Source organism: Ahaetulla prasina, chromosome 4 (assembly GCF_028640845.1).
Source record: "Ahaetulla prasina isolate Xishuangbanna chromosome 4, ASM2864084v1, whole genome shotgun sequence".
In the NCBI taxonomy this organism is placed as follows: domain Eukaryota; kingdom Metazoa; phylum Chordata; class Lepidosauria; order Squamata; family Colubridae; genus Ahaetulla; species Ahaetulla prasina.
Window position 1 is genome coordinate 106,119,176 of NC_080542.1, and position 72,089 is coordinate 106,191,264.

A 72,089-nucleotide genomic window follows, 5' to 3' on the forward strand; every position below is an offset into this window, starting at 1 on the left:
CAATGCTCTCTACATGGGGCTCCCCTTGAAGAGCACCCGGAGGCTCCAGTTAGTCCAGAATGCGGCCGCGCGGGTAATAGAGGGAGCACCGCGCTGCTCCCATATAACACCTATCCTGCGCGGCCTACACTGGCTACTGGTAGTCTTCCGGGTGCAATTCAAGGTTTTGGTTACCATCTTTAAAGTGCTCCATGGCTTAGGACCGGGATACCTTCGAGACCGCATTCTGCCGCCGATTGCCTCCCAACGACCTGTGCGCTCCCACAGAGTGGGCCTCCTCAGGGTGCCGTCGACCAAACAATGTAGGTTGGCGACCCCCAGGGGGAGGGCCTTCTCTGTGGCGGCACCAGCCCTGTGGAATGAGCTTCCTCCGGGATTACGACAACTCCCCGACCTCCGGACCTTCAGACGTGAACTGAAGACTCTATTATTTCAGCGTGCGGGACTAGCCTAAGAACAAAATGTTTTAGTTAATTTTAATGGGGGTTTTATTAGTTTTTACTTTTTTAGTGATCAGGCTATGATAATATTTAGTTTTAACTGGGTTTTAATGTTTATTTATTATATTGTTTTTATATTGTTTTTAATATGCCTGTGAACCGCCCTGAGTCCTACGGGAGATGGTGCGGTATATAAGTTTGATAAATAAATAAATAAATAAATAAGAACTAACAGTTTTAAAAAATAGAAGTCCTTTGAAATAATGTTAAAATAGGGAATCTAGATTATAGTCCTTGCTAAATACTAAAATTCACTGCTTGATGTTGGGCCAAATTTTAACTCCCAACAATCTATTTCACAGAAAAAAATGAAAGGAGATCTTTATGTATACTGTCTTGAGCTTCTACAGAAAACATGATCTGTAAATGCTATATGTAAACAAACAAACAAACAAACAAACAAACAAACAAACAAACAAACAGTACCTTCTCTAAAAACACCATTACATGCTCCAAGGGTATCCCAGACAGTTCTGACAATCTGAGCTCTTCTTTGTAGTTTTCTGTTCCAATGCTATTTGCAGTCTTCATAACCCATACAAGTTTATGTTTTATAATACTTGGTATCTAAATCAGAAAGAGACATACTACTAATAATAATGAAAATAAACCCATGATATATCCCACTGTAGAGCTGTTGTTTTATATTATAGCTCTGGCCAATAACCCGCAACTATTTAGGTTTAACTCTAGAAAGAAAAGGATTCATGCTACATGAGACACTGTAGAATTTTATATTTTCATAGATCGGAGGTGGGAAACTTTTTGTAGACAATGGCTGGTTTATTGCTATATTCATAGTAGGTCCAAATGCTGTAGATCTCGTTCAGTGAAATCAAGGTGTGTAATGAAATGTCTGAATGACCTTGAAGAATGAGGGGAAGAGATGCTACCTAGGAAACAATCAGATAAGAGAGGGAGAACCCATAGTGGCTTAACGGTCAGAGAAAGAAACTTAGGAAAGACCCAGGTACTTTCAGACTTGAAAGACTGATATCAGGCTTCTAGGGTAACCAGATAGGAAACCCAACTAGATGAATTAACTCTACTTTATTATAGAATTAGCAGAATTATTTAACAGAATCTTGGGGGTACAAACTTCCCACCACCACTTTAAACTGCTTGACCCATTAGGACATGCTTTGCTAGGTTTCCTCTAATTGTTAAGCCACTGGAGGCTCCTGCCATTCTTGTCTGTTTCTAGGCAGCATTTCTTTTTCTTGTTCCTAAAGGTCATTCAAACATTTCATTACAAGTGGAATCTTGTGTGGAGGGAGTGGTGGCAGATGCCTTAAACTCCTTTAGCTCTTAAAAAAATCCAAAGATTTTGGCCCCGTACATTTTGGACTTTGGGGGACTGGTGTAGGGCTTACCAAATGGGTACTGTTGGGTACAAGTGCGTACATGGAACTGCACATGCTTGGTCGCCCATCACTTTCACAGCCTGGTTCTTTTTTCTCTCTTTTTTAATATTAAACATAAAAATTCAATGTCTATATGAACAGGGTGTTATCTGAGTACAATTGTTTTTGAGAAATAGTATTAATAATAATAGCAATAATATTCATAACATTAATGATAAACATTAGTAATAACATTAGTGATAATCACATAGTTTCCTTATCCATTTTAATAAATCTTCAATTTAGTTAATTTGTATACTAAATACACTATTTCTGCCATTTATCTAACTCTATAGTATAGCCAAAATTTTTGGCCCACACTATCGTTGTTTCCTTTACTTGTTCTTCTTTCATTTTAATGCTCAATAGGTAGTTATACATTTTTTAAATTAGTTTTTCATCTGCCCCTGTTAATATCTGATCCAGTTCTGTTGATTCTTTATAAAAACCAAGCCGGATTCTAAATGGGCCGCAGCATGGGTTTGGGTATCCTTGCTCTATGCCATACAATATGCCATATATATTATGCACAGAAAGATATGCAGGGCTTATATTTTCTGCTATATCATCTATATATATAAAAAAGGACCTGTGTGTGTGTGTGTGTGTGTGTGTGTATGTGCGCGCACACACACACACACACACACACACACACACACCAGCATAACTCTGGAATGGCGTGTGTGTGTGTGTGCGTGCGTGTGTGTGTGTGCGTGCGCGCGCACACACACACACACACACACACACGGTCCAGCATAACTCTGGAATGGCTTGAGTATATATATGTGTGTGCGGGTGTGTGTGTGCGCGCGTGCGCGCGCGCGCACACACACACACACACACACACACACACACACACACACATGGTCCAGCATAACTCTGGAATGGCTTGAACAATTTCAACCAAACTTGGTACACAGATGACTTGCTCTCTGGAAACAAATACTGTGGGGAGTAAGACACGCCTGGGGGGGCGGGTGTCTGTGTGTCTGTGTGTTCCAGCATAACTCTTGAATGGCTTAGCAATTTCAGTAAAACTTGGTACACAGATAACTTACTCTCTGGAAACAAATACTGTGGGGATAAAACACCTCTGGTGTGTGTTTGGGTGTGTGTGTGGTTGTGGGTGTATCTGTGTGTGTTCCACCATAACTCTGGAACGCCCCTAGCAATTTCAACTAAACTTGCTACACAGATGACTTACTCTCTGGAAAAAATACTGTGTGGGTAACATACCCCTAACACAGACTTGCATTCTCAATCACGATCAATAAGTCACAGGGTGAGTCTACTAAGTACCATGGAGTGGATTTGAGATCACCATGTTTCTCCCACGGATAATTATGTTGCTTGCTCAAGGGTGGGTTCACCACAGAATTTATTTATTCTTGCTCCTGGAGGTGAAACTAAAAATGTTGTTTATAATCAACATTTGTCTTAAATTAATATTATACTTAATTTGAATATTTTATTTTATAATTTGTATACTGTGCTTTCACTTTTAAACCCTGTGAAAAAAATTGCTTTGATTTGGCATTAAAGATATAATTCATTCCTTTTCCCGTCTAATACAAGATTGGGATAAATAAATACCTGGGCAACACCGGGTAACCAGCTAGTGTTTGTGTGTGTGTGTGTGTGCGCGCGTGCGTGTATACATATACATACACGTACACGTACATACACACATACAACTGGATTACTACACCCACAGTTGCTCTGCTTTACCAGGGTTCAGCTGAATTCTATTGACCCCCATCCATATCCTTGCAGCTTCTAGGGACTGTGAAAGGGCAGCCATAGTGTCACTTGGTTCACCAAGGTTGGAGATATAAGCCTAAATGTCATCCACATAAAGATGATACTACATCCCATAGTGTTGGGTGATTTGACCCAGTGGTTTCATGTAAATATTTAAAAAGAACAAAGAGAATACTGAGGCCTGTGGCATCCCACTAGGGAGTGGCCATGCAATACTATGTGACCAGTACAATACTCTGCCATCCAAAAGCCTACCGTGGTCAATGGCCCGTAAAGCTGCCAAGGAGTCATGGAAAGCAAGGGTGAATTCATTATCCCCATCCTGCTTTTGCCAGAGATAATTCCACAAGCATGACCAATGCACTATCTATCCCATAATCAGGCTTGAACCCTGACTAAAAGGGGCCCAAATAATCTATTTCATTCAGGATGCTCTGGAGTTGCAATGCAATCACTTTTTCCACCACCTTCCTTAAAAGGAGAAAGTGAGAAAGTGGATGGAAATTGTCTGTTCAAAGGAAGAGAAAGATTTAATATGCTAGTCATAATCATCAAGGAAAAAAATCAAGGAATTTTAAACTCCAAAGTTGAACTAAACAAGGGTAATTAAAATGGTTGTGGGCAGTGGTGGGATTCAAGTAATTTAACAACAGGTTCTCTGCCCTAATGATTTCTTCCAACAACCAGTTTGCCAAACTGCTCAGACAGTTAACAACCGGTTCTCCCAAAGTGGTGCAAACTGGCTGAATCCTACCACTGGTTGTGGGGTAGCCAGAAATTTTCTTGGCTTTTAACATGACATTTAATCATAACATAAAGAACATCTGGCCATCAACTTTTTGTCTCAATATAACTGCAAAAAGCTAGCAATACCTTCTATCTCTTTGCAGACAAAATGGGATATTTTTCATTTTAATTATTTAAGTAATTTTACTCTGTAAACTAACTAAACCAACTGTGTAATAACTTTCTAATGAACCACAACTTCTAGTAAAAATAATGATTACAGAATATGTGGAAGCGATAGTAGAATAAAACTTTTTCTTTGAATTTTGTACAACTCTGATTTTTTATATAATCAATGTAATTAATGCCATTTCAAACCTAAACAAATTGTTTAAAATCTTGCCCTGAATTATGTGTTAAATTAAAGCCATAGCAAGCAGTCCTACTGAATCTTCCAAAAAATTAGATGTGAACTTGTTGTTTAACTGTGGAAAAATTTGAGAAAGTTGATGGCACTAAAGGCTTGAATGTACTATAATAGGGAAAGTTGGGATTGTTTTACTATCAAGAAATTATAACATTAAAATAATCAAATAAAAATACTTTGATTCATTTGCAGTACAGTTCAAGGGACTGAGGCTAAATACATCAAACAAATAAGAGATAATCTTTTTAGGGGGATCCTCACAAAGAATCTGCTATTTGTTATCTATTGGTACTGTGAAAGAAAGAGTACAAGTGGATAAGTCCACACCAACAGGTCTAGCAATATCCATAGCAGAGATGGGTTTCAGCAGGTTCTGGACAGTTCTGGAGAACTGGTAGCGGAAATTTTGAGTAGTTCGGAGAACCCATAGTAAAAATTCTGACTGGCCCCCATCTAGTCTCTGCCTCCCAAGTCTCAGATGATTGGGAGGAAATGGAGATTTTGCAGTAACCTCCCCTGCCACAAAGCAATGTCACGCCCACCAAGTCACACCCACAGAACAGGTAGTAATTTTTTTTGAAACCCAACACTGATCCATAGTTCCATCAGTGATAGTTGTCTTTCATATGGAGAAGTAATTGCCATTCTAATTGTAGGAAAATTATATTCCATTATTCAGTAGATAGTCCCTGCAAATGGATTTATGCATTTGCTTATTTATTAAGTTCCCCATTCCCTCTGCCTTTTTAAATCCATGTGACTGAATGCCGAAATAGCCCCCAAACAGAACACTACTTTAAGAACAGTAACTATGTACGAAACCATATTCCCTCTTTTTACCTTTGTCTCCATGGTCAATCCTCCGGCCACAGAGAGGTAGAAGGCCAAGAAAGCTGGGCGGTTACTCTCTAAAAACTCCGTCGCGTGCTTTTGGTTCTGTTCTTCTTCCAGAAACTTGCTCCATTTGTCTTCTTTGAGCCTTAACAAATGGGCCAGGCGGAGGCCAACGAACTGTACCCGCTCGTCCTCAGCGAAACTTTTTTCCTGCACTGTCTCGTCTTCCTCGTCCTCCATCGCCACCGCCAATACAATACAATAAAAGCGGGAGAGTCGAGTGAAACTCCTTACAACAAAGCTTATCGCCGGGGCACTCCTGCGTCTCCTATCCTTGGGATCCCTTCCCGACGCTTTGATGGCTTAATGACGCCTTAGTTTTCTCTCCTGTCCTCCGAACTCTGAGCCCGGACACTTCACCTGCCTCTGCTGCGTGCGCCCGCTCACCCCACTCGAGTCTTCTTTCCCTCAAGACCAACCCAGGAGCTTCGTTCAGCTCCCCTCCATTACCGCGACGACAGCAGCGTCCCGTTGCCCTGGGGACCAACTAAGTCACACACAGGCCACCCGCAGTTGCGGCTGAAGGGAAAGAAATCACAGCGTTAGCCAATTAGGGCCACTCTTTTTTGAGGAAGGAAACACCAGCTGTAAAAAAGTCGGGAGGAGGATGCTACTAAGCTTTTAATGGAAAGTGGCGAAATGCACAATGCAGTCCTCCGATGCTAAAATCTAATATTCTTGAATCAATGTGGGGGCGGGGGGGGGGGCGGGCGAGGCGAAGGGGTTCTGCCTCTCACACTCAGAACTAACATATCGCACGCAGCCTCCTGCCAATACTATCTGAACCTTTGAAAGAATGGACATGGAAGTACCATGTTGCTTTAGTTTAGTTTGATTTTGATTCTTATGGTTTTAATATTTTTATTGTATGTGGATGTTGTTTTGGTTGTGAGCTGTTGCTTGGTACAAGATGAGCAGCTACAAAAGTTTGGAAGAAAATGAAAGAGCAACAGAGTTTTATTAGCACATTTTCCTTGTTGAAGAAGTTAATGATGAATGACAATGCATCTTGTTTGCACTCTGAGTTCTTTACTTTCTAAAAATATGAGTACTTTCTAAGACTTGAATTCTGGGGGATGAAGTAGGAAAATTGTCAGTTTCTTGCAAAAAATTGAATCCAGAAGCACACACAGATAACTGATTCAGCTGGATTCATTAACTTCTTTATATACATAATAATACATGAAGATAAATGTACAGCACCAATATAGAAGATTTTTCCAATGTAGCAGTTACAACACAAGATAGGAGAGAACAGTTGGTTTCATTTCAGTAGAGCAGACAACATGCACACACACTGGTTTCAGTTTTGTTTCTTTAGAGACTCAGAAGCTGCAGACTAAGACACGCTCCCAATTGGCTTAGTTGCTATGCCTATTCATTGACTGACCTTGTTACCATGTCTTCCCAGTCATTAATATTTTAATGAAAAAAATTAACCGATAATTTTTTTAAATTGTGAGGTTGTGAAGTCTGGGAGGGAAGGAGAGAACTATCTATTAACTTCTATATGCATCAGGCCTTTGATGCGGTGAATAGGCATGGTCGTGAAAATGAAACAATCTATATTCTGAATCTATATTCAAAAATGAATACAGTAGATTCTACCAAGAATTCCACAAACAGATTGAAGTGGAATTAACAATGTATTTCTCAAGAAAACTGATAGTTTTAAGTCACTTCCATAGATAGAAAATACCATGAAATCTATAGCTGTCCTCAGGTGACCCTATTGCCAGGTGACTTCACACCACCTTGGCAACTCAAGCCAATTTATTATATAAATTAACTGGCTTGGTTTCCCCTTTCCAGGTTATACTGTAAGAGCAGCTACCCAAAACTTCCACCGGAATTACATGGCAGAGCAGCTTCCCATTGACAAGGCGGGTTACCTTATTCTATCTGAGATAGCTCTGTCTTCAGAAAACAAGACAGTTGCCCCTCTTTTCTCTTCTCTGCTCCTCTCCTCTCCACTCCTTCCCTTCCCTCCCCTCCCCTCCCCTGTCTGTTTGGATCTATATCTGGCTTTGTCTGTATGTCTCTTTCTCTGTGTATAAAAAAAATATGTATTATATGTATGTATGTATATATATATATATACAGTATATCATAGAAGTGACTACACTCCCTCACATTTTGTAAATATTTATATCTTTTCATGTGACAACACTGAAAAAATGGCTACAATGTAAAATAGTGAGTATATAGCTTGTATAACAGCGTAAATGCAGTGGTGGGATTCAAGTAATTTAACAACCGGTTCTCTGCCTTAATGATTTCTTCCAAAAACCAGTCCGCCAAACTGCTCAGAAAGTTAACAACTGCTTCTCCTGAAGTGTTGCAAACTGGCTGAATCCCACCATGTAAATGTGCTATCCCCTCAAAATAACGCAACACACAACCATGTCTAAACTGGTGGCAACAAAAGTGAATACGCACACGCGCACGCACATTTTCGGTGAACTGGTAGTGGAATTATTTGAAGCCCACCAATGAGGTATATGTATTGAGGGATTTTGCAACAAAATGCACTATAAAACTGCAGCAAGGAGAGAAATATATTATATTAATATTATATTGTAGAGAGAAACATTTGCAAGTATGGTAATCAAAAAAAGAAAAAACATTTAAGATTAAAAGAAGTAAAAAAAATGCTGAGTGTAATAGATATTTTAAAATCTATCAGTGTAGAAGTGATTGAAAAGAACTGAAAGAAGAGGTCCAACAGTGTAAATGGAATTAAAAACAAAAGCAATATAGATTTGAGATAAAAAAATTGAAGAAATGCTGAAATGTTTTAAAGGTTTATATGAGAATGATAGTGATTTGTTGTATAACATAGTGTTTAAAAATGTGTGAATCCTTTTGATTTTTTAATATTTCTGCATAAATACAGTATGATTTAAAATATGATCCGTTTCCACCTATCTATAGTGGCTCTTCAGTACTCAGTGTGTCAGGGTTCCAAGTAATACCCCAAAGAAAATGCTTGAAGTTCCTCAAAGCTACATTTCATTAGAGATGTCATATTGGCACATCTGGGAAAACCCGAATCTGAAAGTTTCCAGGTTTTCCCTACCCAAAGAAAAGTTCAAGTCCCTACCCAACACCCACAAGTCCATCACATGGCCCAATCAAACATTGTCCCAACTGGAGATGCCTCCCAGTTCTGGTCTTCCAGGTGCAGGGCAAGTTGTCCTTGATTTCTTGAGAAAGGAATGTTATTATGACTATATATCACCCATGCTCCATACCATCTCCCCTCCCAGTTTCCCACAGTAGTAAACGTGGCAGGTCTGAAGGCCTAATACAAAAGATGGCATCCAGGCCTGACACAGTATTAATTGGTTCTACCAGGTACAATGAATACCAAAAATGATGAGTACTAAACAAATTTTTCCCATAAACACAGGTGTCAATCTCGTTAGGTCATGTTGCCATCAGGTGATGTTTTGCAACATTTTTCCCATTCATGGAGCTGGGATCGGTATGGCCTGTGTGCAATGTTTGCGGCCCATGGGCCACCAGGTTGACACCCCTGCAATATGGAATAACATAGTGAATCAGAAAGCAGCCAACACTGAAAAGTGCTAGCTTGTGCATTGAGAATCCACATCAAAATGCATTGAATAGAAAATTATTTGAATTTTAAAGCAATTGAGTACTAAGGTACAGCTGTAATTCTAAAACTAACTCAAATAAAATGATTCAGAAGTTTAATATTTGCTTATTTATTTGTTGAGGAAAGTGACCCAAAGCTATATATTTGTATGTGGCAAAAGTATGTGAACTTTCAATAATTAGTATAAACTACTTGGGCTGCAATAACTGCAACTAAATATTTCTGATAACTCTTGATCATTCCTGCACATCAGCTTAGAGTAATTTTAGACCATTCCTCCTTATAGAAGAGCTTCAACTAAGGATGTTGCTGGACTTCCTCACATGAACTACTCACTTCAGGTCCTTCTACAACATTTCTATAGGATTAAGGATAAAACTTTGATTTTGCCATTCTAAACTTTAATTACATGATAACTGGAACTTTGAGAACCATTTGTAAGTCTTCTTTTTCAGTACCATTGTAACTTCAAATGGTTGCTATACAAATGGTAGTAAATGAGGACTATCTGTAAATGCCAGTATTCAAGAAAAAAATGGTGAAATCATGATGTTATGACAATTCTGAAAAATTTTGAAGCTGGAGTAGAGAGCTTTTCCCTGGTGGAGAAATGCTAAAATACGTATACAGTATGTTTATAATGTGTTTGTGTAACTTAGCTTATTAATGCTAGAGAATGTTGCTATTGTACAGCAATACAAAAAGAATAAAAACTACAGTACAGTTTTGATTTGTTAAATGTGCCTAAGATGGTATTTGGCAGAAGTGTGATTGAGAGAGTGCAAAAGTCGTAATAAGTAAAATGTGGGCCAAGCATCATGGTTTTATTATGGGCAGCAAGTAAGCAAATCCTGTTTTTGTTCTTCAGCAAATCATTGATAAATAAATGAATGTGAGAAAATTTGTTTTATTATTTGTTGATTTAAAGAAAACATGACATAAGCTTGAATTATGAATTACTTTGCACAATCATAGACTTGAAAGTTCCTGATGAATATAGAACGAATCTTACATGGTGGAAATAAAGTACGAGTATGAATAAATGGAATACAGATAGTCCTCGCCTTACAATAGTTCATTTAATGACTAGCGAAGTTACAATGGCACTAAAAAAGTAACTTATGACCATTTTCACACTTATGACCATTGCAGAACCCCGTGGTCAGGTGATCGAAATTCAGACACTTGACAATTACTCATATTTATGATGGTTGCAGTGTTCCGCTGCAGGGAACACCAGGGTGATGTGATCACCTTTTGTGACCTTCTGACAAGCAAAGACGGGGGGGAAGTCAAATTCACTTAACAACCATACTACTAACTTAGCAACTGTAGTGATTCACTTAAATATGGCAAAATGGTTGTAAAATGGGGCAAAAGTCACTTAACTGTCTCACTTAGCAACATAAGGTTTGGGTTCAATTTTAGGCATAAGTGGAGGATTACCTGTATTTAACAAGTGGTTCAAGATTGACCAGGAAGTTAAAAATAAGATGTATGACATCTGCTTCATTGTTTCATATATTTATGGACACATGTATAAAGAATATATGATTATATCAGAATTATGTTGGTTGAAGATATAAATTGTTAAAAGACCTTTTTTTCTATGCCTCAATTCAAACATGACTTTTTATGGGACTGTTAGCTATAATGTGAACCTAAACAAAGACACATTATATATTTGCATAAATAGCTGCACATTCCTCATGTAGTGAACTAATGCAAGTATACATAAATTATGGAATAGAAATAAAAATACATGGAATTTGATTTGATATTTGCTGCAGATGGTGATATTAAAATGTTTAAATGGTGGCAGAAAAGTCATGGCTGGTATATGGTTTAACAATGGCTTATTAGACCATACTTCCATCTACTTTGTTAAATGGAGATTAGAAATAATTACTCAGCAAAATATAAAAATAACACACAGAGGGAACAAGGCACTTCAGTGATTAGGTGGTGAATGAATGTGGCTTGAATATCAAGAGACTAATGAAGTAGCTTGTAGAGAGAATAAGCATCACATTGCAAAACAAATATATAAATATAAATATCTATCTAGACCCGTTCCAGTCCGGTTTTCGGCCTGGGCACAGCACGGAGACAGCTTTGGTCGCGTTGGTTGATGATCTCTGGAGGGCTCGGGACAGGGGTTATTCCTCTGCCCTGGTCCTGTTAGATCTCTCAGCGGCTTTTGATACCATCGACCATGGTATCCTGCTGCGCTGGCTGGGGAGTTTGGAAGTGGGAGGCACCGTTTTTTGGTGGTTCTCCTCCTATCTCTCTGACCGGTCGCAGACGGTGTTGGCAGGGGGCAGAGATCGACTGTGAGGAGCCTCAAGTGTGGGGTGCCACAGGGGTCGATTCTCTCGCCCCTCCTGTTCAACATCTATATGAAGCTGCTGGGTGAGATCATCCGTGGCTTTGGGGTGAGTTATCAACTGTACGCTGATGACACGCAGCTGTACTTTTCCACCCCAGGCCACCCCAACGAAGCTGTCGAAGTGCTGTCCAGGTGTCTGGAAGCTGTACGAGTCTGGATGGAGAAAAACAGGTTCAAGCTCAACCCCTCCAAGACGGAGTGGCTGTGGATGCCGGCATCCCGGTACAGTTAGCTGCAGCCACGGCTGACTATTGGGGGTGAGTCATTAGCCCCAATGGTGAGGGTGCGCAACTTAGGAGTTCTCCTGGATGGGCAGTTGTCTTTTGAAGAACATTTGATGACCGTCTCCAGGAGAGCTTTTTATCAGGTACGCCTGATTCGCCAGTTGTGCCCCTTTCTTGACCGGGATTCCTTATGCACAGTCACTCAAGCTCTTGTTACCTCTTGCCTGGACTACTGCAATGCTCTCTACATGGGGGTCCCCTTGAAGAGCACCCGGAGGCTCCAGTTGGTCCAGAATGCAGCTGCGCGGGTGATAGAGGGAGCTGCTCGTGGCTCCCATATAACACCAATCCTGCGCAAGCTGCACTGGCTGCCTGTGGTCTTCTGGGTGCACTTCAAGGTGTTGGTTACCACCTTTAAAGCGTTCCATGGCTGAGGATCGGGTTACTTACGGGACCGCCTACTGCAACCGTTTGCCTCCCACCGACCTGTGCGCTCTCACAGAGGGACTCCTTAGGGTGCTGTTAGCCAAGCAATGTCGGTTGGCAGCCCCCAGGGGAAGGGCCCTCTCTGTGGGGGCGCCAACCCTATGGAATGAACTTCCCCCTGGACTTCGACAACTTTCTGACCTTTGGACCTTTTGCCACAAGCTGAAGACGTATCTATTTTTCCACGCAGGATTGGCATAGAATTTTTAGATGTTATTATGGGTTTTTAATTTGTAACTGGTTTTTTAGGGTTTTAAATGTATTTTAAATTTGGGCCAAATTTTGAATAAGTTTTTTAATTATTGTTTTATCTGTATTGTGTTTATTGACTGTCGTTTTTATTTGGCTGTTAACCGCCCTGAGTCCTTCGGGAGAAGGGCAGTATACAAATTAAATAATAATAATAATAACAACAACAACAACAACAACAATAATAATTATAATTATAATAAAGGAAGACCAGTGGGTCAAGAGGAAGGGAAGTCTAAAGAAGTGATACTTAAGTGATGCTGACAAGATCCTCAGAGAAGTTGATGGAAATTGAATGTTATATAAAATAAAACAAATAAAATTTTAAAAAAAGGAGAAATTGAAAGAACAAAAAACCATATATGATTCAGTATAGGGACATAAAAGTATGGTTTGTAAATAAGGAAAAAAGAAACAGAATGGTGTTGACATAAACTAGGTTTTAATTATAGTTACATTTCTTTTGCTCTTGCCTTGCATTATTTATTTCTCTCGCTATTTCTTATTCTTTTCCCGAATTTTGTATAACATTTCTTACCATGAAAATAGCTAGCATGATGGGTTATGTATGTAGATTAACTTGAAATATTTGTATATTTCATTGTAGACAATATATATTTTATACATTTTTAGAGCCCTCTACTGATAAGAAATTTCATTCGTTAATGTCAACAGAAAATGTTATTTACCAAACATTCCTTTCTTTTACCCTCTGCTCATTCTTCGTATCTATTCCAAAGACTTAGGAGGAGTCTTAAAATAGATGTGAACATATGCAGTGAGACAGAAATCAAAGTAGGTCCTGTTCCATGAACAAGGGCCCATTCATTTAAGATTGGTTATATTATAATTTTATTCACAACACTTTTTACAAACAACTTTTTCGTGATTGAACCTTTGATTCCAAAAACTGAAAGAGTTGTTTTGAGCAGGATCTAATTTTCCAACTGTTATTAGGAAATATCTGACCGGCACATTCATTACAGTAAATGGATCTAGAAAGCCTTCTCAGCATTTTTCCACTGAATGGATTGTCAGTGACAAATTGTTCATGAAGAAGTCTCAAATACAATCTATATAACATGAAGCAGAAATGGAGCTGTGGTTCAAATAAATTAAAATAATTCATTTTCTTGAATGTTCATTGTATTTGGATTTCATATTTGTGTTTCTATTTTTGTTGTTAGTTTATTGGGCAAACAATGCTGGACAGTTTTAACAATCTATGCTTCCTGAAGGTGCGAGACTATTTTTACAAAGATTATTTCGAAGACACATCATTTTATTAAAAATTGAGAATATCTACAGAAATTCTGAATCATCCAGATCATGGTTTTTCCAAAAGGCAACTGGAATTTCCTGGGTTTGTTTTCCTTTGAAAACATTTCGCTTTTCATCCATGAAGCCTCTTCAGTTCTGACTTGTGAGAAATAGAAAGATTTATATTTATATGCAGTCATCTGGAGATTAGCACTCTGAGGGTTGGTTGTTAGCCAAGAGTGGTTGGGGATTTATCTGTATCCTCAAAATCACTTGAATCAGACTGCAAACAGGTATGGAACTTCCTTGGGACTGTGTTGAAAGGACTGTTATAAACAAGAAATAGGTGGTATCATATCCCTCCCCTTCTATTGAGAAGGCTGTTTAATTTTAACCTAGATGGCCTCTTTGACCTAGGGGTGAAATCCAGCAGGTTCTGACAGGTTCTGGAGAACTAGTAGCAGAAATTTTGAGCAGTTCAGAGAATCGGTAGCGGAAATGTTGAGTAGTTCGGAGAACTGGCAAATACTACTTCTGGCTGGCCCAAGTGGGATGGGGATGGAGATTTTCCAATATCCTTCCCCCAGTAGTGGAGGGAATGGGGATTTTGCAGTATCCTTCCCCTGGAGTGGGGTGGGAATGGAGATTTTGCAGTATCTTTCCCCGGCCACGCCATGTCCACCAAGCCACACCAAGCCACACCCATAGAACCAGTAGTAAAAAAAATTTGATTTCACCACTGCTTTGACCCCTTTCAAACCTGTGGTCCTATCATGAATGTGAACTTTGCTGTCTTATTTATTTATTTATTTATTTATTTATTTATTTATTTAGTCATGGGCCGGTTTAGCTCACGCTGGTAAAGCCTGTTATTAAGAACACAGTAGCCTGCAATTACTGCAGGTTCGAGCCCGGCCCAAGGTTGACTCAGCCTTCCATCCTTTATAAGGTAGGTAAAATGAGGACCCAGATTGTTGGGGGGGCAATAAGTTGACTTTGTAAAAATATACAAATAGAATGAGACTATTGCCTTATACACTGTAAGCCGCCCTGAGTCTTCGGAGAAGGGCGGGGTATAAATGTAAACAAAAAAAAATATACAGTATATATAAGCATAAGCATGAAATAACTATACGATATATAAGCATATATATATAAGCATAAGTATGTAATAACTATATTAATTGGCTATAATGAAAGGAAACAATAGGACAGGAACAGTAAGCATGCTTGTGCTCTTATGCACGCCCCTTGCAGACCTCTTAGGAATGAGGTGAGGTCAATAGTAGACAGTTTTTGGTTGAAGCTTTGGGGATTTTGGGAACAGACCAGAGAGTCAGGTAGTGTATTCCAAGTATTAACAACTCTGTTACTGAAGTCATATTTTCTGCAATCAAGTTTGAAGCAGTTGACATTAAGCTTGAATCTATTGTTTGCTCGTGTATTGTTGCAATTGAAGCTGAAGTAGTCTTTGACAGCGAAGACATTGTAATAGATGATGAGTTAAACTCAGGTCATGTTGAAGGCGGTGTAGTTCTAAATTTTCTAAACCCAGGATTTGAAGTCTGGTGGCATAAGGTATTTTGTTGTATTCAGAGGAATGCAGAACTCTTGTAAAATATTTCTGGACACGTTCAATTGTATTGATGTCAGAAATGTGGTATGGGTTCCAGACAGTCGAGCTGTATTCAATAACTGGTCTAGCAAACGTTTTATATGCTCTAATTAGTAGTGTAGTATTTTTGAAGAAGAAGCTACGCAAGATTAGGTTTCTCCTAAATTGTGTCATGCATTTTTGAAATTGAGAAATTATGTTCTTTGTAATAATGGGCACTTAAAGAGTGTCCATTCAAAGGATATAGAAACCAGGAACTAGGCCTGCAAGAACAAAAGACAAAGCCCATGGGGAGAGAATTGCCTGATACTGCATAGCAGCCCTTTTCAGCACAGGATTACCAATCCTATGAAGGCAGAATATTTTGCTATAGCCTGTCTTGTGTCTGTCACAACAGGTTAAAAACAAAAACAAACAGCAGAAATCCTGCTAAGAAATCCCCAGCCTATGAACTGACAAAATATAGATATCTCTTCCGAGATCTATTGTAGTCTATAGATTGGAGAAACAGATTTGAAGAAAAACAGCTGTCATTATTTGAGAATTCATTGATTTTGTATGCATCTGTAGTTTGAAAGATTCTATGATGGTTTTAATGTATCTGTGGTTTTGACTTTTTTATATTTATGCAAAATGGGAGATGGGCTTTTCTTACATGGAGAAAGTACATTTTCTTAAGATTTCATTATCTGTGATTGGTTGACTAGAATAGAGGGTCAGCTTTCTGTGAATAGACAGCCATCTACATATATTTTCAATCGTATTAGCTGTTGTATTTCAAAATATATTAACAAATTCTATTAAGATACATATACACATGCTAGTTCCTGCAGTTTTCTTGTCAAGATTTCTCAAGTGATTTACAACTGCCTTCTTCAGAGTTGAGAGAAAGTGCCTGGCCAAAGGTCACCCAGTTTCCTTTATGCCTAAAGCAGGACTAAAGCTCATGATCTCTACCCATTTCTAGTCAGGTACCTTAATTACTTGCAGGACACTGAAAACAGCAACAAATTTTCTACTGGTTCTATTCTGCTGCTGTTACTTTATATTTTTCTATTATGTGCATCTAGAAATAAATCTATCATTTTCTGATGACATTGTTTACTGTTTTTAGTGTTTCAGGTAGAATGTATCCTTTTACTTATTTCCATGTTGATGCTTTTTGTTTTATTATATATACTAGTTGACCCCAAAGTTGTGTCAAAATGATGGATTTGGCTTGATGGTAAAATATAAAGATTAAAAATAATATACGTTTTAAAGTAAAATACATGTAAATCCAAAAGAATTTAATAAGTTACTTGCAGTGTTATTGCAGGCAACAACATCTACACAGTTTTAGTTCCAAATCCACAAAAACACACAAAATTCATACAAATCAGCATAGTAAAAATTAATGCTTTAAAGACTTTGCTGGAAGAATTAATTTGTAAATTCTAGAACGGGTTTTTCTTCTATTTTCCTTATTTTCTTACAAAAGATTTACAAATGAAATATTACTACAAAATTTTTATAAGGTTTTTTTTTTTGCAAAACATTTACAATTTGACCATCAACTATTTCTGTTTCAAGATAATTATTTTTTAACACATCAATTTTTGTGGGATGACAATTGTGACATGCATTAACAAAAATCACAAGGCATCAGAAATGGAGACTTAAGTACAAATTTTGTTGCAATAAACAATTATAAAATTGAAAAACAGGATTCAAACATCATGCTTACCTAACAAAAACTTTTTCTAAGTTACGTATTTTATTACTTTTCTCATGAACAATGTAATAATGACATAACACTGATTTGTAATGTAATCAGAAAACACGTATACAACCCTATCCCAATAAAATATAATAAAAGGGAAAAAACTATTCGAACACTGGAATTCTATCATGATAAATACACTTTGCACTTGTAATACAATAAAGCAAAATTTCATAATGGTAGCCAAGGGATGAACAGTGAAATGTCATTAAACAAGCTACTACTGCACATCTGTGCCCTATTACATACAACAGTTATATCCCACCAAGTCAAATAAAGGACACTGAAATTTACGATTCTTCTAAGAGTGAAAAGTGGACTCAGAACGGTATGTAGAACAGACTGTCAAAATGTTTTTAATTCCAGGAGTAATAAGTGCACCTGCTAAGACAAATTTATCTATATTAGATTTTGTGACACCAAACAAATTTTGATATACTTGCCACAGATTACAATAATTTTCATTTCATATTTGCATACTTAACTATGCAAAAAGAATGTTTAACAATTGTGCAGAGTACTCAACCTTTTAGTTTATAAAGTATTTTTAAAATCTATTAACATGATTCTATTAGGAAATGTCTTTTGTTTAACTATTTTTCAGCACTGATTGTAAAGCATAATGTTAAATATTCATTTGATATTGAAATTCATCTACAGCAGAAAATTAGTATTATCTAATTATCTAATATTATCTATATTAAATATATTGTCAATTTGATGTCTTAAAGCCAGATATATCAATTGAGAATATTTTAAATAAGATATACAAAATGATAGAAAAAATCCCAACTAATATTTAAAGTGTGCTAAATCTTTATAAATGGTATAAGAAATTTAAATTTTATAACCACAGAGTAAAATTGTTTATTATATACGTGAGCTCAAAGTATGAAAGACTTCCAGCTTTATATGTGACTACACAGGGCATTCCTAAAGTGTACATAGTACAAACAACTACCAGTAGATCTCTCTTTAAAAACGCATGCAATGTCACAAAACTGGGACTTGTATTTGTTTATAAAAGTTGCTTGTTTGAAGTTTCAAGCATTGAAACTTCACATTGTTAAAGGAAGTTTTAATTGCCTACACTGTATTTTTAAGTTATCCAAATATTTTATTGTAAAAATGTAAAAAGTGTTCTTGAGAAGTTTTCAACAGGATAGATTGCAAACATAATTTTTATGTTGAAATTGTTTAAAAAGTACTTTAAAAGTACTTTTAGCCATATTATTTTTTCTGCATTCAAATTTATAGCAATTGCCACAAACCAGCAAAAGATAAGCAGCACAGGAAAAATTTTCACGACACAATTAAGATAGATAGAGATCCCTGTCCACAAACCAATAAGCTCATCTAGATGCTAAAACAATTGATATATACACAAAATGTGCATTCCTTCCAAAGGAACCAAATTGGAAGAACAGCATTTACTAAAAAGAGCTGGATCTGTAACAATTTTCATTTTGTTTTACTATTTTCAGTGAGCTGTTATTAAAGAAACCCATGTTACAGACACATCACCTTGACACATATTCAGAATATATTTTGTTTCTGAAAAATGAAAGTAATTTTTTTCAGTATTTACTGGTTTGTTCAGTTTCTGTGATATAGGACGGGGAAACGTGTAAAAATTTGCTAGACTCCAAAAAACTGTTGCAAAATACTCTGCATACAAACTGTTATATCAATAGAAGAGAACACATATAACTCGGGGTTGGAACTGTGGAGTCCTTGGTACTCTCTGAGCTTGGTTGTTGGCTTAAGAAGACATTTCGCTACCAGACTAGGTAACATCTTCAGTGCTGGGAGGAAGTGGGTTTTGTAGCAGCTTGTCCTGCTAGCCTGGATGGGGACAACATTTTCTTCTTGGTAGTTCCTTGACTACACTGTTATTTACTGCTTGATTGTCTGGTGTTAATCCCTGCTTTCCTGAGTGTTGATTGCTGGAGAAGATATGTTTTGACTTTTTTGTTTCCTTTTTAACTTTGGCTGTTACAGATCTAAATTGGGAGTACCAACTCAGACAAACAAACTATCAGTATACAAAATGCTAATCAAAGGACTACCAAGGAGAAAACCACAACCCAACCACACTAAGAGGACAAGTTACTGTACATAAACAGAGATCAAAACTACTCCTAACACTGAGCATGTTACTTAGTCTAGTAGCAAATAATTAAGCTCAGAGGGTACCATGATCTATTAAGTGGCACAGGATTTTTTTTTTTCAAAGGAAAGAAAAGGTTGAAACCTTCTTACTTGCTGGACAGAAACTCTTGAGCAAACCAAAATTAGCTCTTTGGATCCCAGCCAATATTTTTCATAAGGAGCAAAGATAACAGATAATTAGAGTTATACTTTTGGTTGCTAATCTTTTTCTTTGGTTAGTTTGGTTAATTCTAAATCATTCAGTACATTTACCCTAATGTTTGCTATTGAAAAAATGTTATAAATGGTGCATAAATGCTACATTCTTATAACATTCTACTTCCCATTATCTCCAAGTGTTGAATAAAATTTAAATATTTAAATTACTGGCTTCAAAACAGAGATTAAACATTTTTTAATAGATCCTGTATCATGAAATGGGATGAATTAAGATACAAGAATTGCAACACATATTATCAAATTTAATTTTTACATAGAAATTAAAGTTTTATGTTAATATATTTCTGAAATTCAGTATTTATTACAGAATACACTGGCTCTGTAGATCTCTCATTTCTCCTAGAAAGAGAATAATCTTATTTACTGATTGTCATTATATACACTACTATAATGTAGTGGCCAAAATTATCTGAGATGTACCTCAGATCCATTTCATATGCTGCCATCTGATTTTTAACAAATGAATAAAGATGGCCCAATTTAATATATATGTCTCACAAAGAAAAAAAGTTTTCATCTTCACTAGAGTACTTTATATTTTTGTGCCTTTTGGACAAAGTCAATTTGCATGAAAATACTAGATTTTTTAAGGAAAACTCTAATCAGCAGCAATTCTGTTGCATATTCTTATAGTTTGTTGCTACAACAAACATTTACATCTCATCCTGGAAGATAAATCCAATCAAAAATTATTTACGTGATACAGAGCTACAGAAATCAGTGCTGTGTGGAAGTAATATTTTCCTAATCTGTTTTATCCATAATTTATCTATATGAATTGGTTCTTTCTTTTTTTTAATGTTTGTCTTATTGTACAAAGTACACTTTCTATGCTAATTCTCCAGCTTGGAATACTTATAGTAATCAAGACTGAATACATGATTTCCTGCTCTGTAATACACTTTTACCAGCCCACTTCCATATCTTGAAAAGTATGTAAACTTAAGTGCAGTTCTAGGCATCTATGTAACATTATTTCAGAATTCCTCCATGTTTGCTGAAACATTTGGAGTTGCTGGATTTGAATCTTGAGAAATGGCTGCTACTGCGACAATCCTTGGAGATCCAAGAACCTCAGTAACTGAAGGGTCCAATTCACCTGAAGTAACAATAGCAAGGGCTGTTCCTCCACCTTTCTTGTTTTGATGTGTTTTGACATGCTTGGAGAGATGATCACTTCGCATAAATCTTTTAGAACACTCTGGACATTCAAATCTTTTCTCCCCTGTCAAGAAATGTTCAAATTAACATCATGGGAAATCATGTAAGCATAACGTAGTACATGCCATGACTAACATTTTCCCCTGTAAGTATAATCTTCAATTTAACAATCTGATGGGTGAAAGAGGTAAGTGCTGCTTAAAGAGCCAATTAGAATTTTTGATGGGAGAGAAGGAAAAGTGCTGGAGAAAACAGAAAAGAGGTGGACTGCTGGGATATAATTGCGGGCAGTGATGGGGATAAAAGGTTAGTAGGGAAAGTGTTGTATGTTGCAAAGATTTTCAGTTTAGGTTATGAAGTCTGCCAAATAATTTTATTAAATTGAAGGCTTATTGTATTAAAACATATATTCAAATAATTCTCAATGGAAAATATTTGTATTGATATTTAAAGTGAAGTTAAATACACTAAAGAATGTAAATAACTGAAATACTTGTATATAAAGTATAATACTTACACCTCCTTGGGTCCTTTCTTCCTTTTCTTTACAGTTATCATCAATTGAAAACATCTTAAATAGCTCTATATTTATGTATTTCTAAAGTCTTTGTCATATACAACAAAGAACACAAGCAAACATAAATTAAGAACATCCTATATATCAACACCAAAACATAAAATGTCTTCTACATGCATTTAACTGAAAAGCCTTGAATGTTTCTTTTTTTGCAGTGAAAGCATTTTAAAATATTGGCCCTATAACTAACACAACAAAAGATTATTCCTGATTTATTATTTATTTATTTATTTGATTTCTATACCGCCCTTCTCCCGAAGGACTCAGGGCGGTGTACAGGCAAAAATAAAACAAACAGTGCAATATATAATTTAAAATGCAATTAAAAAACTTATTTTAAAATTGGCCTGAAAATTAAAATATACAGTGAACTAAAAACCCCATTTAAAATTAATTAATAAGAATTTTAAAAATTTGATAAAATTCAATTTAAGACAGCCCCGCGCGAATAAAAAGATGTGTCTTCAGTTCGTGACGGAATGTCCGAAGGTCAGGTATTTGGCGTAAACCCGGGGGAAGTTCGTTCCAGAGTGTGGGAGCCCCCACAGAGAAGGACCTTCCCCTGGGGGCCGCCAGCCGACATTGCTTGTTGTACACTTAGCATGTTTAGGAAATACAGATATTTTATGGTATAATCATGAAAGCCTCTAACAATAATTGCAATAGTCGAATAGATGTATAAGAAGAATTGTCTTCTTATACATCTATTCGACTATTGCAATTATTGTTAGAGGCTTTCAAGAGGATTCTGGTTCCAGCTCATTTAAACACTTCTAGGTTAATACTTCAAATCTGAATCAAGCCTATTAATAATCAGTAACCAGTGCAATGTATAATTTTGTTATTAGCTATATGTGCTGCATCATAATTTTTTTGTTGCATTGTTCACTTACAACAGCATCTATGTAGTGCATACGAGTAGTATTCAATGAGTAATTGTAACACAGAAATAAGATTATTAATAGCAATAGCACTTAGTCTTATATACTGCTTCACAGTATATTTAACACTTTCTAAGTGGTTTACAAATGTCAGCATATTGCCCCCAACAATCTGGGTCCTCATTTTACTGACCTTGGAAGGATGAAAAGTTGAATCAATCTTGAGCTGGTCAGGATCGAACTAGAGGCTGTGGGCAGAATTAGCTTACAATACTACATTCTAAAAACTGTGCCACCACAGCTCCTAACATTGTTAAAAGTCATAAAATATACTCTTTGCCATCAGAGCAACTTGGCCTTCCAGTAAAATATTAAGTCTATGAGCATCTCCAACTCCATTCCTGTATTTCTAGAAAGTTCAATTACAGGAAATTGTCTATATTCTATATCTAGAACTGCCAGGCCCAGAAATTCTCATTTACCAGGATCTATTTATACTAATTAGATTTTACTGAGCTTATCACTATGTCCTGATTCAGATAAATCTTACAAACTAAGCTGTATTTCAGGAGGATTCTGATGACATTATTCTTCAAATTGTCTAAGAAATAATCTTACGGTCATCAGAAATAGGATAGGAATTTCCAATGCAATACAACTACCAAAAGCCAGAAAGATTTAGTCTGTGACCAACCATCAAATAGGAATGCAACCATCTCTTTCTTCTCTCAAAAGGATGATCAGTCAACAGCACTAAAAGCAATTATAATTATTCTTAAAGGTTACCAAGAAATCAAGCAATTATAATATTTCTATTCCTTAGGAGAGAATACTTATCATAGCCAATTCCAAAATAAGACCTTGAGTCTAACTGAAATGTGTTCTAAAATACTGGTTTTCTGCAAGTTTCTTTCAGTTTGTCTACCACTATTTTTGAGTATCTTCTCAAAACAGAAATGCAATGACTAAGCAATCATGATTCAGTGTGATATTTTTAATTGTTAAGATATGTATTCTTTCAGTTAGCTTCCAATTTACATCTTGTACATCTAATCAAAGAGTATTTTTCATACAATTTCCACTGTATTTTAAGAATTGAATTTGAAATTATGTATTGTAAAAATCAACATGAAAAGGAACACTAAGCTTCAAAAGAAAAAAATCTGAATACTTAACTACCCACAGCAAGTTATACCTTACTATTATCAGCTAATTATAATTTTTCAAATGCAAACTGAAAACAAATTCACCAAATAACATGCAGGGATTGATCCCAAAAATACTCATTTTATGTCAGGGATAGAGAACGGAGACATTATGATTATTCAGTAAACGCAAAAATAAATAGTAACACATATTGTGATACTGCTCAAATGTATATCCCAATTACCGTATATACTCGAGTATAAGCCGAGTTTTTCAGCACGTTTTTTGTGCTGAAAAGCGGCCCCCTCGGCTTATACTCGAGTCTACGTCTCGATGTACTTTTAAAAGATACTGTATTTTTGATAGATGTCCAGCAGGGGGCGCTGCATAATAAAAATGAGCGCCGAACATTTTGCACTTTTGCACTTTTATTGTTTTTCGTTCAAATAAATATTCATGTTATTTTACTTGGCTCTATATTTATTTTTTACATTGACCAGTAGCTGGCTCATTTCCCACCCTAGGCTTATACTCGAGTCAATAGTTTTTCCCAGTTTTTTGTGGTAAAATTAGGTACCTCGGCTTATATTCGGGTCGGCTTATACTCGAGTATATACGGTACTTTTAAATAGTAATTGAGCTTTCATTTCCAATAATCTAAAAAAATTAAGCTCAATAAGGACTCTGAAGTATTAATTAGTAATTTCTGATTGAAGGAAACATATTCAAATGTTATATAAGTTTAAAAGTCAGAACATTAAAATGTAAACAAATTTTATTTTAAAAATATTTATCTAAGCTGTTCACCCACCTGTATGGGTTCGTCTGTGTCTCTGCAATTCATCACTTCTTGTAAATCTTTTCCCACAGAAGATCCAATTGCACACAAATGGCCTTTCCCCTGTATGCCAGCGAAGATGTGCCCGAAGATGAGATGTTTTCCCATATACTTTACCACAGCCTTCAATATGGCAGATATGTTGTTTCTTTTTTCCTGGTTCATTGCTGCTTCTATCAAATACAAATCTCTATTAGTTAAAGTCAGAACAATTTCAAATAAGGGCTATGTTAATAAAAACAATGTCATTAAAGATGTAACAGAAATATGCAAGCAGAATAAATGCTTTGATCCTAAGACATTTGATATTTAATAGTAATTATGGCAAATACCTTCCATCCCCTTCTCTACAATTAGGGCATGAACAAGCAACTCTTCTTAATCTTTTGCCAGGCTGCACTTCTTGATCAGATGCTTGCTGAGCTTGTTGCAGCTGCACTTGAGTTATTTGATCAGGACTAACTGCACCCATTGCTGCATTAGCTATACCTCCAACCGCTACAGTTACAGGAGCTATTGTTGCTTGCTGTACTTTCACTCCTCCATCCTGCCCTTGTTGTTGACCTGGAAAATAAGAAAAATAATAATTTCTTATTTAATACAGTAAGATCGTAACATACTGTTGTATCTTGTTTACTACATAAAAATCAGTTCTACAGTTATATAAAAGCAAGCCATACAAATACTTCTTGTATGCATATTTCAATTGTATTAAACCCCAAATATTTAAATTAAATATGATGTTATTAATACTAAAACATACTACTAACTATAAAGTAACTATGGAGTGATAGAATTGCTGAATTCCTCATCTGAGATTGCTATCATGGCTGATGGCTGCAGTAATTTCCACACTGCATAGTAAAACCACTGCCAAAAATGTCTGTGGAGATTCTCAACCACCCAGGTCATAGTTGTCTCAAAGGTCCTTTTTCCAAAAGGCAACTGGACTGGTTTTTGTTCTTAGGAAGAAAAAGAAAGCATTTTGTTTGTCATCCTCACCCCACCATACCAACTGATGAAGCTTCTTGAATGAGAAGCTAAAAGACCCTGAAGTCAATGCTCAGTTTCAAAGAAATGCATAAAACAGTTCAAAGGACTTGCAAAAGCAATAAAATACCAAGAAACAGTAGGAAGAAAAGCACTTTAAACAGCAAAAAGTGATGTATATGAAAATAATGAAAAAGTTACAGTATTCATCTCCTTCTTTCAAGCAGATTTATAAGAAAAATGTGCATCAAGGAGGAATTGATTAGAACACACTGACTTGATGAAGTCAGTAACCAAGTAAAGGAAGTGACTAACTCCATTTGGCCAAAGATCTTACACATTTATACCATAAATGGAATACTAAGAAGTATATACAGTTGTTTCAGCACAAAACAACGAAAGAGGGAAAAATCAAAGATGACGTGAGATGAGGAGAAAAGATTAAGCTTCATGGCAAGGAAGGAAAGAGATGGAGGTGAGGTGAAGAGAATGGATAGTAATTAGACACAAAAATAAAAGCAAAGTTTAGCTGTTTGGGTTTTAAGTCTTTTCCCTAATCACTAACTATCTTCCAGGGTATGTGCACATTCCAACAGTTATTTTTGATCGCCTTTTTTATTTTCAGGTTTGATGATCCCATCCTAATTCATAATTATTTAGGAGAGGGATCTTATCCTCATATTAGAAAATAAAATATGAGAGAAGAATTTCTTTAGAGATGAAAGATTTTATTTTGGTGACAATATTATACAAGCCCAGTCACATAAAAGAACTGTTAGAAAAATAAATAGCTAAAAAAATTAGATTGGAATAAATTGGTGAAATAATTAGTAGAAGGACAGTTCTCAAGAGTCTGACTAATAATTATTCCAAGGATGACAGGAAATAAATATAATGACCCAAATATTGGAGTATAGATAATGAATCACTAGGCAGATCCAATTTTCAATGGTGAGTTTTAAACAGGCTATCTAAACAGGCTTTGGATCTTAATGCCTTTTTTTCTTAGTCAAGGTAAAAGCCAGTGAATCATAATCTTTCCTTTGTTCTTTTAAAAAAAATAAATACTGAGTACCTGGTAGTTATGTATATAGGGAAAACCCAGCACCTGATGTAACTGGCACCAAGTTTGATGATGCCATCACATCTGAAAAGTGTTTTGAAGCTAGATAAGCTTCTAAGATAAAAGATAAGAACTAGGAGCTGCTAGTACAGCCACATTTAGTCTCTTTCTGAAGCAATGGTAATAGTTTTATTAATTCTTGGCTATTCATAAAACTTTCCAGGGACACTAAGAGAATGACTATTCATGAAGAAAGCTTGCTCCCTATAGGATATTATTAAACTGCTCTCATGCAACCATAGAATTTGTATGTGTGGGGGTGTCATGGTGAAGTCAAATACATATATTATAGGTAGAACTCAACTTATAATCACAATTGAGCCCAAAATTTATGTTGGTGAGACATTTGTTAAGTGAGTTTTTATTTATTTATTTATTTATTTAATCACATTTTTATACCGCCCTATCTCCCGGGGGACTCAGGGCGGTTTACAGCCTAATAAAAACATACATATAAATACAAAATAAAACACCAATTAAAAAACTTATTAAATAAGGCCGAATATTAAAAAATTGCGATAAAAATAATAAAACCCCGTTAAAACCAAATTTAAAATTTAAAATTCTAGTCCAGTCCTGCGCAAATAAATAGATGTGTCTTAAGCTCGCGGCGAAAGGTTCGAAGGTCAGGAAGTTGGCCCTCCCTGTGAGAGCGCACGGGTCGGTGGAAGGCAATCGGTGGCAGCAGACGGTCCCGTAGGTAACCCTGCCCTATGCCATGGAGCGCTTTGAAGATAGTTACCAAAACATTGAAGCGCACCCGAAAGGCCACAGGTAGCCAGTGCAGTCTGCGCAGGAGAGGTCACATGGGAGCCACGAGGGGCTCACTCTATCACCCGCGCAGCCGCATTCTGGACCAACTGGAGTCTCCGGGTGCTCTTCAAGGGGAGCCCCATGTAGAGAGCATTGCAGTAATCCAGACGAGATGTCACGAGAGCAGTAAGTGACCGTGCATAGGGCATCCCGGTCTAGAAAGGGGCGCAACTGGCGAACCTGGTAAAAAGCTCTCCTGGAGACGGCCATCAAATGGTCTTCAAAAGACAGCCGTCCATCCAGGAGAACGCCCAAGTTGCGCACCCTCTCCATTGGGGCCAATGACTCACCCCCAACAGTTAGCCGCGGCTGCAGCTGACTGTACCGGGGTGCCGGCATCCACAGCCACTCTGTCTTGGACGGATTGAGCTTGAGCCTGTTTCTCCCCATCCAGACCCGTACAGCCTCCAGACACCGGGACAGCACTTCGATAGCTTCGTTGGGGTGGCCCGGTGTGGAAAAGTACAGCTGAGTATCATCAGCGTACAGTTGGTACCTCACACCGAAACCACTGATGATCTCACCCAGCGGCTTCATATAGATGTTGAACAGGAAGGGCGAGAGAATCGACCCCCGCGGTACCCCACAAGTGAGGCGCCTCGGGGTCGACCTCTGCTCTCCCGTCAACACCGTCTGCAACCGATCAGAGAGATAGGAGAACCACCGATAAACGGTGCCTCCCACTCCCAATCCCTCCAACCGGTGCAGCAAGATACCATGGTCGATGGTATCAAAAGCTGCTGAGAGGTCTAATAGGACCAAGGCAGAGGAATAACCCCTATCCCTGGCCCTCCAGAGATCATCAACCAACGCGACCAAAGCCGTCTCAGTGCTGTATCCGGGCCGAAAGCCGGACTGGAACGGGTCTAGATAGACAGTTTCATCCAGGTACCGGGGTAATTGACATGCCACCACACACTCTACAACCTTCAGCACAAAGCTAAGGTTGGAGACCGGACGATAATTACCTAATACAGCTGGGGTCCAGGGAAGGCTTCTTGAGGAGAGGTCTCACCACCGCCTCTTTCAAGGCGGCCGGAAAGATCCCCTCCAACAAAGAAGCATTCGTAATCCCCTGGAGCCAGCCTCGTGTCACCTCCTGCGTGGCCAGTACCAACCAGGAGGGGCACGGGTCCAGTAAACATGTGGTGGCATTCAACCTCCCCAGTAACCTGTCCATGTCCTCGGGAGCCACAGGGTCGAACTCATCCCAAACAGTTTCAACAAGACAGCTCTCCGACATCTCACCTGGATCCACCCAATTTTGATCCAGACCATCCCGAAGCTGAACGATTTTATCGTATAGATAACCACTAAACTCCTCGGCACGTCCCTGTAACGGGTCATCCCGTTCCCCCTGTTGAAGGAGAGAGCGAGTCACCCGAAACAGGGTGGCCAGGTGGTTATCTGCCGACGCAATGAGGGAGGAGACGTAACAACGTCTCGCTTCCCTCAATGCCACTAGGTAGGTCCTATTATATGACCTAACTAGTGTCCGATCAGCCTCCGAACGACTGGACCTCCAAGAACTCTCTAGGCGTCTTCTCCGGCGTTTCATCTCCCTCAGCTCCTCGGAGAACCAAGGAGCTGGTTGAGACCTACGCCTGGTCAGAGGCCACAAAGGCACGACACGGTCTAAAGCCCCAGTCGCGGCCAGTTCCCAAGCCGCGACTAGTTCCTCAGCCGTGCCGTGAGCCAGACCCTCAGGAAACGGCTCAAGCTCCATCCGGAACCTCTCCGGGTCCATCAGGCTCCTGGGACGGAACCAACGTATTTGTTCCGTCTCCCTGCGGTGTTGAGTGGCAGTCAGTTTTGCCCCATTTTGCGACTTTTCTTGCCACAGTTGTTAAGTGAATCACTGCAGTTGTTAAATTAGTAACATAGTTGTTTAGTGAACCTGGTTTCCCCATTAACTTTGCTTATCAGAAGGTTGCAAAATCAATGATGCCGGGACACTGCATAAACAGTCATAAATGTGACTCAGCTGTCAAGCATCCGACTGTAAATCATGTGATCATGTGGCTGCTGCAACAGTCATAAGTGTGAAAAATGGTCATAAGTCACTTTTTTCAATGCCAGTGTAACTTGAATAATCATTAAACAAACTCTTATAAGTCGAGGACTACCTGTATAATGAAACAAAGTCATAATTCAAGATCTGAGCCAAAATAAATCCAGATCGATTACCAGAAAATGCATAGATCTGTTTTCCTCAGTGGTTTATATCTATATTTGTAGAATAAACCTTCCAATGTTTCTGCAGTCCAACAGAACCCTGAAGAATTAGAATACTGAGAGGACATGTTTATTTAAAAACCAATTAACACCCACCCCTCCTGATGACAGTAATCAAATAAGCCACTTGATGGCCTCCAGCCCATTCTGAACTCCCTAGGCCCATTGGTGAAACTAGGTTTTCAGGACCTTGCAAAAGAGTTGAAGTGGGGGCCAATCTTATCTCCATGAATATGATGTTCCACAGGGCGGGAGCCACCATGGGGAAGCATAGCCATTGCCATTTCCTTCCTATATCCAGACTCGAACCCTGAATGGAAACTGTCTAGATAATGCATTTCATCCAGGAAGTTCTGGAGCTACCACACAACCACCCTCCCCTGAAAGATAAGTTTGGAAATAGGTTGCAAATTATACAATATGGTGAAGTCTAGTAATGGTTCTTAAGAAAAGGGTAGATCATAATCTCCTTAAAATGCTGGGGCACCAACTTTTCCCACAAGGAGGCATTAATCACTGCTAGAATCCGTCCCCATGTCACCTTCGCAAAGCTTTTGTAAGCCAGGAGGGACATAGACCTAAAACACAGGTGCTTGTGCTCATATTCTTTAGAATCTGTTTACTTCCTCAGGAACAGCAGGATCAAACCATTCCTAGATAACTGGGCAAGAACCTGTCCTGGGTTCCTCCACCAGACTAACAATTGGGAATGAATCTGAACAATTTTGTCTTCCAAAAAAAATTAGCAAATTCCTCAGCATTTCCCCTCAAATAGACTTCTGCTTCCTCCTTCGCTAGGAGATGGTTCTGTCGTCTCCCACTCCTCCGCTGACGGCTGGGTCAGGGAAATCCGAATCAGGCTTGCCTCTGCAGCTCTGCCCAAAGTCCTAGCAAAGTCCTCAGAGCAGGCAGGAGACCAGTAAGTGACTTCAGCAAGATAAGTTCGACTTTTGCCTGACTCAGAGACTGCCAGAAAGCAGATCCTTTATATAGGCCATGGGGTGTGGCTCCATGACTCAGCACTCATTAAGGCCTGCCCCTCTCTTCCTTCTGTTGCCTCCGCCTATCCAGCCTTCTGATGCGAGGGTCACACCAATCAGCAGCTGTTGGGAATAAACCCTCCTCAGGCTCACATGCTGTGGAGGAGGGGGAGGGGTCTAGCTGCTCCGTTTGCCTGGGCATGGAGTCAGGGCTGGGGCCGGGAGATGCTCCTTCTTCTGCAGTTTGTGTGGGCATGGAGCCAGGACTTGGGCCGGGAGGCATACATTCCTCAGTGTTCGGGAGCAGGTAAGAAGGCCCCGGCTGCTCTGAGGGCGGGCAAGACACAACAGGTTCACCTTAAAGAAGACTGTTGGCCAATTATTTGCAAACACAATTAGTATTTTGCTGCCTGAATCCCCATGCGGTAGGTTTTAATAGCAGATCCTAACCATGTTTGATTGAATTTATCCCTTGTCTTTTGCCAGTGGCACTCTAGACATCTCTTCATCCATTTCATCCCTCTCAATATCTTTGTATACCATGGAGGATGAAGAAATCTATGGGTTGGGAGAGGCTGCATGGGTGATATCCTATTCGGACCCTGAGTCACCTTCCTATTCCAAGTGGTGACAAGGAGCTTTGGAGGACTATGCAGCAGATCTGCGGTTATAACCTCCAGTTCCTTCTGAAATCCGTCTGGGTTGATTAACTGCTGGGGGCAGATCAACTTAAAAGGTCCTGCCTCTCTGCAAGGATGTACAAGCCTAGAGAAACTCATTGCCACCAGATTATAATCTGATCATGACAGGGAAGCAAAGATAGGCCCACCAATTCTAGATTACACAGGGACTGTTCCAGGGGTGAAATGCTCCCGCTTCGGACCGGATCGCGCGATCCGATAGCGATGGGGGGGAGGTAGTTTGGGGAACCGGTAGCAAAAATCCCTGCCCCCCCGCACTGCCCACACCTCGCTGTTCCTCTTCTCTGTCCCTGAAGCACTCAGTGGTGATATAGCTGCAAACGGCCTTAAATGATTGCCGTGGCACTTCAAAGGGCATCACTACAGCTGATCAGCAGTATAGGCAACTAGTAGACCAGTGCCTCTATTTTTAAAGAAGGTAGACCGGCGCCTGCCAAAAAAAGGCGCTTGGTAGACCGATACCTCTCAGTAAAAGGCAACTGGTAGACCGGGTAGCCTCTGTTTTTAAAGAAGGTAGACCGGGGCCTCTCAGTAAAAGGCAATTGGTAGACCGGGGCCTCTATTTTTAAAGAAGGTAGACCGGGGCCTCCCAGTAAAAGGCAATTGGTAGACTGGGGACTCTATTTTTAAAGAAGGTAGACCGGGGCCTCCCAAGTTTTGTATACTTTATTATTTTTATTATTTATTATTATTGACCATGCCCATTTAGTCACCTGACCACCAAGCCACACCCACCAATTAAGCCATGCCCACAGAACCGGTAGAGAAAAAATTTAGATTTCACCCCTGGACTGTTCTGTACCTCTATAATTTAGAATTGTTCTGCTCCTAAGAACACCAAATTGATGGACCCTGGATGATCTAGGACAGGCTCATAGAATCATAGTTTCCATTGAATCCTGGGCTACTTCCAATCTCACACCCGGATATGGCAGATTGTGACTGCCATGAAACCGGGTCATCTGGAATAAAAATTGTGCAGGAGCGGAGATTTGGAGTATTGGTGAATGATTGGCCAACTCGCAGGTAATAAAGAAAATAATTGGAAATTTTTAAAGCTACCCTGGCATGGAAACAGTGGCTAATTAGCATCAGAGGTAATTAATTGACAGAAGAGAGAAAGCGGAAGTAAAAGACACTTAAAGCCCAAAACGGAGTTTGATGTTTAAACTTTAAATGTGGAACTAAATTTACTACAAGAAAAAGAAACCCAAAAGAAAATACTTTTGGAATAAGACTGGATAATTGTAAGAAATATTTTGAACCTTAAAAGAAGATTAAAGATTAAGCAATAAAGAAAAATTGATAAGATATTTTAAATTGAACCTGAACAGGAATGTAAAGTTGAAAATTGGATAAACTTAGAAGAGAAAGAAAAGCTAATTGGATTTAATATATAAAACTGGATACTTTGTTAAATTGTTGATTTAGAACTTATGGATTGTAGAGAGCCATCTAGAAAAAGAAACCCAAAAGAAAATACTTTTGGAATAAGTTCAAAGCTTTATATTAAAAATGCTTTTCATAAAAAATTAGCTGAAAACTAGCTTGGGATCAAACTAGAAAAAAGGAGACTATGAATTCTAGTTCTGCTTTAGGCATGCAGCCTATAGGTGAGTTTGGGCCAGTCATGCTTTCAGTCCTAGGAATCATGCAACAGCAAACCACTTCCAAAATCTTGCCAAAAAAACTGCAGCAATTTTCCTAGAAATCGAAAGGAGCCAACACTGACTTGAAAGAACAAAAACAAACAAGAAAATCAAAAGGGAAAAAATTAACAGATAATAGAGCAAAAAGATTACAAATTAAAGCACATAAGTACAAACTTTGTGCTTTTAATGATGATTTCATACTGATTGTGCAAAATCCACTAGAGAGCACTGAAGATTAAATATTTGTGAAATGACAGGCTTAAAAATAAACTAAAGATAATATTGACTAAGAATATGAATGTGAAGACCAGAAGAAAGTAGATAGAATTTAAAACTGGTTTTAAAGTTGTGAAAAAGGTACAGTATTTGGAAGCAATTCTTACTGATGAAAATTCTAAGATATAAAAATAATTATGTTAAAATATGGAAGGAGATAGTCACATTTAAACAGATGGGAAAAACTAAATTTGTCATAGATGAGAAGAATTTCAGTAATTAAAATGAATGTACTACCTAGAATGTTATTTCTATTCCAGACTATATTAATAATAATTAAATAGTGGCAGAAAGATATATCTAATTTTATTTGGCAAAATAAAAAACCAAGAATTAAATATAAGCTTTTATAGGATGCTAAAGAAGAGGAGGTCTGGGTTTATTCCTTGGTATGCTTAAAAGATTGGATAGTTTGAAAAACTCAGGATTGTTAGATTTTGAAGGTTCTGATGTGAGATTTGGGTGGCATGCTTACTTGTGGTATGACAAACTTAATAGTTAACCCTGGTTTTAAGAATATAATTAGGCACTCAATTGGGTATGTATGATGGAAATATAAAAGAAGATTGTTGCAAAGTGTCACTGGCTATCACCTCATGAAGCACTATATAGAAAAGTGATTCTATTGGAATGTAAATGGATGAAATATCTGGATTTATTGATATTTGAAAAAGGATTTAAGATTAAAACAAGAGAAACTAATAAATGAAAGATTTATTTGTGATTGGCTTAATTATTATAGAATTTTTGAAAGATTTAAATTTGATAAAACTGTTTTTGGAGGAGTTAATAATGATATCTGAATCAGATTATCAACATACGTTCCGGAGACGACCACCTGATCGCTAAAATAGTTAACTAAGATCAACCTAGAAGACAAAATATGTCAAAGACTGTTTGGTAAAATGTGTGAAAAATGTTTGTATAACGCTAAATAAATGGAAGAATGTATGGACTAATGGTTTAAAATTTACTTTGAATTAGTTTGAAAGAAATATTTACAAAATTATTCTCTAATTATATTTTCATAATGCATGAATAGATTTTAAGCAGGAAAATGGAACTAAGAAAGCTATATTCCTTAGAAATAGTACATCCAGCTTTCACTAAACTTCACTAAAATTGTTCAATCTCTAAAAGGACTAAGTGGTTTTTTCTCTGAGCTACAGCCCAAATATAACTCAGTGTATTAGGAGGGACATGACACAGAATACGACTGACTAAAGCAGTATGCTGTTCTATACCCCAGTACCAATAAAGTAAGCATCTCTATGTGTCAGCAAAAGAAGTTAGGACTGAGAAAGATATATGTAGGACAGTGAAATATATGCCATCTCTGTTGCCTAACATCATGGATAAGTAGCTAGTTCAACCTTTAGGCTGAAAATGAATTTCAATATCATGCTCAAATTAAAATAAAAAATAACTATAATAAAGTATGTATACCTACAGTAAAATATAAATCGACAGTTCTTGAATTTTAGTAACAAAATTATCAAGTTCCTAATTCTATTTCATAACTTTTCTTAACACCCCTTGATACAAAGGCCTTCAACTGCACCTTTTACTTGCACAGTACATTTTTAAAAGTAATGAGCTTAATTATATCATACTGCATTTCTTTCTAAATTATACCCCTAATTAAAAATCTATTTGCCATAACAAAAGATAAAATATCTTCCTGGTCCATTTTTACTCACAATTTTCTCCTACTTTTCAAGGTTTTTTTACATCTCCAAAATCAGCATTTAGAATTCTTTTACACACAAAGCGTTTATTAGACACAGAAACTTAGTGTGCTTAATTTAACTATATCTCTGTCAATGTATCCCAATGTGGAACAAGCTTCCCTTAAAATATGTCACTTTGTTACAGATCAGCCTTTCTCAACCTAGTATTTTGTAAGGTTGGTCTATGTGAATAGTATTTGGAAAGTTGGAAACATAATGTGTAATAACATAAACACAACATATACACATAATAACATATAACATATAATAACAACATATACACCACACTAAAAGATGCTTATCGGTCTTTACCACGTGCAGCTGTAGGACACTCTGATCACTGCATGATTCACCTTGTACCTGCTTACAGGCAAAGACTTAAAGCCACAAAACCAATAATTAAATCAGTGAAGACCTGGACGGAGGAATCAAAATTTAAAGCTACAGGCATGTTTTGACTGCACTGATTGGAATATTTTTAAAGATACCTCTGCAGATCTGGATGAACTCACAGATACTGTAACATCATATGTCAGCTTCTGTGAAGACCTATGTGTACCTACAAGGAACTTGTGAATACACAGTAACAACAAACCTTGGTTTACATCTAAACTTAAGCAGCTACGACATTCCAAAGAGGAAGCCTACAGAAAAGGTGATAAAATGCTGTATAATCAGGCCAGAAATGCACTAACAAGGGAGATCAGAGCAGCAAAAAGAAGCTACTCTGAAAAGCTAAAGAATCAGTTTTCAGCAAATGAACCAGCAAACATGTGGAAAACTCTTAAAAATATCACCGGCTATGGCAAACCTCCTTCCCAGGCTGAAGGTAATCAACAACTGGCAGATGACCTGAATGAGTTTTACTGCAGGTTTGAAAGGAAACTACAGCCACCTATCTCCACAACCCCCATCTCAGACACACCAACAACAGCCAAGCCTCCTACAACTGACCCCATTTCATTGGGTTCACAACCCCTAGTGATCACAGAAAAGGAAGTGCAGGACCTATTTCACAGACAAAAGCCAGGAAAAGCTCCAGGCCCAGACAACTCCTTCTTGCTTAAAAGTCTGTGCTGACCAATTGGCCCCCATCTTCACCCATATTTTCAATAAATCACTAGAGATGTGTTATGTTCCTTCTTGCTTCAAACGCTCTACCATCATCCCAGTGCCGAAGAAGCCCACCATCAAGGAACTGAATGACTACAGACCAGTTGCTTTAACATCTGTAGTCATGAAAACCTTTGAAAGGCTAGTGCTTTCCTACCTGAAAACCATCACGGATCCGCTGTTAGACCCCTTGCAATTTGCATACCGAGCAAATAGATCAACAGATGATGCTGTTAATATGGCTCTGCACTACATCCTACAACATCTTGAGTCTCCAAAGACCTATGCAAGGGTCCTTTTTGTAGACTTTAGTTCAGCATTCAATACCATCATTCCAGACATTCTTCTAACTAAGCTAAACCAGCTACAGGTACCGGAACAGACTTGTAAGTGGATCACAAGCTTCCTAACAAACAGGAAGCAGCAGGTGAAGCTAAGCAAGATCACATCAAATACCTGTACAATTAGCACAGGGCCCCCCCAAGGCTGTGTGCTCTCCCCACTTCTCTTCTCTCTGTATACCAATGACTGCATCTCCAATGATCCATCTGTTAAGCTACTGAAGTTCGCAGATGACACAACAGTGATTGGTCTCATTCGAGACAATGACGAATCCGCATATAGACGAGAGGTCGAACGACTAGCCTTGTGGTGCAACCAAAACAATCTGGAACTGAACACACTCAAAACCGTAGAAATGGTGGTAGACTTTAGGAGAAACCCTTCCATACTTCCACCTCTCACAATACTTGACAACACAGTATCAACAGTAGAAACCTTCAAATTTCTGGGTTCTATCATATCGCAAGATCTCAAATGGACAGCTAACATCAAAAACATCATTAAAAAAGGACAACAAAGAATGTTCTTTCTGCGCCAACTCAGTAAGCTCAAACTGCCCAAGGAGCTGCTGATCCAATTCTACAGAGGAATTATTGAGTCTGTCATTTGCACCTCTATAACTGTCTGGTTCGGTTCTGCAACCCAACAAGAAAAACACAGACTTCAGAAGATAATTAGAACTGCAGAAAAAATAATTGCTACCAACCTGCCTTCCATTGAGGATCTGTATACTGCACGAATCAAGAAGAGGGCCATGAAAATATTTGCAGATCACTCGCATCCTGGACATGAACTGTTTCAACTCCTACCCTCAAAATGACGCTATAGAGCACTGCACACCAGAACAACTAGACACAAGAACAGTTTTTTGCCGAAGGCCATCACTCTGCTAAACAAATAATTCCATCAACACTGTCAGACTATTTACTGAATCTGCACTACTATTAATCGTTTCATAGTTCCCATCACCAATCTCTTTCCACTTATGACTGTATGACTATAACTTCTTGTTGGCAAGCCTTATGATTTATATTGATATATTGAATATCAATTGTGTTGTAAATGTTGTACCTTGATGAACGTATCTTTTCTTTCATGTACACTGAGAGCATATGCACCAAGACAAATTCCTTGTGTGTCCAATCACACTTGGCCAATAAAATTCTATTCTATTCTATTCTATATTGCTATTATATTATATTTTAGTAGCCTGGAACAGTTTAAACCTAAACCGTGTTCCCAGGAATAATTCTTTTCCATGAAGTTTCACACTTCAAATATTAGAGTTATATGGGAAAAGAAGCAAAAATAGACGCTATAGAAAGGTAGCCCTTGAGTCATTCATTTAATGCGGAAATCCTCAAACTACGGCTTGCAGGCTGGATACGCTCCGCCCACATTGCCTTGCCCACCTACCATCCCCCACCCTTTGGCCAAGCACAAGACTTACTTTTGTGAGCCCCGCTAGCTGGAATTGGAAGGTAAGGCTAACATTTTTGGCCAACAGAGTGCTATTGGAGGCTGTGGAGACCATAAACAGGCTACGTGGAGGCCCCCGCGCACCCAGTTTTTGGCTGGCAGAATGCTTCTGGAGGTGAGGGAGGCCAAAAATGGGTCACGGAGAGGCTTCAAGGGGCCTGTTGTGTCTTGCCCGCTCTCACCGTAGCTCTGATCTGCTTCCGAACGCTGAAGAATGTCCTCCCGGCCCCAGCCCTGGCTCCATGCCCAGACAGGCTGAGGAGGGGGCATCTCCCGGCCCCAGCCCTGGCTCCATGCCCAAGCAGGCTGCAGAGGAGGGAGTACCCCCCGGCCCCAGCCCTGGCTCCATACCCAGGCAAACGGAGCAGCTAGACCCCTCCCCCTCCTCCACAGCATGTGAGCCTGAGGAAAGTTTATTTCCAACAGCTGCTGATTGGAGTGACCCTTGCATCAGAAGACTGGATAGGCGGAGGCAACAGAAGGAAGGGAGGGGCAGGCCTTAATGAGTGCTGAGTCATGGAGCCACACCCCATGGCCTATATAAAGGATCTGCTTTCTGGCAGTCTCTGAGTCAGGCAAAGTCGAACTTATCTTGCTGAAGTCACTTTCTGGTCTCCTTCCTGCTCTGAGGACTTTGCTAGGACTTTGGGCAGAGCTGCAGAGGCAAGCCTGATTTGGATTTTCCTGACCCGGCCGTCAGTGGAGGAGTGGGACACGACAGGGCCTCTGCATGGCCAGCAAAGTGTTGCATCAGGACTGGATTGGAGGAGGGCTGCCTGCTCAGTCACCCACTGGCTGGACTAGTCTTCAAGTTTCAAGCGACAAGAGATGTTTTACTTTTGGGGAGACTTCAGGATTGCCCCACTTCCCCAGTCAGCTGGTTCCTATGCAAATTGGTTGCTGGGTCAAGTGCCTGAACTGGTAGTGACAATGTCACCATGGACTAATGTAATATAATAGTAGTAATGATGTCTATATAAAACAAACAAGACGAAACAATAATAGAATGCATGTGATGCTGCCATAGTAACGTCCTCAACTTTGTCCCTATTTTTAGGGCTTTATATGTCAGCAATGAAACACCAACCCTACTTTTTTAGGGGTGTTGAAAAATGCACTTTCTAATGAGAATGATTTAATAGTGTTTCCAGATGGTCTTTTTTTGTAAAAGCTAATGGAAAATACCCTATTTTTGGCGTTTTTACAAAAAACCGTCACCTTTACACTTAATTTGTGAACTACTGGAAAGCGGTAGAATGAAATTTTATATTCAACAACCCTGTGTTGCCGAAGTTACACGTTTCTCATACCTTTCCTTCCAAAGATGTAAGAAGCCAACTTTATCCTTTTTTCGTGCCACAGTCATTTTCAGCCAATTTTGCTCCAAATTATCTAGATGGAGATCGCTCATGAGAATGTTTTTATTATTTTGTTTAATAGAGCAGAACAAGTTATACAAGAGGGACAAGTTTTGTTTCTCTCAATAAAATATTGCTGGAGATATTATGTCTCAAAGTTGCTGAAACCTCAGAGTCATACTGTAGAAGGCTGAGGTATGGGGTCAAAGAAATGACTATATCTCCACAACTATTGCATCAGCAAACGTAACACTTTACCAATGTTCATTGGTGACATATGTGCATGTTCACACCAAATTTCATCAAGCTGGACACTTTTCTGAAATCAGACCACTTGACATGCAATGACCCAAATACATGTCTTCCATACTTTGTAGATCGCTTTCTTAATTAAGAAATGGTGCCTGACTCTCATACTATTTATAGTATTACTAACTCAATTCCAAATGGAACGGCTTATTTATCTTTCATTCATAAGCAGTATTGTTTTTCCAGGAAGAACTATTAATTGGGAATAATAAATATTTTAAAACTGAAAAATTGTTAAGAGTTCAAGTTTGCAAACTATACTATGTATTAATTTTGACAAGATTGGTCTGTATCTTCATGCATTTTTCAAAATACTTTATGTTGCTATTCTGCAGATTTAGAAAGGGTCTATAGCAGTGATGGCTAACCTTTTTCTCGTGTGCCGAAAGCACATGCATGCACGTGACACTGCGCATGTGCAGGCACCCATAATGCAATGCAAACCCCCAGCGCATGAGCCCCACACAACTCCCCATGCACCTGCAACCCCAATCCCCCCTTTTGGCCTAGCAGGCCTCCCTGCACCCTCCTGGGCCCAAAAACAGGCCATGGGAGGGGCGGGCTGTACCCCCTGCCCCGTTTTTGGCCTAGCAGGTCTCCCTGCAGCCTCCTGGGCCCAAAAATGAGCTGGGGGGGATACACCGCACTCCCCTACACATGCGCATGCAACCCCCACCCTCGTGCATGTGCACAATCGCCTTGTGCATGCACATTCCTCTCCCGCAGGCACCCCGCTGCCTGTGCATTCCAAAAATCAGCTGGCCGGCTGGAGATGGGTGTGCATACGCAGTAGAGGTGAGATGGGCAATGGCTTGTGTGCCCACAGAGAGGGCTCTGTGTGCCAGCTGTCACGGGTCTATAGTTTTCTTGAAGAAACAGATTAGTAGTCAGTTTGAATAAATGAATCCCAGGCTCCTGAACAGAATTTAAAAATTATTAAATCAAAACATTATGTACAATTTTCTTTGAAATATAAATATATAACTATATATTTATCTAATATAGATATTTAATTTGTAACTATAATCAATAGTTGCAAATTAAGTTACTATTTATAACAAATAATGAAAATAATGAAAACACCTAAGAGTTCTGAATCACTCTATTATAAAAGGCGTAAAAGGCATAAAGATGAAAATCAACCAAGCCAGGACAGAAACATAAGTGCCCAGTTTAATTACATATCACCCCCCAAAAAAATCTCAGTGTAGTTAGTATGAATTTCTAGGTTTTTCCATAGCAGCCCTTTGCACTGTCCAAAACTACTTTGGAACTCTTGGGTTAAGACTCCTCTAATTCAGCATTAAATTAAGAAAAAAAAGCTTGGTAACTGCTCAGATAATATTGATTAGTGGTACTATTTTCTATTGGCAAATTTATCCTTACATACTATTGTATAAAGAGGTAAATATATTTTATACTGTACAGGTAGTCCTTGACTTACGACCATGTTAATATTAAGTGAGACATTAGCTGAGTTTTGACCATTTTATGACCTTTCTTGCCACAGTTGTTAAGTGAATCTGGCTCCTTCATTGACTTGGCTTGTCAGGAGGTCACAAAGGAGATCTCATGACCTTGGGACACAGCAACAGTCATAAGCATCTGAATTTTGATCACATGATCATGGGGATGCTACAAAGGTCATAAGTGTGAAAAATGGTTGTAAGTTATCTTTAATGCCACTGGAATTTTGAACAATCACTAAATGAAGCTGTGAGTTGAGGACTACAGTACAATACTTGCAAAAGGATAGGACTTACCTGCAACACTTGTAATGGTGACTGGCACTCCTTGCATTTGAACACCTGCAGCACCCAAGTTGGCTACACTTACTGTTTGAAGATTAGGCACTGAAGCAATCTGAGCAGCATTAAGTGTTATTGGTGTGCCAGCAACAGCTACTGGTGCTATTTGAGCAATTGTACCACCACTTGAAGATACAGGGGTAATAGTTAATTGTTGGGGTAGCCCAGCATTTTGAACTTGGAGATTTGAAAGACTTTGAAGATTTTGGACTTGTACTGTCTGCCAACTGATTTGTCCTGATGGGGTTAAAGTTGGTGCTCTTATGAGTACTTGTGTTGGACTCATTGCTTGCAACTGAATATTTTGCAATGACTGTTGCTGAATAGCCTGAATAGTTTGTCCTGACTGAAGCTGGAAAGACTGTGGAGAAATTGCTTGAATGATCTGCTGCTGAGGCTGTTGGATCTGGATCTGCTGGAGAATAGGTTGACCTACTATTTGAACCTGTTGCAGTGAATTTGACTGATCCTGCATATTTTGCAATCCATTGGATTGAAGTGGATTCGAATTTTGTACCTCTGTTTCAGACGTGGTAGTTTGAGTTTCTTCAGTACTAGTTTCAGAACTATTTGCTGTGCTTGCATATTGGCCTGTTTCACCAGTAGTAACTAATGTTTCAGTGCCTGTTAATGATGTAGAGGCTGTAGTTGTGCAAGCAGGAGATTCAGACATAACAGTAACAGAAGTTGTTGAGACAGATGTGGACAATAGCTGATTTCCATTGGACAGTCCACTATCAGTGGATTGGACAATTTGTCCAGAACTCGGACCTGTTGCAACATTTATTACAGGTAATGCTAGAGTCACTCCCCCAATATTTATAGGCAATGAAGTTACTACTTGAGCCTGAGTACCAGCAATAGGTAGCTGCAATGGAATAGAAACACCAGGCCTAATCTGGACAGGCACTGTTTGATTTGCCAAATTCTGAGCAATAATATTCCCAGAAGCTGTCCTGTTTGTAGTTGTAATAATAGCTTGATTATTCCCTGCAGGAACAAGCTGAATCTGACCCTGTATATCTTGTAGAGCTGTGGAATTAGCGGGATTTATCTGAATTTGTTGACCTTCTGCTGTCTGAATGTGTGGAATCACTTGGTACTGAACACTACCACCTGAATTCTGAACTTGGATGACTTGAAATTGTCCTGGAGTAACTCCAGAACAATTGCTTGGTTTAGTTTTTGAGGGGGATACATTTCCATTGTTGCTATTGGCGGGACTTGCTGCAGTTGAAACAGAAGATGTTTGCTGGTTGTTTTCTTTTGAAGCAGGAGGAGCTGCAACAAGTTGCCAAGCATTTCCAGCAAGCTGAGTTGTCACCAATTCTAACTGCTGTGGTTGGCTCTGAAGCTGAACCAAACCCTGACTTGGATCTATAATAATCTGTTGTCCAGTTGATTGATTCTCACCGGGAGTTCCTATTTTGCTGCAGGTTGCTGCCAACAGAGCCAGAGGGGAGGGCTGAGAATCCTAACAAAAATATTATGTGTATTAGAACCTAAACTATAAAAGAGTAGCAGTAACAGCACTGTACATATTAATAATATTATTTTACCATAAAGTTATAGAAATAGGAAATTACCCACTCAGCTAATAATTTCTTTTTCTACTGAGCCTTTCAAGAACCTCTAAAGTAAATTTTGATAAAAATCTATCCCATCTGGAAATACATGTTAGTAATGTAACCTCTCTCCCTCTCTCTTGTGTTCGTCTATTTTTTAAGACATTTTACCTGAGAAGCTCCAGTTTTGTTCTTCTTATTGTTGTTCTCAGCCTCAGGAGATTTCTCTCCCTCGGTAGACATAGTTTCCTCCTTCTTTTGATCTTCAAAAAAAAAAAAGGGAAACAAAATTTATTAAGCACCATCCTTTACATCTATTTTGGCACAGAACATAATCAGAACGTTCTCACTGACCCCTGGGTCCTCCATGCTTTTGCTAGTTGAAAGCCACTGTCCACTTCTCTAGTGGAAAACAGGGAGACTTAAGAAACGTGGTTTTAAACCCGGCCTACAGGGGCTGGCGATGAACGCCCAGAAAGGGGAGTTTTGATTGGTTTCTGCTATCGGAGACTGTAAGGCAGAGGGGAAAAAAACCACCCACAACCCTCCCCCTCCTCCTGCCCCTAAAGCATCCACGGCTACTGAGTGGCCCAGGATGCTTTAGGGGCAGGAGCAGGGAGGTGCAGGGGAGGGGAAAATGGGAGGAAACAGAAGCGAAGGAGGGATGGATGGATGGATGTACACAGGAGGAGGGCTGGGAAAGAAAGAAGGAATGGGAGAGAGAAAAAGGAGGGAGGGAAGAGAAAGGGGCTCGGGAGGAACCAGGCGGCCGGGTGGGATGGCACGGGAAGGCAGCGGAGGCGGCAGGGAAGGAGTGGGGGGGCTACGTACCGCTCATCCCGCATTAACGCCCGCTGAGGCGCGGCTCGAGGAGGAGGGAGGGGAGGGACGGAGGGCGGGGTGCTGGGGGTAGCGGCGAGAGAAGGCCGGTCGCTGCCGGAGCTGGGAGGAGCAGGTCGGCCTATTTTTCCACGAATGGCCGCCGCTGGGCTGTGGCGTAGCTGCCCGTCTCTCCGCCCGCTGCCGTCGCCTATCTCAGCCCAGGCGCCTGATTGACAACTTAGAGCTGGACGAGGCGGGGGAGGGAAGGGAGCGGAGGCGGGAGGAGGGCGGGGCCGGGGGACGCCTCGGCTGACCCCCACCGAGGAGACAAGCGAAGCAAGCGGCAGCTGGCCTGAAGGAGAAGAAGGGGGCGGGGGAGGCAGGCGAGGGGAGGAGCGAGGGCGGCGCTAGGCTGGAGCCGCGCGGGAGTGGATCCCGGCTTGAAAGCAGGTCAGCTTCTAGCGAGGGCCTGCTGGCCGCAGGGCCCAGAAATGGCTAGTCTGAGGGGGAGGGTGGCGCACCCAGCAGGCGCGAGAAGAAAGAAGGCGAAGGGGCTCCCCCCACCCCCACCTTCTCTCTCGGCCTCCCTCTCCCCATAGCGAAGAGGAAAGCGGAGGCGGGATTGAGGGTGGGGCGACGCAGAGGGGCTTGGGTTCTCAGCCCGCCCCTATCTCCCTGCGAAACTGTTGCTGATTGACATGCTTCGGCGAAGCCGAGAACGAATGAAATGGGAACCCAAAAGAAAGCGCGAACCAACTTCTGCGCTGGCGGAATCGGTTCGCCTTTTTTACCAAAGGTCTTAAACCTTCTAATATATTGGCCGAGACGGATCCCGTATCTTCCCTTGTACCAATTTAGGTTACTGGTGGAATACAAAAATAAGGGGAAAGGTGCTTTATCCTGCCGTCCAAATTCAAGGCTGCGTTTTAGGTTTTTTATTATAAAAAAAAATAAATAATAATGCTTGCGAGTGGCTGTGTAAAGGTGCACAAACCATGCCGGGATTTGTAGTTCTCAGCATAGTTAGCGCGTGCGCACTGCAGACCAGGTGTTAGGTTTTTACTGTACCGAGTTCTTTGCAAAGTCTGTGCGATGCTCTAGTTTATGCTGATTTGTTTATCTGGTGGTTGATTTATTTGCAGGACATAGCCTCACTGGTTTTAGACATATCAAGGGTAGAGAAGGCTACGGATTCTAGTAGCTAACCCCTCGCCTGATATGTTGGAGACAGATTTAAATCATAAAAATGCCTGAAATATTCAGAAAGTGGTTTGGTTCAAACTACAAAGGACAGGATTAAAATCCCAAATTCACAAATTTTCTGTTTTCTTCAGAGGGAAATCAGTTGGTGCAATATTCTTGTGATTGAGACATACCCTGTTTTCCCCAAAATAAGACATCTCCTGATAATAAGCCAGTCGGGCTTTTGAGCGCATGGCAATAAGGCCAAGTGCTTATTTCAGGGTTCAAAAAATATATAAGATGGGGTCTTATTTTCAGGGAAACACGGTAGCAAATTCCCAACAGTTGCTATCAAGTAATAAACCTGAACTATTTTGTGTGGGGACGGGACAGTACAGCTGATGCAATCAATTGGAGGGCAAAAACATTTTCACAAGAAAAAATGCCAGTGACAGTAACACATTCAAAACTTACTCTTACAATGTTACCTGGTTTTCTTAACATACACAAAATTTACTTGGTATTTTTTTGTTAGAATAAGATGGATGGCACAAAAATGTAATAAATAAGATTACAATTTGGTAGCAACAAGTTTGAAGTGGTTAAAATAATTTCTAATAACTATAGAAAAGAACTTTAGAAAGCATTTTAAAGGCATTCTTGATTCATCTGCCATCTTTTTAATCTCTAGAGCTATTCTTTAGTTTGGAAATACAATGACTTAACATGCTAATAACATTCATTTAAACAAATCATAAGCTATTCAAACCTAGATCTTATAACTTGAATAACTTTCCTTACCTTGTAATTTTGTTTCATCTGAACTTGGAGAATGAAGCTCACTAGCCTTTCTCAATCAAGTATAAATTCCTCTCAGTTGTACACTCCTGAAAGCTCAATCATTGTTTCACCAAATTTCAGGGCAGTTATCAGGTGTGCAGGAACTTTATTAATTTAAATCCAGAGATGTTAAAAACTCCAGTAAATAAAGGGATTTTAAGCTTTATTATTAACTAAGTATACAGATTTAAAAGCATAACAGGAAAAGCATACATACCAACAAAGTAGAATTTCAATTTCTTGCAAGCTGCTAGGAGCTCCTTAACGCCAGAGTTACTCTAACAGAAGTCAGCATTTACTATCTCCAGCTGTAAGTTTTCAGTGAAAGCTTCCAACAATTAATTATCCTGCTATTTTGTTTTGGTTTTTTTTATCAAGGTCAGGACGTCATGGCCGTTTATTGGTCAGGACTGCAAAAACTTTCCTTGACTGACTGTCTATGATATGTCTAGAATTGGAATAAAAAAATGTGCGTCTTAAGGGGGAAAGCTCTGAAATTGTGAAGATGCCCTCCTCCTTCTTGGTATAGCAAGCAAGAGTGAAAAACAATACTAGCCTGGTCAGAATGATCTCTAAACTTCTAGACTTCTCTTAATATGAAAGAGAAATCAAAATATGTCACTAAACTTAAAATAACAATGTTCTACATTGTTAAATAACTACATTTAACTCCACATATTTTAATTTCCCTTCATGTTTTTATTTTTTATGAATTCCAAATCTCCCAGTAATAAATTATACATTTAACTTTAACATACAAAATAAGCATCTATATAATAGCCACTAGAAGCTTCTCCTTGCAAAATTTAGGCTTAAATTGAAGAAAGTAGGGAAAAGCCCCAGGCCACTCAGGTATGAACTAAATCAAATCCCTGATGAATATACAGTAGAGGTGACAAATAGATTTAAGGAATTAGATTTGATAGACGGAGTGCCTGAAGAATTATGGATGGAGGTTCACATTTGTGTACAAGAAGTAGCAACTAAAACCATCCCAAAGAAAAAGAAAGGGAAGAAGCAAAATGGCTGTCTGAGAATGACTTGCAAATAGCTGAGGAAAGAAAGGAAGCAAAAGGCAAGGGAGAAAGAGAAAGATATACCCAACTGAATACAGAATTCCAGATAATTACGCAGAAAAACTATACAAGAACAAGCTTAACATCCCTGATAACCACGATGAGGTCGTCATTGACCTTGAGCTAGACATCCTAGAATGTGAAGTCAAATGGGCCTTAGGAAATCTGAGCAACAACAAAGCTAGTGGAGGTGACAGTATTCCAGCTGAGCTATTTAAAATCTTAAAAGACAATGCAGTAAAAGTGCTAAACTCAATTTGCCAACAAATTTGGAAAAATCAGCAGTGGCCACAGGATTGTAAAAGATCAGTTTACATTCCAATTCCAAAGAAAGACAATGCCAAAGAATGTTCAAACTATCACACCATTGCACTCATTTCACATGCTAGTAAAGTTATGCTTAAAATCCTACAAGCTAGGCTCCAGCAGTAGGTGGATTGAGAATACCAAAAGTACAGGCAGGATTTTTAAGAGGCAGAAGAACTAGAGATTTTGCCAACATATGCTGGATCATGGAGAAAGAGAGTTCCAGAAAAACATCTACTTCTGCTTCATTGACTATACTAAAGCCTTTGATTGTGTGGATCACAACTAATTGACAAGTTCTTAAAGAGATGGGAGTACCAGACCATCTTATTTGTCTCTTGAGAAACCTATATGCGGATCAAGAAGCAGCAGTGAGAACTGGACACGATACCACTGATTGGTTCAAAATTGAGAAAGGAGTCCGGCAAGGCTGTATACTATTGCCCTGCCTATTTAACTTATATGCAGACACATCATGAGAAAGGAGGGGCTAGATGAATCAAAAGTTAGAATTAAGATTGCCGGGAGAAATATCAGTAATTTCAGATATGCAGATGATACTACTCTAATGTAGAAAGTGAAGAGGAACTAAAGAGCCTCTTGATGCGGGTGAAGGAGGAGAGTGCAAAAGTTGGCTTGAAACTCAACATTAAGAAAACTAAAATCATGGCATCCGGTCCTCTAAGTTCCTGGCAGATAGATGGAGAAGAAATGGAGGTATTGACAGATTTTATTTTCCTGGGCTCCAAGATCACCGCAATTGGGGACTACAGCCAAGAAATTAAAAGATGCTCCTGGGGAGGAAAGCTATAGCAAATCTACTGTGTTTCCCTGAAAGTAGGACATGTCTGGATAATAAATCCAATTGGGCTTTTGAATGCATGCGGTGAAATAACATTACCACCCCTGAAAATAAGCCTTCCCAAATACTTAGATGCATGTACAGCTGCTGCACAAACAATCAGGTCAGACCTGCTGCCGCCTGAGATCAGCAGGCCAGATTCGGTGAGCTGGACGTACTGCTGCCACTTGGGAGAAGTAGGGAGAGAGGAGGTGCTGTGAGAGCCCATTTCTGAAATTCTCCTCCCGGGCTATGGCACCAAGTTCAGCTCTCCAAATCTGGCTTGCCGAGCTCAGCCGGCAAGAGAAAGTGGTAGGTGGGAAGGAGTGGGGTAGTTGTTGTGTCTTGCCCGCTCTCACCGCAGCCAGGGTCTGCTTATCTGCTTCCGAACGCTGAAGAATGTCCTCCTGGCCCCAGCCCTGGCTCCATGCCCAGACAGGCTGAGGAGGGGGCATCTCCCGGTCCCAGCCCTGGCTCCATGCCCAAGCAGGCTGCAGAGGAGGGAGCACCCCTCGGCTCCAGCCCTGGCTCCATGCCCAGGCAAACGGAGCAGCTAGACCCCTCCCCCTTCTCCACAGCATGTGAGCCTGAGGAAAGTTTATTTCCAACAGCTGCTGATTGGAGTGACCCTCGCATCAGAAGACTGGATAGGCGGAGGCAACAGAAGGAAGGGAGGGGCAGGCCTTAATGAATGCTGAGTCATGGAGCCACACCCCATGGCCTATATAAAGGATCTGCTTTCTGGCAGTCTCTGAGTCAGGCAAAGTCGAACTTATCTTGCTGAAGTCACTTTCTGGTCTCCTGCCTGCTCTGAGGACTTTGCTAGGACTTTGGGCAGAGCTGCAGAGGCAAGCCTGATTCGGATTTCCCTGACCTGGCCGTCAGCGGAGGAGTGGGACACGACAGTAGTGGAGATGCGAAACGCATGGAGCAAGACGGGGCTCCCCTTGCTGTCTCTTTCTCCCCCCCCTCACCAGGCATGGGAGGAGCTGGAAGTCAGGTTAGACATGGCGGAGAAGCAAGAGGCGTGTCTTACCTGATTTCCAGCTCCTACCATGCCCAGTTGGCATGTGATGGAGGAAAGTCTGTCCCTCTATCCATGGGGAAGCGTGCCAGCAACAGTCCTGCCGGCATAGCCGGCCACTGGTGGGGTGAAGAGAGGGTCACTCGAGCCCAGCGAGGTACCTACTCCCACTCAGCCCTTGAGATACTCTGTCTTGAGGCGGCTGAGATGGGTGCTGTGGCTCCGGATGGTGAGCACAAGCAGCTTGTACTTGTTCCGCAGGTCGGCCTGCGGAACAAGTAGTGGTCAGTGTCTTCTTGACAAGATGGTCAGTGTCTTCTTGAGGAGGGCCCGCACATGCACCAGCATTCCCAGGAAGTCGTCGTTGAACTCTCCTCGTGGTTCTTGTGCTCCTGGCCCTGCCGGAACTTGTTTTCCAGCTCTGCCAGCGACTTCTCCAAGTTGATGTAGGCATCCCCAATCTGCGCGGATTTCTTGCTCAGGTAGTTGCCGTAGCTTTCCTCACCATCCAGGTCATAGGCAATGCTCTTCTGGATGCCTTCCAGCACGCATGCCATGTCCTCCACCTGCTGGCCCAGGAGGGTGAATTCCTCACACAGCATCAGAGTGGGTGTTGCTGCCACTGCGCGAGATATGAGCATTCACCCTTCCTGTCCACTGTGCAGCACAGGTGGTCACTCACCCTGAAAAGGAACTAACTTCTCCGGGTTGTCACTCTCTTCATAGTCCCCATCAGCAGCGATATAGTGATGCAATGTTATGTTGGATATCTTCGGATAAAGCAGGCTGTCGACATAGTCGTGGCACAAGCTGATCGAACAGCTCAGTAGCTACAGTGAGAGGAGCCCCAACAGTATCCCAGGGGGCGGGGAAAGCTGCCCCACCCTAAGCATCCCAAAGTGGAGGAGTGCAAAGGCAACTCCAGTCATGCCTAATTTCAAGTCTTCCGGTTGTGGCCACCTTTTCTGCAGGACTTCATTGGGACCTGCTGGGCAGCTGTCACTTGGCCCTTCTTGCTCCCTGCAGAGTTCTCCTTTGCATCCGATTTGCTTTGGGTTTTTTTTTGTTTTTTTTTTGTGACCCGATCCTTGCTGGCAATGCTGCAGACAAGAACCGGCCACACCTATCCTGCTTCAGGTATAAGACCCCTGATAATAAGGCCAAGGCCATATTTCGAGGGTCAAAATAAGACCCTGTCTTATTTTTGGGAAAACATGGTAGATAGCTTACTACTGCCAACAAAAGTGTATATAGTCAAGGCCAAGGTTTTCCCAGTTGCAATGTATGGCTACAAAATTTGGATCATAAGAAAGGCTGAACACCAAAGAACTGAGGCCTTTGAACTCTGGTGCTGAAGAAGATTCCTGCGAGTCCCTTGGACTGCAAGGCGAACAAACAAGTCAGTCCTTGATGGCTCTTTAGAAAGCCAGATCCTGAAGATGAAATTGAAATACTTTGGCCACCTAATGAGAAGGAAGGACTCACTGGGGAAGAGCCTAATGCTGGCAAAGATTGAGGGCAAAAGAAGAAAGGGACGACAGAGAATGAGGTGGCTGGATGGAGTCATTGAAGCAGTAGGCGTGAGTTTAAATGGACTCCAGAGGATGGTAGAGGACAGACACTACTTCACAACTAACAACAACAACATATCTTAAATTATTGGTCATAATTGGCTGCATTCTGACCACACTTTATTAAAACTATTCCAGCAAACTCTAAGTGTATGATGGTCTTGCTTTGTTTTCTTAAACTGGATACAAGGTGAAACATAGCATTTTTACTTCATGACACACATTCCTCCTTAAGCAGGTATAAGCAGATGGAGATGGATTTACTGTCACGAGGACATCAGCAATTGTGTTCAAGGACTAATATCCATGTGCTGGATATTAGTCCTTGAACTAATTAAAATAGGCCAACAATTATAATGATTACTTAATGAGGCATACTCATGCTGGATGTCTTGTGATCCCAATGATCTGCAAACCCAAAATACATGGCAGACTCAAAAAAGAGTCTGCGATATATCTTTTTATCTAGGAGATAAAAAATAGTTTTAAAGAAAGTACTGGTAAGTTTGCTGCTAGCATTTCTTTGTTAGTTTCCCATCTGATTTTTTGTATCAGACTTTCTTTTCAGTAGATGTAAATCCTCCCTTATATTTTAAATATTATTTTCTAGCCCATCTATCTTTTACTGGGCAAATCATAACTTTTTCTAAAATTAGCTGGGAAATCTGATTCCCTCTCTCAATAAACACATTACTATTTCTCTATTATACAGGGCAGGCTGAAGTTTTCCTCTGTAATCCAGGCCTATTATATCTCAATTCTCTTTATAACCAAAGAGAATTGGACCTGAGGACAATCCTGTCATGACGCAGCTCTGCCATAGATCTGAAGATTAAACCAAATTGCTTTCTGAATGCCTTTAATGGTATTTGTATATTATGGAGGGGACAGATTCATTTGGAAAGGGGAGGGCAAACATAGTTTACCATAATTGAACCCTGAGTTGATTCCCTTAATCTATTGAGGTACAGGTGGCCTTCATCTTACATCACAATTGAGTCCAAAGTTTCTGTTGCTAAGTGAGACAGTTATTAAATGGGTTTTATTTATTTATTTATTTATTTATTATTCGTATTTGTATACCGCCCTATCTCCCGAAGGACTCAGGGCGGTTCACAGGCAAATAAAAAACATATATATACAAATTAAGAAAACCATTAAGAAACTTATTCAAAAAGCCAAATTATTAAAAATAGTATAAATATTAAAACCAATTAAAACCCCTATAAAATTTAAAAACTAGTCCAGTCCTGCGCAGATAAATAGGTGTGTTTTAAGCTCGCGACGGAAGGTCCGAAGGTCCGGAAGCTGACGAAGTCCTGGGGGCAGTTCGTTCCAGAGGGTGGGAGCCCCCACAGAGAAGGACCTTCCCCTGGGCGTCGCCAGACGACACTGCCTAGCTGACGGCACCCTGAGGAGTCCCTCTCTGTGAGAGCGCACGGGCCGGTGAGAGGTATTCGGTAGCAGTAGACGGTCCTGTAAGTAACCCGGCCCTATGCCATGGAGCGCTTTAAAGGTGGTTACCAAAACCTTGAAGCGCACCCGGAAGGCCACAGGTAGCCAGTGCAGTCTACGCAGGATAGATTTCATACGGGAGCCACAAGGGGCTCCCTCTATAACCCGCGCAGCCGCATTCTGAACTAACTGCAGTCTCCGGATGCCCTTCAAGGGGAGCCCCATGTAGAGAGCATTGCAATAATCCAGGTGAGACGTCACGAGGGCGTGAGTGACCGTGCATCCCGGTCTAGAAAGGGGCGCAACTGGCGCACCAGGCGAACCTGGTAAAAAGCTCTCCTGGAGACGGCCGTCAAATGATCTTCAAAAGACAGCCGTTCATCCAGGAGGGCGCCCAAGTTGCGCACCCTCTCCATCGGGGCCAGTGACTCGCCCCCGACAGTCAGCCGTGGACTCAGCTGACTGTACCGGGATGCCGGCATCCACAGCCACTCTGTCTTGGACGGATTGAGCTTGAGCCTGTTTCTCCCCATCCAGACCCGTACGGCCTCCAAACACCGGGACAGCACTTCGATAGCTTCGTTGGGGTGGCCCGGTGTGGAAAAGTACAGCTGGGTGTCATCAGCGTACAGCTGGTACCTCACACCGAAGCCACTGATGATCTCACCCAGCGGCTTCATATAGATGTTGAACAGAAGGGGCGAGAGGATCGACCCCTGCGGCACCCCACAAGTGAGGCGCCTCGGAGCCGACCTCTGCCCCCCTGTCAACACCATCTGCGACCGATCGGAGAGATAGGAGGAGAACCACCGATAAACGGTGCCTCCCACTCCCAATCCCCCCAACCGGTGCAGCAGGATACCATGGTCGATGGTATCGAAAGCCGCTGAGAGGTCTAATAGGACCAAGGCAGAGGAACAACCCCTATCCCTGGCCCTCCAGAGATCATCCACCAACGCGATCAAAGCCGTCTCAGTGCTGTAACCGGGCCGGAAACCGGACTGGAACGGGTCTAGATAAGACAGTTTCCTCCAGGTGTAAGGGAAACTGATATGCCACCATACTCTCTACAACCCTCCTCCCATATATAAAAGGCACCACAGACAGAATCAGCAAGATCCTCCACAAACATAACATCAAGACAGCATTCTGCACAAACCAAAAAATATCCACCATCCTAAGAAACCCCAAAGACAAAATTGAGTTAGAAAATCAAGGAGTATATGAAATCCCATGCACCGCCTGCCCCACCACATACATCGGACAAACCAACAGAAGAAAAAGTGCACGCATTGAAGAACACAAGAACTCAGTCAAAAAAGAGGAACCAACTTCTTCCCTGGTCCAACACCTTAAAGCCACAGGACACGATATTGACTTTAAAAAGACCAGAACTATCGCCAAAACTGAACACTTTAACAATAGAATAATCAGAGAAGCCATCGAGATAGAAAACGCCCACACAGCATGAACAAACGAGATGATACCTCCCGCCTACCAGCCATTTGGAAACCCGCCCTTATTGACAAACGAGTCCCTAACACGAGGAATGACACCAGACCCACACTCACGAGGTCCACACAGGATGTCACCACCACACATCCACCCAGAAAGCAGACCCAAACCCACACTGATCAGGAAGCACGACCAAGGACCAGAAGCCAGACCGCAGCTGCAACATTAGCCATTTCAAACCCCTCCAATCCATACATACAGCAGACAGACACCCACTATGAAGATGTAGCACGACCACAAACACGAAGCCAAACAACAGCAATGCAACTCACCAGCTCAAATCCCCCTGCAACTCACATTAATCTGAGCACAACCAAGCCCCCACCCAAACAGGACACACACCCAGCCAATCAGAGCACAAAAAAACCCCCATCCAATCAGAGCACAGCCAAGCTCCCACCCAATCAGTTCAAACCCTCACTAGCAGTTAAAAAGGAAGAAACAGCTGCAATCACACATTGCTCCCAGAAGCATGAAGCTGAAGCCTGAAGATGATGAATGAGACTTCATCGAAACGTCGCCAAGACACTTCCAATTTTACACGGGAGAAAACCCGAATAACCAAAGACCTACATATACACACACACACACACACACACACACACACACACACACACACACATATATTCTTTTAATGTATGTATATTTAAAAACTAAAACACAAAAAGCTGTCACCCTTCTTTCTCTATGAATTATATTCATAGTCAGCAATGAGAATTTTCCTCTCTCTTTTCCATCTTTTTTTTGGTCCAGTCAGTAGTCATACTGATTTTCATCGCTAACATAAGCAAAGGCACCAGCAGAATTTTCTTCTAGCCTCTCTTCTTTTGTGGAAGAGCTTGATAGATTCATTAGAGCATTAGAACTTGTTGCAAAGGTGGTGGTGGTGGGGAAGCTTGCTGGTAAAAACTCGAATGTAATGCATTCTTGGGAGTGCACAACAAATAAGCAATAGTAATAAGCAAACTATTGCTTCTTAGACACTGCCAAGATCTCCTCAAGAGGAACAATCATCTTTCTTAACAAGAATAGCTGTATGAAAAGACATTTATAAAATATAAATATTCTTATCAGGGGTGAAATGTAAAATTTGTTACTACCAGTTCTATGGGTGTGGCTTGGAGGGGGGTAATATGACTGGGTGGGCATGGCCAACTTTTTTTTGTTTTTACTTTTAAAAGCATTTTTTCTACAACCTCTTTGGCCGAAGAGCTTGTAGAAAAAATGCTTTGAAAGGATTCTGATTATCTCAGGTGAGTTGCCTGATTACCAGAACTCTTTAAAAGCCTTTTTTTTACAGCCTCTTTGGCCAAAGAGGTTGTAGAAAAAAAGCTTTGAAAGGATTCTGACAATCCCAGCTGAGCTGCACGATCATCAGAGGCTTTTTTTTTTTACTTTTAAAAGCATTTTTTTGGCCGAAGAAAAAATGCTTTTAAAAGTAAAAAAAACCTCTGATGATCATGCAGCTCAGCTGGGCGGGGGGTGGGGGGTGGGCAGGTATTTTTGCTACTGGTTCTCTCAACCACCTGCCGCCATCGCTACCTGATTGGGGGATCCGGTCCGAACTGGGAGTATTTCACCCCTGATTCCAATAAAGGAGCTAAATTGAGTCCACTTAATGGTCTTATACACGCAAGCGTCTCCCCACTTCTTTAAATTTAACAAAATATTTCTTTTAGGGCTGCTGTTATGGTATTTCCTTGGAACTAAAACCTTCAGGGTCAGTAATATATACTGGATTCCTGGATTCTTTCAGAATTTCCATGCACAGGGCTGCACTTGGCTTCTATGACCACTGAAGCCATTAGTTTCTGCATGTTTTTGTTTGTCCAATAAATGGGTAGTTCAAAATACAAGCACTGGTCCCTGTGGTAATAATTTCCTTTTAATTATCTCCTAATATTTAGCCACCCCTTTTTCAATTTTTATAAAACTGTTGCTTAGTTTATGTTTTGGATGTGGCAATAACAAACATGTCTGCCACATTTACAATTTACATTTTCTTAATAAACTTATATAACTCATTGTTTGTTCCCACCTTCATTTGATAACATTAGGCTGGGGATTTTACTATAATTAATTTATTTGTTTGTTTGTCAAACATGTATAAGATAGCAGGTATAGGTATAAACATAAACAAAGGAAGTAAGTACAGATAAATGGGGACAGTAAGACAGGGACGGTAGGCACGTTGGTGTGCTTATGCACGCTCCCTTTACAGACTTCTTAGAAATGGCCTGAAGTCCACAGTAGACAGTTTGAGGTTGAAGCTGTGAGAGTTTGAGGCTATAACAATGGAGTTGGGTAGAGCATTCCAGGCATTGACCACTCTATTGCTGAAATCGTATTTTCTGCAATTGAGTTTGTATCAATTGTTTGCCCCAGTATTATTGGGTTTGAAGCTGAAGAAGTCATTGACAGGTAAGACGTTGTAGCAGACAATTTTGTGTACTAAGCTTAGATTGGACTGCAGGCCGTGCAGTTCCAGATTGTGGAATTCTATTGTGATTAGAAAAGTGGAGTACTCTCCTTGTGAAATACCTCTGGACCCGCTCAATCGTGTTAATGTCCGATATACAGTGTAGATTCCAGACGGATGAATGCTGTACAATCAGGCCAGAAATGCACTAACAAGGGAGATCAGAGCAGCAAAAAGAAGCTACTCTGAAAAGCTAAAGAATCAGTTTTCAGCAAATGAACCAGCAAACATGTGGAAAACTCTTAAAAATATCACCGGCTATGGCAAACCTCCTTCCCAGGCTGAAGGTAATCAACAACTGGCAGATGACCTGAATGAGTTTTACTGCAGGTTTGAAAGGAAACTACAGCCACCTATCTCCATAACCCCCATCTCAGACACACCAACAACAGCCAAGCCTCCTACAACTGACCCCATTTCATTGGGTTCACAACCCCTAGTGATCACAGAAAAGGAAGTGCAGGACCTATTTCACAGACAAAAGCCAGGAAAAGCTCCAGGCCCAGACAAGATAACTCCTTCTTGCTTAAAAGTCTGTGCTGACCAATTGGCCCCCATCTTCACCCATATTTTCAATAAATCACTAGAGATGTGTTATGTTCCTTCTTGCTTCAAACGCTCTACCATCATCCCAGTGCCGAAGAAGCCCACCATCAAGGAACTGAATGACTACAGACCAGTTGCTTTAACATCTGTAGTCATGAAAACCTTTGAAAGGCTAGTGCTTTCCTACCTGAAAACCATCACGGATCCGCTGTTAGACCCTTGCAATTTGCATACCGAGCAAATAGATCAACAGATGATGCTGTTAATATAGCTCTGCACTACATCCTACAACATCTTGAGTCTCCAAAGACCTATGCAAGGGTCCTTTTGTAGACTTTAGTTCAGCATTCAATACCATCATTCCAGACATTCTTCTAACTAAGCTAAACCAGCTACAGGTACCGGAACAGACTTGTAAGTGGATCACAAGCTTCCTAACAAACAGGAAGCAGCAGGTGAAGCTAAGCAAGATCACATCAAATACCTGTACAATTAGCACAGGGGCCCCCCAAGGCTGTGTGCTCTCCCCACTTCTCTTCTCTCTGTATACCAATGACTGCATCTCCAATGATCCATCTGTTAAGCTACTGAAGTTCGCAGATGACACAACAGTGATTGGTCTCATTCGAGACAATGATGAATCCGCATATAGACGAGAGGTCGAACGACTAGCCTTGTGGTGCAACCAAAACAATCTGGAACTGAACACACTCAAAACCGTAGAAATGGTGGTAGACTTTAGGAGAAACCCTTCCATACTTCCACCTCTCACAATACTTGACAACACAGTATCAACAGTAGAAACCTTCAAATTTCTAGGTTCTATCATATCGCAAGATCTCAAATGGACAGCTAACATCAAAACATCATCAAAAAAAGACAACAAAGAATGTTCTTTCTGCGACAACTCAGTAAGCTCAAACTGCCCAAGGAGCTGCTGATCCAGTTCTACAGAGGAATTATTGAGTCTGTCATTTGCACCTCTATAACTGTCTGGTTCGGTTCTGCAACCCAACAAGAAAAACACAGACTTCAGAGGATAATTAGAACTGCAGAAAAAATAATTGCTACCAACCTGCCTTCCATTGAGGACCTGTATACTGCATGAATCAAGAAGAGGGCCGTGAAAATATTTACAGATCCCTCGCATCCTGGACATAAACTGTTTCAACTCCTACCCTCAAAACGACGCTATAGAGCACTGCACACCAGAACAACTAGACACAAGAACAGTTTTTTCCCGAAGGCCATCACTCTGCTAAACAAATAATTCCATCAACACTGTCAAACTATTTACTGAATCTGCACTACTATTAATCGTCTCATAGTTCCCATCACCAATCTCTTTCCACTTATGACTGTATGACTATAACTTTTTGCTGGTAATCCTTATGATTTATATTGATATATTGAATATCAATTGTGTTGTAAATGTTGTACCTTGATGAACATATCTTTTCTTTTATGTACACTGAGAGCATATGCACCAAGACAAATTCCTTGTGTGTCCAATCACACTTGGCCAATAAAATTCTATTCTATTCTATTCTATTCTATTCTATTCTATTCTATTCTATTCTATTCTATGAAATATATTTCTCTTTTGTTTTTGTCAGGCTTGATTCTTAGCACTGCTAAGTTTTTTCAGAATGGGTTTGTCAGTGGCTCCTTCTTAGGGCTAAGAGACTGACTGGCCCAAAATCATCCTATTGGATGACATCAAAATAAAGCAAAACCAGAACTCTCAGTTTCAAGCCTTTCAGTACTGCACCAAACAGGCTCTGTATAAAAAAAATGTTAGCCCTTCTTGCCAAAAGAAAGGAAGGAAAAAGTCCACTCATTTGACAACAAGCTGCAGTTGTCTTTACAATGACAAGGAGTTTCAAATGCACACAGTGAATTATATCTTAAAGCTGTTATAGCAAGAGCATATAAAACTTTTTTATTCCTTTGTCTAAGATGACCACAAATGCTTTGCTAAAGACAAAAAAAATAATACAATAGTCAACAAGTTTTTTTACATGCTGTATACAATTTCCAAGCACTGCCTATTCTCCATCAGGAAGTACCTCCCGCCTTCCCATCCCTAGAAGTTTCTAACTGCTTAAGCCAATCCACAGCCGAATAACAGTAAAATGTGAATAGTGAGCCCTGGAATGTATCCCTAAACCCCATCCATCTTATCCAGAAGAGCAAGCTCATCTTTAAAAGCAGTGACTTCTTCAGTTTGTTGCTGCATCTTTCTTGGAGTAGCTTCAAATTGCACCTAGACATTATGGAGCTCCATGAGAAAAACCATCCCACACTGTCTCCTGTCCCTTCTTCTCTCCCCCTCCCAATAACTGCATGAGTTTAAGCTCTGCATTGAGAGTTCAGTCTCCAAATTGTGAAATAAATTCATTGCATAGTGGAAAATACGATTGTTTTCTCCCCATTAGTTTCCCAGCCCCAGATTATCATCTCTAGGCACATTTTATCTCTGGAAATCACATGACAGGATGGCAGACATTTAGCCACAGTGCAATAGAATTTATAAAGGTAAAGTTATGCTTAAATATTTTAGTCTGCCTACATCTGGATGTAGAAATCAGTATGCATTTCTAGATACAATGTTGCTGTTTTTCCAGCAATTATTAAGAATACAGATTAAATTACAAGATTTACTAAAGTAACTATTGTATGCCATGAAGCAGTAATTAAATATTACAAAGGACCCAAGTGATTTTTAACAAAAATCAACCACTACCTTTGTCTTGAACATATTTAAAGTGGAAGTCTAAATGAATTGTAGACAGGAATTATGTTGGAGGAATGGCAGAACCTAGAATGAAGTTAAAAGAGGGATCAGCCTAGTATTCTTATTCTGCCTAAATCCAATCTCCCTTGAATTCTATTGACACTCATGTAACTTCAAGCAGGTGCTCTTAGTTTAGATTCCTGTGCATAGGCATGAGTAACAATAAATCGATTTAATTGGACCGTCACATGCCCTTTCATGCCAGACAACTTCCATCCCAAATAAATTCAGAGGTGAATTGATGCTTTTCTGCCTATTTAGTTTTCATTGGAAATTAAAAATAGGTCTGTGATGAAAATGTTTCTTTTATTTAATAATGATTAAACATATTTTTCTTTTGGTTAAATGGTAATTACGCTACATGAATAGTTATTATTACAAATAAGCAAAAATGTTATTGGATTGATTGATGGATTGATTGATTATGTGTCTTCAAGTAGTTTTTGACTCCTAACAATCACATAGATTTTCTTCAAAGCAATTTATCCCCAACCTGTTCTTTTATATGTATCAGTGTGCTCATCAGCTCTGAAACTGAGTCTATCCACCTTGCTGCTGGTCGTTCTTTTAACCTTTTCACCTTTCCCAGCATTAGAGTCTTTTCTAGAGAGTTGGGTCTTTGCATAAGGTGTCCAAAGTAGGATAATTTGAGCCTGATCATTTGTGCCTGGAGTAAGAACTTTGGGTCAATTTGTTCAGTGACTTATTGGCTTATTTTCCTGACTGTCCATGATTTTCTCAGGAGTCTTCTCCAACACCAAATTTCAAAAGTATCAATACTTTTTCTATTCAGCTTCTTTTGCTTCCCTAGGTTGTAGGTAAGTATAGACATATTACAGAATTTGAATACCTGACTTTCTTCAAAAACGCTAAATTTGAATTTATGGCTGCTTACCAAATGCTAACCTGTGGCATAATTTCTAAGTGTTTATTTTTTTACTGTTGATGGTAGATTCCAAAAGGCAGAAGTTTCTTCGGATATCTTCATTGTTAATTCTAACAATGTTCTATCTGCTATTAATTGTTCTATCTGCTGTCATTAATTTGGTATTTCTTCTTTTTATTTAATTTCACTATGCTCTTTGATTTTTAGTATTAGGATTTAAATCCTTTGTGTTTAAGCTGTCATGATAGTGTTATCAATTTGCAGGTGCAGGTTATTGATATCTTTGTCCAATTTTAAAACCAGGTTCATCTAATTCAGCATCTCTTACATATATTCTAGATATATGAAATATATCTACATATATTCTAGCCCAGCTCAGCTTCACCGTGCATGTTCGTGTGCCTTCTGCCAGCCAGCTGATTTTCAGGATGTGCGGGGGATGGGGCGGATATAGGAGAGGCACGTACATACGCCGGGGGGTGGTGGTGTCACGTGCATGTGTGGGTATGGAGCACTGCGGAGTGTGGTGTGCCCCCCACAGCCCGTTTTTGGGCCCAGGAGGCTGCAGGGAGGCCTACTAGGCCCAAAAGTGGGGTTGTGGGGTCGTGTGTAGGGAGCATGAGGGGTCACACACACATGCATGGGGTGGCTGGTAGAGCATGGGGGGGTCATGCATGCATGCGCAGGGGGTGTGTATTGCATTATAGGTGCCTAAACGCATGCATGCTGTCGTGTGCACGCTTTTGGCACACAATGAGAAAAACGTTAGCCATCACTGATCTAGCACATCATAAATACCAAAAGCTTATTGAGAGATCCCCAGCTGTTCTTCAGTAGCATGTTCAGTGCCATCTGATCTGAGGGATCCATCATCAAGCACTACATCATCAAACATTTTATATTTTCTATCCATGTAGTTTTCTTGGTAAAAATTTAGGAGTATGAATTTTTGCCATTGTCACTAAAATGATCATCTGTCTCCATCATAATCTGTCTCCATCACTTTCATAATGAGGTTCCAGATTGTTGGGAGCAATATGCTGACTCTGTAAACTGCTTAGAAAGGGCTGTAAAGCACTGTGAAGCAGTATATTAGTGCTATTGATATTGCTATCTTCCTATATCACTGCTTATCCAATATAGATGCCTTCTTGCTTTAGCTGGGCAGTTGCGATGACTTTCATGCCTTGGGTGACTTTGCTAGGAGCATATATTCTTGGGATATACTTCCAACATTCTTCGCTTCTCCCTCCCAAAAACATTTTCCACCAGGGTGAGGCAACATATAAATCATAGCAAAAATATTTGCTTTCTTAAGATATAAATATTAGATATAAGAAACATGAAAATTGCTTTTTTATATTTGGTAGATGATTCTTGAAAATGTTCTAAGGAATAAAAGAATTCAGCCTCTTCTGCTGTAGGTGGGAAAGGCATATGACCATGAGCAGATCTTTCAGTCTAAGAAGTGCACTTTGATTTATAGTTATGGGTACATATTTTGTCTTTTGGAGTGCGTCATAGTTATCTGGCATCAAAAACATCTTTTTTAATCTTCAGTTTATTGTACTTTGCTATCACCAGTGGCTGTACATACAACTAAGATGGACAGAACTAATTTGATGCTATGTAACCCAGACACTTTAGTCTCCCCGCAAAGAACTACAGAAGTGTTTTTATGTCAAAGTTGTATCTCCTGTAATGGTAGATAACAACTGTAAGCTATACAGACACTTCAATAGTTTTGACTGCTCTTAAAGCTCAACAGGAAATTCTACTTCAGTTGATATTTCTGTTGAAATGCATGTTTCAGATGCTAAATGAAAGCATACTGTGTTAGCATCATGAAATGTTTCACTTAAATTAATTTGTGAAAGTATCAGCTTAATTTTAGGTATAAACATTTTATACATTATTCAAATGTTTAAACAGATACAAATAAACTTAGTGCAGATTTTTAGTATAAATTGAGCATTGTGAATATACATTAAGACATTACTAAGTTTATTAAGTTTGTTTTTAATATACTTGGCAATAAGCCTTTTTTATTCAGCATTGCTAGGATTTGATCGCACCTGTATAAGTAAGAAGTTGGCTTTATTATTCTGGTTAGTGACCATGACTCCTTAGAACTGAAATAGGTAGCCTTGTTGTCTAGACTGCAGTTAATGTTTTTTGAGGGAATAGAAGGAATATAACATGGCATTAATTAATATACGGTATGGCTGTATGCATGTAGAGGTATCTATATCTACTTTTCTAGATTTTTGGGACAATATTAAACTGTATAATATTTACACAGTAGCTTTTATATGTTTCCTGCCCCAATAGGACATCGAGATTTTCAATAATGCTGAAATTTGGAAGCCTAGTCAGAGGGGCACTTGAAGATTAAAATAACGGGTTTGGGGAGGCACTGAATGTTTATTCTTGGTGTAAAAATTAAAGAGAGATTGATATGGAAGAATCTGGATGAATATGCCAGTGGATATAGGAGCTTAATAATTTATCATTATTAAAATGACATGATTGATCCAGGTAACAACATGGTAAGAGGTCATAGAGAATCTCAAAGAGAGGTGGAGGGTGTATATTGGAAATGGACGAATCACTGCAGTTTTTGCATATTTTGCCCCTCAAATCCATTTCGTTTAGTTTTCATCTTAATCATAACCATTATTACTATTTAGAAACTATATCTTGGCTTTCATATATGTATTGAACGTGATGTATATTTCACTACTTTTCCTAGTCTTCTAGGTATCTGAGAAATAGTAATTGGTTAAAACCTTGCATGGTTTTGTCCCTTTTTCAAAAATCTGATGCCTGCCTTTAATTCTGATAAAACAAGACAATTAAGAATGTTCAATACTCTATATAGTTTGCATATATCATATTAAATGTAAGGGCATTCTGAAATACCCATAATATAAAGTTCTTCTGAAACTGTGATAAGATGAAGACCAGAATACCAGTGAGTTAATTTTCATTTTAAAAAAGTCTTAATGGACTATCTCAACAAGAAACAAAAGATTTTCTCAAAATATTATTTGAGAATCCTCAACAAAGTACGTACACGTTACATATAAACAAAGGAAAGTGTCTGTATGAAATTCATATTACCATGAAAAGTTTTTTTAAAACAAAATTTTCCCACAAGGTTCAGATAAAGGGCTATCGTCATGAGCACCTCTTGTATTCAACATGTTTTGACCTGTTCTTTATCTTATATACAACCTTCGTATTAAATACGCATTTTAACTGTTCTAAAGTATTGTTTTTCTTCTTCTTGTGATACAATTTCAGCTGCATGTGTTCTCTACAATGCTTCATTACTTGCATGATAAATTATTAGGTCGGGGGTTGGGATCTGCTTAATGCCTTGTAACCTCCTCATTTCTTATACCTGAGCATTGCTTTCTGGAACCACTTTGCTTTTGGTAGAGTCCTTTTCCTCCATAATCATATTTTCTGTGTTTATCTATCTCCAGATGATGTCAGTCTCAGAGACTCGGATCAGTCCAAATAACAGCTGATTTGAGCTGGCAGCAGATAAGAGAGAAAGAGAACATTTCTCTTCATTGTTTCACAGCAGATGCTCACCTCCGTATCCCCCTTCTGTTAATATTTAATGCTAGACCTGCAGTTGCCAGAAAATTTGAAGATAGGATCTTTCCCCATCAGATCTTCCTTCTGATACATGGATTGGAAATCTGTTGGGTAAAAAGCTGCCCTCTTTCATTATTTCCCATTTCATTACCCTCTTCTTACAGCACCTGTCACATTTTCAGGCTGCTTTACAGGTGTTGCTCTTGCCATCCTTCCCAGGGGTGAAATCTACTTAACTTCCTTACCGGCTCAGAAGTGTACTCGCACGCGCATCACATGTGTGCAAAACCTTCTGCGCATGCCCAGAAGATAAAAAACCAGAAAGTAATGACACCGGATCACTGAACCAGGAGTAGGGCCTTCTCTGTGGGGGCAGTGACGCTCTGGAATGAACTTCCCCCCGGTCTGCGTCAAGTGCCCGATCTTCGGACCTTCCGTCGTGAGCTCAAAACATATTTATTCATTAAAGCGGGACTGGCATAATTAGTGATGTATTTTAATTGGGTTTTTAATATTTTTTAACTTTTTAATTTAATTTAAATTTTAATAATCGGCCTTTAAAATTTGCTCTTTTTAATTGTTGTTTTAAACTGTATATATCTTTGTTTTTACTTTGGCTGTACACCGCCCTGAGTCCTTCGGGAGAAGGGCGGTATAAAAATTTAATAAAATAAATAAATAAATAAAATAAAATAAACTACCGGCCCCGATTGCTACCGGATTGCACAATCCGGTCCAGTCCGGGAGCATTTCATGCCGATCCTTCCCGACCTTGATATTGAAGTAGGGAGAGGCCATTTTTTTTCCTGCCACTCTTCAATCTGTGGGATTAGGAGCCTGGCAGATGAGGACCCGTTTCCTCTTGATGGAGCCTCTGCTCTCCATGATTGTGCATGTCTGAAGAGTTGCTTTCTGTACATTGTTCTAGATTAAAATTATGACAGACATTTTGTTACAGAAATAAAATGAAGCTTAGTAGTTGAGCAATGAATACTATGACAGCATATTTTATTGTTTATTTATTAAATTTTTACCTGACCTTTCAAGGTAATTCTGGGTGGTTTACAGATTATAAAAAGACAATTAGAAAAATAATGCAAATTAAAAATGTAAAACTATATGAGAAGCCAAGACTAAGAGACGATGGCATGGGAATAAAATCTTCTTACCCCTTCAACCATTTTCAACAGTAAGTCCCCTCCCTTGGAGTCTCAAGTCACGTCTTAATATCCTTCAAAAGGCTAAAAGATTGGGAGCAGCTTTCAGCTTTGGTGGTGGTATTTCATAGGGACAAGCTATAGCAAAAAAGGCTTTTTCTCCTTGACTCAACTTGCTAGAATTTCTTAGCAAAAAGAATTTGTAGCAGGTGTCTTCCAGTGGCACAGATAAGGCAGGCTAATCCCATTGGGATGAGACAGCTCTTCTTCTTCTGCCAATTCAGAAATTGGTGGGTGGCATTTTAATGTGGTTGTCTGTTTATACCCAAAGCTCAGGGGTAGGTTCTACTTACCTTTACTACCGGTTTGCAATGGGAGCACTTGGGTGTGCGCTTGCTTCGCATGCACATATCGTCAAATATGACATCAGGGCAAGTGGGCAGAGCCTGCCTCCGATTTTACTACTGGTTCTCAAGAACTGGACAGAACTGGGAGTAACCCACCAATGCCTAAGCCTTATCTAGATTGTTTGATCCTAATTCCTGCATAGTATGTAAATCCACTTAAATATCCTGAACAGGTTGTCATTGAAAATCTCCAGCAAGAAGGAATCTGCTACTGTTTGGGGAAGAGTATACCTCTCGATGCGGGTGAAGAAGGAGAGTGCAAAAGTTGACTTGAAACTCAACATTAAGGAAACTAAGATCATGGCATCCAGCTCTCTTAATTCCTGGCAAATAGATGAGGAAGAAATGGAGGTAGTGACAGATTTTATTTTCCTAGGCTCCAAAATAACCGTAGATCGGGAGTGCAGCCAAGAAATTAAAAGTTGCTTGTTCCTGGGGAGGAAAGCTATGGCACATCTAGACAGCATTCTAAAAGCAGAGACATCACCCTGCCAACAAAAGTGTGTATAGTTAAGGCTATGGTGTTCCCAGTTGCAATGTATGGCTGTGAACGTTGGACAATAAAAAAGGCTGAGTGCCAAAGAATTCAGGCCTTTGAACTCTGGTGCTGGAGAAGACTCCTGTGAGTCCCTTGGACTGCAAGGCGAACAAACAAGTCAGTCCTAGAGGAGATCAACCCTGACTGCTCTTTAGAAGGCCAGATCCTGAAGATGAAACTCAAATACTTAGGCCACCTAATGAGAAGGAAGGGCTCACTGGAGAAGAGCCTAATGCTGGGAAAGGTTGAGGGCAAAAGAAGAATGGGACGATATTATTTTATTTATTTATTTATTTATTAATTAAACTTTTATACCGCCCTTCTCCCGAAGGACTCAGGGCGGTGTACAGCCAAGATAAAAAGCAATAAATATACAAAGTTAAAAATAGAGAATGAGGATAGAGAATGAGGTGACTGGATGGAGTCACTGAAGCAGCAGGCGTGAGCTTAAATGGACTTCACAGGATGGTAGAGGACAGGAAAGCCTGGAGGAGCCATGGGGTTGCGCAACTTCGCAACTAACAACAACAGCAAATACCTATTGATTAACTATTTTTACCGTCTGGACATTTTCCTAATACTCAGTTTCAGTAGTTGCATCCTTTCTTCCTGAACAATTCCTTAGCTTTTGATTTGTTTTACTTTATTTGTTATACATACATTTGCACTTCCGCCCCACACATTCTTTAAAAAGCTCAGGGTTGTTTACATTGTTTAGATGTTTGTATGAGCTACTATCATATCTTGTGTTAGTATTCTCCTTTCAAATTTTTAACATATATATTCCTTGGCTGCCCACTGGAAGGTTTTCTTAGCCTCATAGAGAGTTGCATGTTGTGCTTCAAGTGACAGGAAATAATTCTACCTATTTGTATTTTATAAAATGTGGTTTCCTTTATTAAGTTTTCTTTTCACTCACTGTGTTATTTCCTGCATCAACAGTTAAAAGCAGTGAAGTAAAAAAGTAGAGTTGAATCATGTATCATCTACATGGATTACTATAACTCTCTTTACATATTGCATTGGCTGCATTGTTGCTGTGGTGCGTTGCTTATGGTTGATGGAGATGGAAGTCAGTTGTAAATTCATAAATGAATAAGAAAACAAATGTACAGATTCAGAAACATTAGTGTCCATCTTTCTAAATAATTTCAGAAATATTGTTCTATTAATAGTAAACATACACAGAGTATATTTACATAGAAACCCATATAAACTATGTAGTGGCATAATAAATTAATAAATAAAAAAATATGGCTTAATCCTAAAAAAACATGTTGGGTAAAAGAAATATTACATTATAGAAACTAAAATGTAAGGCTATATAACAACAAGTATTCAACTTAAGCCAGGACCATTTGGAATTGTGGTATCATAGTTAAGGCACTAGAAAGCTGGAGATTGTGAGTGCAAATCCTGCCTAACCGAGCTGGATGACTTTTGGCCGGTCACTTTCTCTTAGCCCAATCCACCTATCAGTATTGTTGTGGAGAAAATAGGAAGACGGAGTATTGCACATGTTCGACATCTTGAGTTATTTGTAAAAATAATAAAGGTGAGATATAAATAAATAAAATTAAACTGTGGGAGAAAAATCAGTATTTTATTTTACCTGCATCGGTTGCTGAATGAATTAAATAGTAACTTATCATGATGTGATGATCAGTTTCACCATGTCTTGGTATTATATAGCAATATATGATTTTATAATTTAAAAACTAAATTATTTTATAAAAAGGCATATATTAAAAAAGAGTATCTAAATTATTTCTAAAAAAAGACATATGTTGAGAAAGAAAACAAAGAAAAAACCCAGCTATATTAAACTATCAGTGGAGAAAGAAAAAAGACAACCATTCAGAAATTATTTAAAACTTAAAAAAAAGCAGAATAAATACTATAATACTAAAAACTAAACTGGATTTAATTACATAGATATAAATTATATCTAATTCTGAATGTATATAGAGACATTGATTTTAAAATAAAAAAATAGATTATGTTACTGAAATTATAATGAAATTGAATAGTAAATTAAATTTCGTTACGGTTTAATTTTTTAATGAAGTAAATAGTAAAACTCAGAACAGAAGCATATAGTCTGGTATTTTTTTCCTTTTTCATATATTGTGTCACATGAACCAACATTCTTTAAGGAAATATTTCCTGTTTCTTTGAACTTAGTGATAATAAGAGCAACAACAATAAAGCTCTTTTGGTTGAGTTGTCAAAGAACTACCAAAATTCTTTATAGTTTTCTTAGCCAGAATATATAAGGCTCTCCAGATAAGTGACATGGTGAATCAAATTGTAACACCCACATCAATAATATTAAATAGCATTTTCTATTAAAAGGAAATCCTGTTAAGGATCAGCTACTGTTCCCAGTACGGATTCCATCTAGTCTTTTAGTTGGAACAGGTCCTCTGAGACAGTCTTTGAATAAAAGGTTTCACTCAGGCAGGATCACATTTCTTTGCTGCCAAATGTTCTTGAAAAGGTGTTGAAGATGAGAAAGAAAGTTCCTGTATCTTAGATTTCTTTTTGTGAATGCTTTTAAATTTCCAGGGATATGTTTGTGCAACTTCCTTTCTCTGTAGTTTTTCTTAGGGACATTTAGGAATTTACTGTTGGAAGGTAATAGCACCTGTAATCCCCTTGGTTTAATTCATTTTTAATATTATTGATTTGAATATGATTTTGTGGTTTGGTCTTTTTAATGTAGATCTATTATCTTTCCATCACTTACCAGGTAAATGCTACAATTTATTTTCCAAGTATGTTTCTTTTCCCATACTCACACAACTGGCTAATTCAGGGGTGTCAAACTCACATCATCACGGCAGCGGCATGTGACATATTGGGACTTTTTTCACCTTCGCTAAGCCAGGCATGGGTGTGGCCAGCGCGTGACACATCTGGCTGGCCGCGGGCCAGGAGTTTGACAGCCCTGGTCTAACTGTTAGAATTTGAATTTTCATTCAGGCATTGGATATTTGAAACTTTTGTTTCTGGAAGTAGTACAGTAATGCCTTTTTAAAATTGGTGTAGTAGTTTGAAATTTCACAAAATCACAAATTACAAGATGGCTTCCAAAACCAAGCTTATCTCTTCACTAAATCACTTCCATGATAGACATGATCAATCAAAGAATTCTTGTTATTAGAAAGCAAACTAAGATTCTATCCATCATCCTGTTTAACTCACCACTAGATGCTGTTTCTTATCCCAGTTATTTCATAGGTGTTTATGTTTCTGGATAAAATAAATGATACATCTACAATGTTTTGTTTTGTTTTTAGATTTGGGCCTATCTGGTTTCCAAAAACATTATTGAACATAAATATGATGCTGAAAGATAGTGGTTTTTTTAATGTGCCAATTTCTATGTTTATTTTTCAATTAAATAATATTCTTTTTAAAAATAAAAGCCAAAAACTTAAAGCTTAGTGGCCATAAATACATCACAAAAAATTGGTGCTCACAATTACTGTAATGTTTATTTCTTGCTTTATATTTACAAATCATGACTTGTTTTAATGAGCATTTAGACAAAGAAAAATGATTAAAGTATTTTCTAAAACTATTGCTACTGTATAGCTGAGTTTTCTGGCATTTTTGAAGTGTTCAGATAAAAACCTATGACTATGGGCTTTCTTTTCTTACTCATCTTTCTGTAATGTCACATTATAATTGCTACTGCTCATCCCTGCAGTTTGACTGAATCCAGATTACATGCTATTTCTGAGGTCCATGTTTCTTAAAAAATATTTTTTTAGTTGATTGTTGCTGATCTGTGTTAAAGTACCGTAAATCTTAAGATGATAATCCTAATAGGATGGGTAGGAATTCTGAGAGCCCCAGCATGATTAGAATGTATCATGCTGAAAAAAATCTTTACTGGAGAAATGAAATTTTCCAGACATTAATTTTGGGTAGCAATATCAACAGAGATATTATTATTATTATTATTATCTTTATTCATTAAACATGAAACTCAGTCAACTAGACATTCAAAAAGGCATCACAAATACCATTGACTGGTGCTAATGGTTGATATGGGTTGCTGCCAGCGTCCTAGGTATCAACCAAATACCTTCTTAAGATGTACGATGTTCCAAGTAGCGCATTTTTTTGCAGTTCTGCTGGTGTTATTGCAGGAAACTGCAATTTGTTGATATATCTTATAAAATTCTTGGACATGGTACCAAGTACCCCAATGACAATGGATATCACAGTTACATGTTTCATCCATAGCTGTGTAGTTTCGATGGCCAGGGCGCAATATTTCATGATTTTTTCCAGTTCTTTTTCTTCGACTCTGGCATTTCCTGGTACTGAGGTGTCAATAAATTGTACGTTTTGGTTTTCAGCAACTGTGATATGTGGTATGTTGTGTTCCAAGTGATGATCCGTCTATATTCAAAAGTCCCACAAAATCTTCACCTTCTCATTTTCAATAATGATGATGATGATGATGATGATGATGATGATGAGCACTGCATGGACAGTTCCTTGAAAAGATCCAAGGAAAAGTAGATAAGGAAAAGACCTGGTTATGGCTGAGCAACGGAACATTGAAGAAAGAAACAGAAGGCCTGATTCTTGCGGTCCAAGAAAAAAGCCATTAGAACAAATGTAATCAAAGCCAGAATAGAAAAATCTGATGGTGATCCCAAATGCAAACTCTGCAAAGAAGCGGATGAAACCATTGATCACATACTGAACTGTTGTAAGACAATAGCTCAGAATGACTACAGACAATGTCACAACACAGTTGCTCAGATGGTCCACTGGAACTTGTGTCACAACTACCATCTGCCTGTAGCAAAGAACTGGTGGGATCATAAGCCTGAAAAAGTGATTGAAAATGATCATGCAAAACTACTGTGGGATTTCCGAATACAGACTGATAAAGATTTGGAACACAATACCCCAGATATCAAGATTGTGGGGGGGGGGGGGAGAAGTGTGGATAGTTGACATTGCTATACCTGGTGACAGCAGAATTGATGAGAAACAGCTTGAAAAAGTCACCAGATATCAAGATTTGAGAATCAAATTGCAGAGACTCTGGCATAAACAAGTGCAGGTGGTCCCAGTGGTACTCGGCACACTGGGAGTGTGCCTGAAGACCTAGGCAAGCACTTAAAAATGATTGGCACTGACAAGATCACCATTGGTCAGCTGCAGAAGGCCACCTGACTGGGATCTGCTCGCATAATTCGCCAATACATCACGCAGTCCTAAACGCTTGGGAAGTGTTTGACTAGTGATCTGTGATACGAAATCCAGCATAGTTATCTCGTTTGCTGTGTATACTGTCATTTTGTGTAAATAAAGTAATAATAATAATAATAATGATGATGATGATGATGATGATGATGATGATTGTAATATTATTCACTGATTTTGTTCTATTTCAGGAGACATGCCTTTATTTATCATTACTATCTAAGTTTTCTGCTTCCCCCCCAAAGCAGACCTACCACCTTTTTTCTTCTTTTTCCCCAAGAATTTACTGTCTATGTCAGGGGTGTCCAAACTTTTTTGAGTGAGGGCCAAATACAGAAAAATAAGCAAAGGCCCGGGCCACGGGGGGGAGGGGGAGGGGGGGGAATGGGCGTGGCTTATTTTGGGGTGTGGCTTGGTGGTCATGTGACTGGTGGGCGTGGCTAACTGCTCATGTGACTGAGTGGATGTGGCTATGGGCATAGAAACTACTCAGAGGGCTAAAAAAAGTAATTTTTGACCAGTCCTCACACTTATGACCATCCTCACATTTATGCCCATTGCAGCATTTTTAACAACCATATCACTCATTTCACAACTGCTTCTCTTCACCACGGTTACAAGATAGGGTGCAAAATGTAAAGATAGTTGTAGGTGTGAGGACCAGTCAAAAGTGTGAGGACAGGTCAAAAATAACTTTTCAGCCCTCTGAGTAGTCCCTATGCACAAAATGCTGCAACAGGCATAAATGATGACCGGTCATAAGTGTGAGGACTGGTCAAAAGTGCGATATAGTTTTGTCTGGAGACATTCTGCACACTTCCCCCACCAACGCTGTTCGCCCTCGCCGCCTCACCTGTTTCTCGATGCGGTCTTCTTCTTTTCCGCCAGAGTCCCAGCTGCTTTCTATCAGTCTGCAGGGTGCAAAACTGTCACACTGGGAGATCCTGCAGCATGCAAAGAAGCCCCAAGGGTCCCTCGGTTTGGGCACAGGTTTGGGAGCAGAGCCCCAAAGGGCTT

At 39.6% G+C, this 72,089-nt stretch overlaps 2 protein-coding genes and 1 pseudogene across 3 annotated transcripts in view; all 3 read right to left on the minus strand.

Moving 5' to 3' along the window:
* LOC131198249 (dynein axonemal heavy chain 11-like) overlaps positions 1-5,891 on the minus strand; it is an 11,534-nt gene extending 5,643 nt beyond the window's left edge. Inside the window, exons 1-2 of the mRNA XM_058182739.1 lie at positions 5,658-5,891; positions 927-1,067 (exon numbers count right to left, since the gene is read on the minus strand). Coding sequence (XP_058038722.1) covers positions 927-1,067; positions 5,658-5,891 — 375 coding nt within the window. The remainder of the gene's footprint in view (positions 1-926; positions 1,068-5,657) is intronic.
* A 13,978-nt stretch (positions 5,892-19,869) lies between these two features.
* On the minus strand, positions 19,870-44,115 carry SP4 (Sp4 transcription factor). 2 transcript variants are annotated; one of them, XM_058180730.1, is made up of 6 exons: positions 43,618-44,115; positions 42,958-43,049; positions 41,177-42,695; positions 24,645-24,876; positions 24,286-24,485; positions 19,870-20,934 (listed from the first exon to the last, which is right to left on the minus strand). In XM_058180730.1, exons 1-6 carry the CDS (start codon positions 43,622-43,624, stop codon positions 20,687-20,689), a joined length of 2,298 nt encoding a protein of 765 aa, XP_058036713.1. In that variant the 5' UTR covers positions 43,625-44,115; the 3' UTR covers positions 19,870-20,686. The 2 variants fall into 2 exon arrangements, with proteins under 2 accessions (XP_058036713.1, XP_058036714.1); XM_058180731.1 differs by lacking the exon at positions 43,618-44,115 and adding an exon at positions 43,141-43,332.
* A 4,454-nt stretch (positions 44,116-48,569) lies between these two features.
* LOC131198250 (fin bud initiation factor homolog) lies at positions 48,570-54,270 on the minus strand (annotated as a pseudogene).
* Between the last annotated feature and the right edge of the window lie 17,819 nt (positions 54,271-72,089).

Coding starts and splice junctions, on each gene's coding strand:
- SP4 (XM_058180730.1), bottom strand. Junction 24,877..41,176: donor CACCATTACAAGTGTTGCAG/GTAAGTCCTATC, acceptor CTTATTTTCCAG/GTCAACAACAAGGGCAGGAT. Junction 20,935..24,285: donor ACACAGACGAACCCATACAG/GTGGGTGAACAG, acceptor ATTTCTTGACAG/GGGAGAAAAGATTTGAATGT.